The 72,089-nt window shown below is 40.9% G+C and overlaps 1 protein-coding gene across 1 annotated transcript; it reads right to left on the bottom strand.

The window, feature by feature from the left end:
• Positions 1–19,413: 19,413 nt before the first annotated feature.
• Positions 19,414–51,962, bottom strand: NAMPT (nicotinamide phosphoribosyltransferase). Its single transcript, XM_080912653.1, has 11 exons — positions 51,815–51,962; positions 42,258–42,414; positions 39,289–39,392; positions 37,368–37,496; positions 31,468–31,626; positions 30,670–30,806; positions 27,042–27,267; positions 25,550–25,669; positions 23,691–23,831; positions 22,216–22,350; positions 19,414–20,597 (listed from the first exon to the last, which is right to left on the bottom strand). The coding sequence occupies exons 1-11, from the start codon at positions 51,869–51,871 to the stop codon at positions 20,487–20,489; spliced, it is 1,476 nt and encodes a 491-aa protein (XP_080768779.1). The 5' UTR covers positions 51,872–51,962; the 3' UTR covers positions 19,414–20,486.
• Between the last annotated feature and the right edge of the window lie 20,127 nt (positions 51,963–72,089).

The raw sequence follows: 72,089 nt of genomic DNA, 5'->3' as shown, positions 1-72,089 counted from the left end.
GAGGACTGTCCTTGTAGCCATTCAAACCCCAGATTTGCAAAGATCCACTGGTGATTTGGATAGGTTGCTCCTTCTTCGATAGTAACATCACATATCCCACTGTAGGCCACCAGCATGGGGTGGGTTTTGCTGGCATTGACAATATTGATTCTCTGCCTTTCATTTATATACCAAATACGGGACTTCCTTAGACTAATGAAAACATTGAGATTAAAGTAGTTTCTTCCTTATAGGCAAAGTCTGCCTACAAGTCTACACTCGCCCATGCTCACTTCTACCTCATTCAGACTGCTATTTGCTTAGGATGTCATTTCTATTCTTCCACTGTAAGTCTGTATGTGTCCTCACTGGTGAAGTGAGATTTGTTTCTTAGATTGTTTTAATAATTTATCTACTTTATATCCCAAAGTTCTCCTCCCTGTCCTTCCTAGCTCGATCTCCCTATGCTCCACCCACCCCGTTCGTTCTTTCTCTTCAGAAAAGGGGAGGCCACCCACAAATATTAACTGGTCTTAGCATATCAAGTTGCAGTAAGAATAGTTGCATCTTCTCCTATTGAGGCTAGACATGGCAGCTCAATTATGGGAGAGGGTTCAAAGGCAGGCAGAGATATCCCCTGATCCTAATGTTAGGAGTCCCACATGAAGACCAAAGAACAGAACTGTTACATGTACACAGAGGACCTTGTTAAGTCTCACGCATGCTCAGTGATTGGTCTTTTCGTTTCTCTGAGCCCCTGTGGGCCCAGGTTAGTTGATTCTGTAGGTTTTCTTGCAGTGTCCTTGACCCATCTGGCTCGTACAAGCCTTCTTCCCACTCTTCCACCGCCTAATGTTTGATTGTGGGTCTCTGCACCTGTTTCCATCAGTTGGCTGAATGAAGCCTCTCTGATGAGGTATGCTAAGCTTCTGCCCATACACATCTTGTAGGCAGGACAAATTGTAGGTTGGAGGTTTTGTGTCTGGGTTGGTGTTCCTTCCATGGAAAATGTCTTGTCTGCTTGTAGAAGATGGCAGGTTCAGGCTATATCCTTTACTGCTAAGAGGCTTAGCTAGGATCACCCTCATAGATTACTGAGATTTTTCATTGCTCTAGGTTTCTAGTTCATCCCGAGATACCCACAATTTCAGTTTTCTTTCCTAGACTCTCTCCCTCTATCTCCTTCCACCTGGTCCCTCCTGTTCCTATCCCCAGCCCCTGCCTCATCCAGTCCCCTCTCACAATGTCCCAAAGATGTTTATTCTATTTTCCCTTCTCAGTGAGATTCAACCCCCCACCCCAGCTTTCCTTATGACTAAGCTTCTTTGGGTCTGTAGATTGTAGCATGTTTATCCTTCATTTCAAGCTAATATCCATTTGTAAGTGAGTGCATACCATTTTTCTCTTCCTGGGTCTAGCTTACCTCACTCAGGATGATCTTTCCTAGTTCCATCCATTTGCCTACAAATTTCATGATGTCATTGGTTTTAATAGCTGAGGAATACTCCATTGTGTAGATGTACCACATTTTCTTTATCCATTCTTCAGTTGAGGGACATCTAAAGTTGTTTCCAGTTTCTGGCTATTATAAATAAGGTTGCTATAAATATAGTGTCCTTGTAGTATGGTAGAGCATCCTTTGGGTACATACCCAAGAGTGGTATAGCTAGTTTTTGAGGTGGAAAAAACTCTACCCAATTTTCTAAGAAACTGCCAAATTGATTTTCAATGTGTCTGCATAAGTTTGCACTCCTGTCCCACCACAACTAAAACAGGAGTGACCTCTCGTTCTACATCCTCACCAACAAGAGCTGTTGCTTGAGTTTTTTCTCTTAGCCTTTCTGACAGGTGTACAGTAGAATCTCAGAGTCATTTTGATTTGGATTAACTTGTTGGGTAAGGATATTGAACATTTCTTTAAATAATGCTTCTTGCCCATTTAAGATTCCTCTGGTAAGATTTTTTTTTTTTTTTTTTTTTGCTTTGTTTAGATCTGTACCCCATTTTTAAATGGGTTATTTATTTTGTTGAAGTCTTGTTTCTTAAGTTCTTTATATATTTTGGATATTAGTCTTCTATGGGATATGGAATTGGTAAAAATATTTTCCCATTCCATAGGCTGCCACTTTGTCTTTTGCCTTATAAAAGCTTATCAGTTTCATAAGGCCCATTTATTAATTGTTGCTCTTAGTGCCTGTACTGTAGGTATTCTGTTCAGGAAATTGTCTCCTGTGCCCATGTGTTCAAGGCTCATCCTCACTTTCTCTTCTAAGAGGGTCAGTGTGTCTGGTTTTATGTTGCAGTCTTTGATTCAATTAGACTTGAGTTTTGTGCAGGGTGATATCTATATGCATTCTTCTACATGCAGACTTCCAGTAAGGTTGAAGGTGCTTTCTTTTGTCCATTGTATAATTTTGGCTTCTTTGTCAAAAATGTAGTGATTATATGTGTAGATTTACTTCTGTGTCTTTGATTCAATTCCATCAGTCAACCTGTCTGTTTTCATGCTAATACCACATGGTTTTTAGTACTATTGCTCTGTAGTACAACTTGAAATAGGGGGCAATTATACCTCTGGAAGTTCTTTTATTGTACAGGATTGTTTTAGTTATCCTGGGCTTTTTGCTTTTCCATATGAAGTTGAGAATTGTTCTTTGAAGATTGGTAAAGAATTAGTTGGAATTTTTTCTTCTTATAAAGACAACATTTAATTGGGGATAGTTTACAGGTTCAGAGGTTCATTCCTGGATCATCAAGGCAGGAACATGTAAGCATACAGGTTACATGTTCTACATCATCTTCTGAAGGCTGCTAGTAGAAGACTGACTCTGGTTGGAATTTTGGTGGAAAATGCATTGAATCTGTAGATTGCTTTTGGTAAGAGCATGGGAGATCTTTGCATCTTCTGATAACTTCAATTTCTTTCTTCAAAGACTTAAGTTTTTATCATACAGGTCTGCCACTTGCTTAGCTAGAGTTATGGCAAAATATTTTATATTTGGCTAATGTGGAGGATATTGCTTACCTGATTTTTTTCTCAACTCATTTATTGCTTGTATACAGGAGAGATACTGATTTTTTAAAGTTCATTTTGTATCCAGCCACTTTGCTGAAGGTGATTATCAGCTGTAGAAGTTTCCTGTAAGAATTTTTGAGGTCACTTATGTATATTATCATATCATCTGAGAATAGCAATATGTCGACTTCTTTCTTTCTAAATTGTATCCCCTTGATTTCCTTTAGTTGTATGGTTATTCTACCCAAAACTTTGGGTACTATATTGAGTAAATATGGAGAGAGTGGACAGCAATATCTCATTCCTGATGTTAGTGGAAGTGATTTAAATTTCTTTCCATTTAGTTTGATCTTGGATATTGGGTGGCTGTATAATGCTGTTATTATGTTTGGATGTCGGCCTTTAACACTGATCTCTCCAAGGCTTTTTCTTTTTTTTTTTTTTTTATCACAAAGGTGTGATATATTTTGTAAAAGTCTCGTTTAGCATCTACTGGGATTGTCATGTGTTTTTTTTTTTCTTTTATAGTGAATTAACTTGACATATTTTTGTATCTTGAACCATCGCCGCATCTCTAGGATGATGCTTAATTGATCATGGTGAATGATCTTTCTTTGTACTGTTCTTGGATTCTGTCTGTGAGCATTTTATTGAGTATTTTTGCATTGATGTTTATGAGGGAAATTGGTCTGAAATTTCTTTGAGTCTTTTTGTGGTTTGGGAATCAGGATGACTGTGGCCTCATACAATGAATTTGGCAATGTTTCTTCAGTTTCTACTTTGTGGAATTATTTGAGGAATATTGATATTACCTCTTCTTTGAAAATCTGGTAGAATTCTGTGCCAAAACCATCTGGCCCTGTAGGTTTTTGTTTTTTTGTTTTTTTTTGTTTTTGTTGTTGTTTTGATATTGTTGGGAGACTTTTAATAAATGACTGATTCTATCTTGATTTAACTTTGGTAAGTGGCACCCCTTGAGAAAAATATTTGCTTCTTTTAGATTTTCCAATTTTGTGGACGTCAGGTTTTTGAAAAACGACCTAATAATTCTCTGAATTTCCCCAGTGTCTGCTATATTCCTCTTCCTTCTTATTTATTCACTGGGGTGTTCTCTCTGCCTTTTAGTTAGCTTGTATAGGGATTGTCTCTCTTGTTGATTTCTTAAAGAACCAACACTTAGTCTGATTTTTTGGGGTGTGTGTGTTTATTTTTAAATTTTATTGTTTAAAATTATTTTATTGGATACTCTCTGTATTTACATTTCAAATGTTATCTCTGCCCCCATTCCTAACCCCTTTCCCCCTCAAGTTGGCTCCATGAAGGTGCACCTTCCCCAGTCACCCTCTCCACATCAGTGTCTTGGCATTCCCCTACATTGGGAAAATACACTTTCACTGGACCAAAGGTCTTTTCTCACATTGATGCCAGACACTGCTCTTCTCAGCTACATATACAACTGAAGTCATGTGTCTCTCCATATGTGCTCAGTGGTTGGTGTTTTAGTCCATGGGAGTTGTGGAGGTTTGGTTGGTTGATAATGTTGTTCTTCCCTTGAGGTTGCAAGACCTTTCAGCCCCTTCAGTCCTTTCTCTAGCTCAGTCCAATGGTTAGTTGTGAGCATCCTTAACTGTATCTGCATGACTCTGGAAGAGCCTCTGAGGAGGCATCCATATCTGGTTCCTACCAGTAAGTACTACTTTGCATCTGCAATAGTGCTTGGGTCTATTGGGTGCATATGGGGTGGATTCCCAGGTGAGGCAGTCTCTGGATGATCTTTTCTCCAATTCCTGTTCCTCTATTTGTCCCTTTATTTCCTCCCGTGAAGGTTTTGTTCTTCCTTCTAAGAAAAACTGAGGTGTCCACTTTCTGAACTTCCTTCTCTTTGAGCTTTATTAGTTCTGTGGATAGTTTCTTGGGTATTTCAAGCTCTTTTGCACTAGCATCTGCTTATAACTGAGTACATACCATGAGTGCTCTTTTGTGAATGGGTTACCTCACTCAGGACGATAGTTACAAGTTCCATCCATTTGTCTAGAAATTTTATGAATTCATTGTTTTTAATAACTGAGTAGTACTTCATTGTGTAAATGTACCACACTTTCGGTATGCATTCCTCTGTTGAAGGACATCTGGGTTCTTTCCAGCTTCTGTCTATTGTAAACAAGGCTGCTATGAACATTGTTGACCATGTGTCCTTGTTAGATGTTGGAGCATCTTTGGATTATATGCCCAGAAGTAGAATAACTGGGTCTTCAGGTAGTACTATGTCCAATTTTCTGAAGAACTGGCAGACTGATTTCCAGAGAAAAGTGATCATAGGTGGGTTCATTTCTGGGTCTTCAATTCTGTTCCATTGATCTACCTGCCTGTCTCTGTACCAATACCATGCAGTTTTTAATCACTGTTGATCTGTAATATAGCTTGAGGTCAAGGATGGAGATTCTCCTGGAAGTTTTTTTATTGTTGAGAATGGTTTTAACTATTCTGGGATTTTTATTATTCCAAAGAATTTGTAAATTGCTTTTTCTAACTCTATGAAGAATTGAGTTGGAATTTTGATGGGGATTGCACTGAATTTGTAGATTGCCTTAGGCTAGATGGCCATTCTTACTATGTTGATCCTTCCAATCTATGAGCATGGGAGATCTTTCCACCTTCTGAGATCTTCAATCTCCTCTTCACAGTCTTGAAGTTCTTGTCATACACATCCTTCATTTGCTTGGTTAGGGTCATACCAATATATTTTTATATTCTTTGTGACTATTGTGAAGGGTGTCTATACTCTAATTTCTTTCTCAGACTGTTTGTTCTTTCAGTAGAGAAAGGCTACTGATTTGAGTTAATTTTATATCCAGCCTCTTTGTCGAAGGTGTTTATCAGCTGTAAAAGTTCTCTGGTGGAATTTTTGGGGTCACTTTATATACTATCACATCATCTGCAAATAGTGATATTTTGATTTCTTCCTTTCCAACTTGTATCCCTTTGACTTCCTTTTGTTGTCTAATTGCTCTGTCCAGGAATTCCAGTACTATATTGAATAGGGAGGAGGAGAGTGGGCAGCCTTGTCTAGTCCCCAATTGTAATGGGGTTGCTTCAGTTTTCTCACTATTTAGTTTGATGTTTGCTACTGGTTTGCTGTATATTGCTTTTACTATGTTTAGGTATGGGCCTTGGATTCCTGCTCTTTACAAGACTTAACATGAAGGGTTATTAAATTTTGTCAAATGCTTTCTCAGCATCTAGAAAGATGATCATGTTGTTTTTTTCTGAGTTTTTTTATATGATGGATGACATTGATGAATTTCTATATATTGAACCATCTTTGCATCTCAGGGATGAAGCCTACTTGATCTTGGTAAATGATTGTGTTGATGTGTTCTTGGATTCCGGTTTCAAGAATTTTATTGAGTATTTTTGCATCAATGTTTGTAAGGGAAATAGGTCTAAACTTCTCTTTCTTTATAGGGTCTTTGTGTGGTTTAAAAATGAGCATGATTGTAGCTTCAAAGAATGAGTTGGGTAGTGTTACCTATTTTTCTATTTTGTGGAATAGAATAGTTTAAAATAGTTTATATTTTAGGGAATAGTATTCCCTGTGTTTCTATTTTGTGGAATAATATTGGTATTAGGTCTTCTTTATTCTCTGCTTTGATGGTGGGCACTGCCTGTGTATGGCACTGGGAAAGAGGTGGTAGAAAATGTGCTCATTACCCATTAAAATCCATATGTGGCTTAGCCACTCCACCAGGCCAGAGAAGGTGTCTTCATCCCTGGTTCTCCTGCCCTGTCCCATGCAGTCCTCTCAGTGGGTTTGTGGCAGTCACTCCATCCAGCCTAACCTGGCCAGTGTAGTCTGTGGGGACTCAGAAGTAGCACCATCATGTTTGAATTCTCAGGATGGCTCTTTAAGATGAGTCCTGGCTACAGCACCCAGAGGGTTGCTGGGATAAGTGAATTTCTTCTCCAAAGCTAGACTACTGGTCAGATTTCAGGCGTCTTGGGAATTTAAACTGTCAGTGGATAAGGCCAGAAACATCTCCACAGCTAGTATCTGAGCTGACAGTGTCCAGTGCTCCTCTCTCCATATCCCTTCACCCTCAGTGTGGAGCTGTGGTGGCTGCAGGTAGAATCCTGTTTCTCTTGCTGTGCTGATGTCCCAGGTTTCTGTACTGTAGAAGTCAAGGGCTCTCCCGTGGCCACTGAACTAACTATAGCCACATCCTAGTTCTTTGGTTCTCTTTGTAAAGGAGAAGAGGAATGATGGGAATGCCTTTGCAGACATCTTGCCTCTTCCAATATGGCAATTAAGTGGTGTCAAATATCTTGTTCAAAATAATACATGAGATTGTTAAATGAAATCAGTGAGCTTGATATCAGCAAGATTAAATAAAACTCAAATATTTTAAACATTAGTGTAAAGTCATGGTACATTAAACTACAGGGTCTCAGCATCTGGAATGGTAGCAAACTACCATTTGTGATGATACTAGTGTCAAGCCAAAATTATTATTGTATGAAGGTATTTCCTCTTTATATATAGAATCTTGTCTTTATATAATGACTTGACCTTTTTCTGTTTATACTCTACCTCCTTCACTTAACTTACTGTTCTAGCTAAGAGTTCAAGCACTATATTATAGAGAGAAGGGGAGTGAATATCCACATCTTATTCCTCATTCTAGTGGAAACGCTTTGTTTTCCTAGTTTAGCATGGTGCTGACTGTGAGTTTGTGGTGAGTTGCCTTTGTTACAATGCAATATGTCTCCTGTATCCCTAGACTTGCCAGGAGTTTGTTCACATAGCAGATCATATTTATTGATATATGGACACTGAACCACCAATGCTTCTCTGGCATGAAGTTGATTTGATTATGGAGAATAAGCTTTTTGATGTGATTTGGGATTCAATTTGCAAGTATTATTTGAGAGTATTTGTATCTAGGTCCATCAGAGATATTGGTCTATAATTTTTTCTTTGTTTTTTTTTTCTTTTTCTTGTCTTTGTCTGGTTTTGATATCAGGGTAAGACTGGCTTTACAAAGGAAATTGGGTATGTTCCAAGACAGTTGTAGACTTTGTGTAAAGTTAGATTCTCACAGCCTCAGGGATCTGGAGAGGTACTTGGGATTTTCCATGCATCAAGAGACTGTAGAGTGGGCAATGGGGGTCTGAGATCTCAGCCTATAGTGGGGGTTGGGTGGGCTGCAGGGATGGGTAGGGTTGTGGTGCTCGGATCTCTGCCTGATAAAGTGGGATTGGAGAGGGAGGGTGATGGGAAGTGTGAGATAGTCTTCAGATAGGTCTTGGGGCTGGGTGGAGTTGATGGCATGAGCCCAGTGTCTCTGCCTAGCAGGGGTGGAGGGCATGCCAGAAGGCAGGTCGGAGGTATGCAATCCACAGGCATGCTGAAGGAGTACGTAAAAATTTATTTTTAATTAAGTTTCTAGCATTACCATCATTTACAGGGAGTATATAGGGCACGGGCCATTTAAACAACCATGGAAGGCAATCAACATGCTCAAGACTGTGAGAGTGTCCCCAAGAGAAGGGGCAGTTCATTCAGCACCATGAATTCAGTGGCAGAGGAGCAAAAGAGATGGAGACAGGGAGCCCATGTGCTAGAACAGACATAAGAGACATGTAATCCCACTGCAATTTATGATCTCATTTGAACACTGATTCTAAACGGTTTTTCCTATATTCCCCCCCACAAAAAAAAGGATAAAGAAAAAGAAAATATCTTAGTTACTTTTCCGTTGCTGTTCTAAAACACCATGACTGAGGTGACTCATAAAAGACAACATTTAATTGAGGCAGAACAAAGGCATGGCAGCAGGAACAGCTGACCTCATACCTCAATCCATAGACAGGAGTCTCACTTTTTAAAACAGAGAGAGCTAACTTTCAGCGTAGCAAGTCTTTTGAAACGACAATACCTACTCCTGTGACATACTTCCTCCAACAAGGTCATACCTCCCAAATCATCCGCAAATAGCCACCAGTTTAAGACCAACTATTTAAATACCAGACCCTTGTAGAGGGCATCTCATTCCGACCACTTAAGAAATGAAGGGGAAATACGTGTATATGTACGAATAGATATTTGATATTAAAATGATAATCTTTGGTGTGTGTTTTAGTTTTGTTTTCCATTGTTGAGAACAGACACCTTGACCAGGCAACTTTTATAAAGGATAACATTTAGTTGGGGCTGGCTCACAGGTTCAGAGCTCAGTCCTTTATCATCAAGGCAGGAGCAGGGCAGCCTCCAGGCAGATAAGGCACAGGAGGAGCAGAGAGTTCTGCATCTTGATCTGAAGGCTGTCAAGAGAAGACTGACTCTGGTCAGACTTGAGCATATATGTGAGACCTCAAAGCCCACTCCGATAGTGACACATTTCTTCTAATAAGGCCACACCTCCTAGTAGTGTCACTTCCCATGGGCAAAGCATATTCAAACCACCACAGTGTGATAAACAATGAAATAGGTTTCATTTAGAATAGGTTATCTTACCTTAAGAATCAGTTAATACTTAAAAACAAGACCTTTCCAGGCATGGTGGCACTTGATTTTAATCCCAGCACTTAAGAAGCAGAGGCAGGTGGATCTGAGTTTGAGGCCAGCCTGGTCTACAGAGTGAGTTTCTAGACAGTAAGGGCTACACAGAGAAACCCTGTCTCAGAAAAAAAAAAAAATGAAACAAACAACAACAACAAAAAACCTTAAAATAGTTCTCACCAACCTTCCTGAGGAAACATGCCACCAGGTGGATGAGTGACTTACGTTTTCTGTAAAGAGCCAGGGAAATAAAGCCATAGCACAGCAGAACAGAAAAGCCCGTTCAGGAGACACCTGGAAAACTACTTCACATTGCTTTAGTTCTTTACTTTTATTATACAGAGACAAAAATACTGGACAAAATGATAAGTCATCCATCCTTCCTGGCCTTTGAGCAAATGTGTGAACCCACACAAATGGAACCGAAGACAGCTTTCTTCTGAAGAACTTAGCAGCACATGCATCTCTCTTAGACAGAAACTCGCAAGCATAACCAGTTCTCTCCAGACATATTTCTGTTGGGACTTAGTTACAACGGTAAGGCCTAGGTAACAGTTATCTGACTAGCCTGTCATTATAAGGAAACTTTCTAATGCCAAGATTAATTACATATTCTGTAACGTCCTGTGCCCTTGGAAACTAATCACGAGAGAAATCAGTAGAATTGCTTTGTGTAGTTACGCACAATAAGCTAGGGCCCTGAACCAACCACCTAACAGTACTTCCTGCATCTATGAATAAGCTTTAATGGTATGTATTTACCTTTATAAGCTATCCCTAGGATAGACCCCCAACATAAGAGACATATCTGCACCAATATAAGAAGCTGTTTTGAATAAGACTTCCATTTTGAGTAGTGTTCTAGTAAAGTTTAAGTTCCCAAGACCTCCCTGGGAACTGATGATATACTACTTTGCAGGAAGAGACATGTGGGTAACTGACTTCCTGGTTAGCAAGTTAAGACAAGAATGTTAGACAAGTCCCATCTGGGTAGACAAGTTAAGATGTGACTATTAGACAAGACAAGTCCCCTGCCACAGTTGAATACCCCAACCAATGAGGGCAGAAACAGTGTACAACAAAGACATGTTTCCAAGGACATCCCCTACCCCTAAATCCTGATTGGTGAAATAACTTGGCACAAATGTTTGTGGATTTTGGGCTTAAAAACCCTGTGTCTTAACTCAGGGTCATGGTTCAGTTCCCAAATCTGGGACCATGGCCATAGTCAACCAGTCCCGTGGTACATGCTGGACAAACTGTCTGACTGAGATCAGAGTTCACATGGTCTGTGAGGCAATATTTGAACCCCAACAGTTGTGTCTGTCTCTATTCTATAAGCTTTAAGACACTCCTGTAACCAAAGCTGGATCAGATGTTATGCTGACTGCATAGCTCAGCAGTGGTTATAGGACTTCACAGATTCAGCCTCAGAGGCAACAGTCCAGTGGAGGGACTTAGCTTGTATGAGGCTGTCAGCATCACCAGGGAGCAAGTTCAGGGCCTGAGTGAGTCCTCTCAGACACCAGAACATCCCAGAGGGAGGAGAGCTTGGGAGGAAGCCACTGTCTGGTTTTCTTCTGCCAATGGCTTTGCTCCAGAGTCCAGGCAGACTGACTTAAGATGCCCCTTCCTCCATGGCTAGGTCCTTTGCTGCCCTTTCCCCACAAGCTCAGATGAACCAGGGACAGTCTGGTCCATTTTGTCCTCTTTGCCCTATGGATGTATTTTCTGCCCTTGCTCAATGCTGTGGCCATCAACTGTCTGAGATGTGGCCTGAGAGAGACCAATCAAGCCACCATATTGCCTCCTTCCAAATAGTCCAAGTCAGAAGCCTATGAAACTAAAAATAACTGGAAATGCTTTGGCTAGTCTGTGTCAAGGGAATGGGCCAGTTGAGGCTCCAGAGAAAGGAAACATGGAGCCCGACAATCAAGAAATGCATTTGTTCCCTGAAAGCTGTGTATTACTTTAGCAGAAGAGAAATATACAAGTGCCCACTTATACATTTCTAACTATTTGATAATAAGCAGACACGGCACACAGTGGCCAGGAATCACATACTAGGGCAGAACCAAAGTGATGTCTGTCTATAGGGTCACAAGCATGTTTCCTGGAAGGGCCCTTCTGGAGGAAGTGACAAGAAAATCCTGTCTGGAGGTGCTATATGTGGCCCGACAGTGAGGAGGAACGGTCCCTTGTGATCTGCTTGATGAATGCAGTCAGGACCAGGAGAGGCGGGAGTCAAATGGCCCTTCCTGACAAACCCTTTTCTAGGACAATAGGAGGAAATGTCAGTTTGGAATTTTTTATAATATGCAGATGAATGGCTGAGCAGTTGCTGTTTGTTATTATTATTATTATTATTGTTGTTGTTGTTGTTGTTGTTGAAGTCCTCTTAAAAAACTCCAGCTATGGCTTGATGAAATGAGGACTTCGGGGGTGTACCGAGCAGAAATGGAGGAGAGAATGAACCATGTTTGACAGTGCTAGGTGGGGAGTGGGTGGTGTGAGGCCGAGTCCTGGAAAATGAGCCTCCTCTGTCCAACATGTGGCACTGAGTGTGCTCTACACTTCAAGCCATGGCTCTGACTCTGGGCACACGTTCTAACCTAGTGGGCAGAACCAGCCAAAGGCTTGCCAAAGAAACACTTCCAGCCAAAGAGTTGAGAGTCTCACTTATCAAGTTAGTTTCTCTTGGCTTAATGGCCCTGAAATAAGCAACTATTCACAATGTCTGTTAGGTGTACATATATAGTTATCCAAATTTTTTATTTTTTTTCTGTCCTTTGTTCCCAAACCACTTGAGAGGAATAAGGTATGCCTCCTTCCCTCCCTGTCCCTTCTCCTGCAGTCTCCACACACAAAATACAAACTTTAGTTGTTTAGCTTGGGGCCTGTTCCCAACCACACTCCCAAGGTGGGCAAGTAGCCTCGCACAATAGAAAGCCCGGCTCACCCACCACCAGCAATCAGACACTCCACATTCCCCAAGAAGCCCTTGGCAATTGTGTAATACTGTTTTCCTTGCTTGATACTAAAAGCAATACTTTTTAAGATATTATAGAGTAAAATTAACTAAAAAAATCTAGACTTTTTAAATGTGTGTAAAAGGCAAGAAAGGATGTGTTTGGACGGGTCAGTAGCTTTGCAGTATGGAAATCACATGAGCTGTCTTTCTCAGTTACCCTGCTTTTTGCTTCCTGTAGGAAAAACACAGTGGCCTTTGCATCCACAGGCAGGCTAGGGTGATGACAATTTTATGAGCCTCAGAGGACCATTCTTGGCCGTTTGGGCTGAGCCTTGCTCCCTAAGCGAAGCAGGTTAGCACTGCTAAGGCAGGGGCAGACAGTGTTGGTCCCAGGGTGAAGTCTGTGCTCGGGAGGTGGTTACAGAACGGTGCTTCTCGAGCAGGTATCTCGGCAAGATTTCCCCACTGTTGTGTTCTCATGCATCCGGTTTTTAGGAGTAAACGTCTGTGGCTCAGAGAAACCCACTGGTAACCTGATCACCCCCCTTCCATCTATCAGTGGAAGACTAATACACTAAGACCCTCACACAAGTGCAGAAGCAATGAGAAGCTAGGAAAATGGTGAATCAAGTGCCGTTTTCTCAAAATGCATCTTTTCCCGAATTACCTATCCTCTGACATTTCCAAACATGGCTCATCTGAGAAGAGAGGGCATTGCCTAAGCCTCATTTTCTCCAAGGCTTGGTAAAGAAGCCACAGCCTGGTGTTGGAATGCTCTGTTCCTTTTGGGTGCCACACTTTGCTGGCACACTGTTCTGGGATGAGTTATGTCAGCATCCCTGGACACATGAGCCTTCTGACCACAGGGACAGTGCAGCTATGACTGTAGCCAAGTGTCCTTTAAAGATGTTTCCAACTCTGTTCCAGACGTGGCTTTCATTAACGACAAAAAGATTTTTAAGACTTGTGTTTAGGATATTATGGTCATTAAATTCCTGATTAATCTTGCTTATTTGGCTAATTGTTCCACCTGCTTTTCTCATTTGTTAAAAAAAATATACATTTGGCCTTTTCCTGTTGGTCTGAAAGCAATATACTTACTTACATGTCTACATGGTCAATTTGCACATGTGCATCATGTTTCTCAGTGGGCCAGTAGCTTTAGCCACATTTCCCGAGAACTAAGCACTTTCAGGATACCTCTAATTCTTCTTACTTTGCTCCTGATTTGTGCTATTTTATTTAAATGCAGGCACATTGCTATTCACTGTTGTTTCAGCTGGTCAGTGTCTGCTGGTATTAGGGTGCACTCTCACTGTGCCTCCCTACCCCCGCTCCCCTAGAATTTTCTAAAATGATGGCATGTAGAATTTCAGCCTTTGGTGTTGCAACAGAACTCAGCTTTTCCTTATTCTTGAAACTGTTTTAGTGGGAATAAACTTGTTCAGAATGATTTCCCTTTCAGACAATGACAGCTACTGCATCTGCTGAGGCAGTCATCTCTTTCCTTAGAACATGTTTTGTTTTGGCTTTCCCCAATATTTTTATTAGCAAGTCTATGAAATAATAAGCTTCTTCACTCCCATGTGCTAATACTGTACTTTGCTCAGACTGCCCACCCCATCCTGGGCCCTTCAGTGACACCCTCTGCTGTTCCGGGCTCCCACTTTCATCCTTGTCTGGATGTAATTTTATTTTGCCGGAGATGCATTGTGATTTAGTCTTTAGATGGCTGCTTTCCCAAGTTTAGGTGAATCCTGAAGCCTTCTGAAAAACAAGGTAAGGACTTCCGAGCAGGACCTCACTCTGCCCCATGCTGGCCCACTTTGTGATCCTACCACAGCCTAAGACACCTGCACAGATGCGTACAACGTATTTTTGATCCTGTTCAGCCATTACTGTCCCCTTGCTATTGGTCCCTTCCCTCATTGTGTTGTACGTAAACAGCCTTCTCTCTGCATTCACCTTAAAAAAAGATTCTGTGAATGAGAAAAAAACTTTCCTTATGTCCAAGCCTGATCTATTTTACTTCCAGTTACATCCATCTTTCTGTTTGATGTCCGTCGCTCTTTATGGCTGAATACATACACACGCTGTGCATACATGCACATCACATCAGTTGTGATGGAACCTCTGAGGTCATTCCATAACCGGGCTGTAAAGAGTGCAGCAATAAACATAAGTGTGCAAGTGTCTCTGAATGATGGTGACTTTGATCATATACCTGACCGGTAAATTCTATTAATGTGTAAAACTCCCACACTGCCTTCCACAGCGACAGCACGAACTCATATTCCCTCCATCAGGTTCCCATCTCCCTCTCCCCCAGTCATCTGTTAATGTACCTTTGATAATAACCATTCTGACTGGGAAGAGACGACGGTCACCGTGGCCTCACTTTGTATTTTCCTGGTGGCTGACACTGATTTATTTATTGGCAATTTCCACTTCTTTTGAAAAGTCTGTTCAATTCCTACTCTCTGGGGAGTTATTTTTTCTTTTTTGTTCTTTGTATATTCTGGAATCCCCCTCCTGTTAGGTGACTAGCAGAAAACTCTCATTTGTAGGTCCCATGAAACCCTTGCTATTTCTCTTGAGCCCCCAAGTCCTATTTAATGCCTGTGCCCACATCATCTAGGTTTCATTTCCACTCTCACATGGAGGTCTTCGTTAGTTTATTTCTATACAGGATGGGAAGTATAATTCCAATTTTAGTTTTCTACACCTGGACATCCCATTTCCCAGCACAATTTGTTGTAGAGGTTGTCTTTTCTTCACTGCAGAATCAGGTAGTACATGGATTTATTTCTGGATTCTCAATTTTGTCCCGTTAATCTGTTATGTCCGTCCATATGTCTGCCTGTGTATATGTGTATGTCTGCCTGTGTATATGTGCATGTCTGCCTGTGTATATGTGTATGTCTGCCTGTATGTATGTATGTTGACTGTGTATGTTTGCCTGTATGTATGTATGTTGACTGTGTATGTATGTCTGCCTGTATGTTGTCTGTGTATGTATGTCTGTCTGTATGTATGTATGTTGTCTGTGTATGTATGTATTGTCTATATCGCCATACTATTTTTTACTGAACTTCTTAAAAATGTATCTTCAACCCTTCTTCCTGCTTCTAGAATATTCTTAAGACCAATGCTAGTCCTTTTTCAGTTTGTTTGCTTTAAAAAAAATAAATTCCACTTCTTCCTATGCTAAACAATCCCTTCAAATCCATGTCCCAGTTGTTGTTCTCTTCTATAGCATTTGGATTTTAAAATTCTCATATTCTCTTAACCCTCTTTTCAAATATTACATGATTTAAAATCTCATTCCTGGCATGTTTCAAAGTTGTTTTCTTTTAAATTTTAAAGACATACTAGTCTATCATAACTCTGTCAGAGGCCCCTGCTTTTGTTTGTTGTATTTTGAGATTACTGTGAACTGCTCATATTTCTTAGAACGTTACTTTCACAACTCAGGTTATGCTTTTATTTCTGCCACCACATAAGGGTTCTGCTCATCTAGTTCAACCTGTGTTTCTAGACTGATGTTCTCATAACATGCAAGAATGTGATTCTATCTATCCATCTATCATCCATCCATCCACCCACCTACCATCCATCCATCCACCCACCTACCATCTATCCATCCATCCATTCTTCTCTGAGTATAAGTTGCTTTCTTTGGAGTGTCCCAGGGGCTGAAGGGTCTACTGGCTCATCCTGAAGAGTAGGGTAGACTTTTGGGGGACCTGCTTTAGAGCACTACCGTCTCTGTATATCATATCTCTCCTGGCCCTCAAGACTGAGTTCACAGTTCCCATCCTGGTAAACATCTCTAGGCAATATTGCCTTTGCTGTTTGAGAACCTTTCACCTATACTTACATTTTGACCTGGTAATTTCTTTTTTCCAGTTTAGTACTCAGAAAACTATCCAAAAACTTGGTGCAGCTTACTTGCAGATGCCAGGTTGTTTGAGTCTTCCTACACTTGACCAGACTGCCTTCCTTTCTGAAAGGGAGGTTTAGACAGGATATCACTAGGTAGCCTTCCTGCTTCACCTTTTTAGTGCCGAGATTCTAATGTACACACCTGTTTCTGGATTTCTTGTTTTCAACCCTTGAATTTGATTTCCATCCTTAATGGCTATGATGAGGTGTGTGTCAGTGAAATGAGGAAACTTGAAAGTATGTAAATTGTGTTTGTTCACAAATAAAATTTATGAGAAGAGAGTCCACAGATTTCATCAAACCCTGAGCTTGTGACTTGAGATAAGAACAGATGAAATAATTCCAGTTTTATTCCTCATCTATACGCTTATGAAGCCACTATTTCAGGAGCTGAAGAATGTAAAGTCTCTAACTGTGCCTGGAGATTCCTGCTCTCTGGCCTGGCTGCTTACCCAGTTGATATCATTGGCATGTGTGAGCTAACCCAGTCTTTCTGGGTGCTGAGGATTTGAATTTGTGTCTCTATGCTTGAGCAGCAAGCCTTTTTACCATCTCCCAAGATAGCATGACTGTACTGACTTCCTTTCTTTAGCTGGCACTGATTCTTTGCTTGCTTATGCTCTGCACTCGACCTTTAAGAGCTCATCTCACGGGCCCTTCTTTATTGGCTTGATATTCCTTTTCTAGAAATGTAAAGCAGTGGACTATCTCAGCTTTGCAGGCTCTGCTAGGATAGCATAAAATCAACGGTGACCACTACGTGAACGGGCAAAGCTATGTTCAATACAACCATCTACAAACCAGACGGTGGGCGGGACTTGGCCACTGGGGGTGGGTGCTGCCAACTTCAGCTCCTCACTCTAGTTATCTCCTCCAGTGTGTTCCCAAATAATACCTACACACACACGCACATGCACACACACACACACACACACACACACACACACACACACGAGCGTGCACCTTCACACTGTACACATGTCTGGAGCCCCTCTGTATCCAACTCTGTATTCTCTGGATACCTATTCACTCTCTGCATTTAAATGTCCCCAATGCTCCTAAGCCTGTTATCCTCCCAGCGCTCTTAGTAAATGGTACTGCCATCCAGAGCTGTGGAAAATGGGAGCCATCTTCATCATTCCCTCTCTCATCCTCTGATTCTTTGGAGGGATACCTAGAAGAGGTAGGTCTGGAAAGGGCAGTTGACACACACAGTCAAATATAACATTTCACTAACAGAACTAAACTTTATTTCCATGTTTGTTACATGTTTGACTTTGATGATGAGTACATGTTAGAATTGACTTAACATACAACTTGGGAGAAAGTCTGATATTCTCCACTGAATGAGTTAAAAAGGAATGTAAAACTACAAAATACTAGTTTTAAGTGTGAGTCCTAAGTTATGGTAAATACAACAATAAACATCTTGCTATTTTTCTCTAATTTTCCAAGATGGATTTCACTATAAAAGCTTTTTTATTCCCATTTCGAGAAAGGACGGGCTACTCATAAAAACCTTTTACTTTAAGTACAGGGTACAAATAAGTCTCAACACAAAATTCTACTGCCTACTTAAAGTTGTGAATTAGGGGGACTAATATCAACTGCAAACCTAGTGTCTTAAGGGTTAGTCTAATCTAGGGGTGACACGCAACACAGCTGTTTGCCATTTGTGTCAACCATTTGGTACTCCGAATAGGGATGGCCAAACCAAATACTTAGTGACAGAAATCCAAAAATGAATCTGTTCCAAGGGGACCGGGGCCGAGAGGACTCCTTCCATCTCTGGACCCAAGGAAGCTACTAGTTTACACTGCGTGTTTCCAGACAGAATTGGCGTGTACAGCTGGCAGAATTCACGTGATACAAAAACACGGCTTGTGGTGTGCCACAGTGAGCTTTGTGTAGCACTCTCCAAGCCTTTGTGAAGCAGCACCGTCCCTCCTGGAGACACACAGGTCCATACGGCTCAGGCTGGCTTTGAACCTAACAAACCTCCTGTGTGTACTCAAGTATGGACTACACCTACACCCACCCAATCTTAGGTACATTTTACTGTTGAGCCAGGTAGCACAGGATAGCCTAAAATTTGCTATGCAGTCAAGTATGATGTTGTTTTCCGATCTGTGTCCACCTCATTTCTGGGGCTATAGGCATGTGGTCCACCATGACCACACTAAAGTTCCAGTTTTTAAAAGTCAGTTTAAGATAATGTATTTTCCCCCCATGTATTACAGGATAAAGATTACTAAAAATGAGTAATGCTTATTCTAAATTTTAGGATCACCTGCAAACCCCTCTAATTCACGTCATGTTTTACATGATTTATGGCTTTTAATATTCTATCTTAATGGCAAGTTTTTAAACATTTTCTAAATCAGTTTTCTAGTATCAGATTCTTGAATGAGAAAGAACAAGAGAAACTCTATAAAATTCAAGTTCCTCCCTTCCCAGAAAAACCAACATCTCTCTTAAAATGCAAAAGCACGCTCCTTTTCTTAGAACACAGGCTAGTGAGCTCTGTGGTTGTTTAGTTAACTTACCAAGCTCTGAGGACTGTCTGGTCTCTACAGCAACTACTCAATTTCTGCCACCAAAGCGGGAAGTGGCCTTAGACAGTGTGTAATTAAAAACGAAGAAGCAGTGTGAAGTTGGCCTGCAGGGGAGGCTGGCCAACCCTGGCTTCGAACTGCGTAGTGTCACCTACAGGTGACCTGGGAGTCACCTCAAAGACTAGTGTCTTGAGTGCAGTGGCTGACTCAGGACCTAGTAGTAAATCATTGTAAACATTTTGAGGTTTGGTATTTTTAAGTTTAGCTAAATCTCTTCATTAAGTAAGATTCTTCTTTAAGAATCAAGCTTTCCATTGGGAATATCATCAAGAACGTGCTTAGGTATTTGTTACTGAGGGTTTAATCTAAAATTAATAAATGATGTCCATACAGTTTAATATCCAATTTAATTTTTAAAAAAACTTAATGAAAATATAACAGAATCAAAACATTTAAAATAAGTACACTCACTACCCACTCCAGCAATTCATTTAAGTCATACCAACTATAGAATATGAAAAATAAATTCAGAAGTGTAATTACTTTAAAATACACTACTTCCACCTTCAATATTTTACATTTATGTATATATTCTATAGTGGAAGCAGAAATTCTCTCTAAAAACATTATCTTCTTAAAATCTTGAGGTGCATATTAGAGCCACAGGCAACATCCGACATATAAAACTGCAGAACAGGCCTTTGGGATTTGGCATCACTGGTGCATTAGGATGACCAGGGTAGAGAAATGTACAATGCCTAAACATCCAAGTAAGAACCATTATTCTCTTCAGTGGAGAATGATTACTGCATATCCTACAAGGGCAGTGATGTTAGTAATTTGTTGGGTTTATGTCCTGACATAATTTCCAAATGTACAACAACACAAACAACTTTGTTAAGGCCATGTTTTATTTGCTGATTAATGGACAAAAGGCAATGTAATTTATTTCAAGTATTTTCTTGAAAGTCTGTGCTCATAAAAATCATGAAAAGTTGGAAACAGACTGTTAAATCACTGAAACTTTAAATATATCTTACACAATCTCGTTTGTACAAAAATACAAGTTAAATATAAACATAAAGCAGGCATGGTAATTTTATGCAAATCTGTTTTATGTGATCTGTAGTTATATATAAAAGTTTCTTGGTTGTGTTATTTGTGAAAAGATCAACACCAGATTGAGTTACTATCTATTAGCAAAGGGCCCTAAAAAGCTTAGTGTAGCATTAATCTTGTACATGGTCATAAGTGTTTTCTAATTTGAGATCATCTAAACACTGGGAAAAAAATAAAAGGGCAGTATGTCCATAAACCAACAAATAATCTGGCTGCAGTGTATCATAAACACAAACCCACACATCTATACAATGAACATGTTAGACATACTCACAGGCGCACACATACGCGCATGTATGTATACACACACACTGCACACACAACAACCCGGCCACATAAAGCCTAATGAGGAGCCACGTCCTGCTCGATATTCAGCTGTGCATTTTTTCTGACTTCATCAAATGAGTAGCTTTTTGTCACCTTTCCATTCTTGAAAACCGTATGGAGAAGATCCTGCAGAATAGAAATTTTGTTATTAAAAAGACCATCTACCAGATATTCAGATCATGCTTTGACAACTTACTTAAGAGGTCAAACACACAAAGCTGTTGAGAGCATCGACTTACGACAGTGAGATCAAGATAAACACTCTTAGACTGGTTTTCTTAAGGAAGAAGCAAAACACCAGATGCCTGATCTTTTCTACTGCTGAAGAAACACGTTTGCTTGGGAGAATTACAAGTAGTCCTGGTAATTATTACTCAGAGTCTGGCCAAGCGCCTCAACATTGTTCAGACCTGCCAATCTACAAGTTTAATACATTTGTTAGCCATTAAATTTTAGCCTTAAAAATGGGTAAAAATCCAAAAATCCAACCCAAGACAGAAACAGAAAAACAGGTACTGATTTTTGTCTCATTTTTAGTGACCAAGTTAGATAGACGGTTAGTGCAAAGTCACTGACGAGTGTCAAGAGGATGAAGTCTCATTCTCCCTCAGGCCCTGTACAGTCTAGTGTCTATATGAACAACCCACTTTAATTCATCTTAGTTTCCTTTCTAATAGCACACATGATGCTAGCTGGCACCTGTGTGCTCCAAATTAGTGTTCTAGCTGTAGCATTTCTTTTGTGAGTTTCAGTAGAAACTACAGAAAATGCTGGGTTAATTATATTAGCCAAATGTGTCTGATTACAGAGACTACCATCAGGCTTGAGTGGACATTAGGTGGCACAGATGCTTGAGCACTGTTCAGTGTTTCCTCTGACTTTGCATCATTTGAGATGACCCAGTAGAGCTGAGCCTTGGTAGCTCCAATTGCTTGGTAAGATCTACTCAAAGAATTGCTGGCTCTTACATGAAGACATTTAATTCTAAAGCCTGATCTATTAGTTCACATGGTTTTCATAGAAGCATTATGTTATCCTAACCCCAAATTTTAAGAGATAATGAAATAAAAGTAATTGTCATTAACAGTCAGATTTGTACAGTATTAAAGCATATTAGCAATAAATGTGTACTTATATTTAAAGACTATAAATACTCATGAGACGTCCTTCCATCTAGTGATTAGAGATCAGTATCTTTTAACCATCAGATCACATGGCCTACTTCAGCACACGAGCTATATGTTCTTTCCAATTTGGTTAACTAGGATCAGAAAACTGTTAGATAATCTGAATAGCCCACTTCATTTCTATGATACTAAGACAATTTGCTTTATCTATTTATTTATTTTTAAGCTCAGAATTCCCCGATAAATCTATTTAGACTAAACAAAACCTTCTAAAGTGGCTATTATTAAATTCTAAATAAACACTTCCTTTCACAATGTTTAGAATTTGGCTAGTTCATCTATTATAAAGTTACAATATTTTACTATACTACAGATAGTTTATGTGAAGACCAAGAGCAACATCTAATAGTATTCTTTGCTGTGCTTCTCTAGAAATTAGTCACTGTTCATTGACAGTAAAAGCCATCAATACCCATCACCCTGGTCACTGTGGGAAAAATTATCTCCGTGTTACAACTGCTCTTAAACAATTTGAAAGAACAACACAAAAATTCCTTTTCTTAATTTGTAAAGCCAGTTCATGACTGTTTTAAGAACCCTAGTCAACAGATACTTACATGGCCATATTCCTCAAGGTCTCCTTTTCCTTCTTCAAGAGTAACAAAGTTCCCCGCTGGTGTCCTGTGGAGGGATAACCGGCCCTTTTTCGACCTTTTGTTGGGATCAGCAACTGGGTCTTTAAAGACATTAACCTGAGAAATCCAAATTAAGAGAAAAATGATGAATCATCTCCCACCGAATGTCTCTAAGACACGTGTACAGCGAAGCTCTCGCCTGTACACACAAGGCCTTAGGTTGGACCACTAGTTAGACTCAAGTTTTTTTTTTTTTTTTTGGTTTTTAAAAGTGTATTATATACAAGTTTTAAAAGTCTATAGTGTTGAATATGTAACTACATCAGTCTGCAACTCTGTTTCCTTCAAACTATTCATGCTGTGGAAATGAATCTTGGCTATCTTTCAGAGGACGATTTAGAGAAACTCACTGAGTTGCTCTTACATAACAAATGTGTTAACAAACTGTAGAGAACTAGGGTGTTTAAGACAAAGACAATCTTGTATAATCTTCCTTTTTCATTACTTCTTATCTTTATCCTAATAAGAGGCTGGAGATACAGCTCAGAGCTCGGCCTAACGTGAATGAGACAATGTACAAACACACACACACACACACACACACACACACACACACACACACACACACACACACACACAGTTGGAGAGCCTGCTGGGCAGCATAGACATGTGAGGCACAGACAAAAGTATGGCTACAAATCCTAATCCAGGAAGGGTCACACTGCAAGACTGTGACTCAACACTAACAAAAACAACTTTAAAGAATCTGAAGACAGTACAATGTGTATTTTAGGACTAGAAAGGTGGGGGCAAATCTAAGCAGACAGCACCAGCAATGGAAGAGCAACAGTCTCAAGACTCTCCAAAGACAGGTGGACTCAGCACACGGGAATTCTTCAGGTGAAGATGGTCAAAGCAGAACTCTGTGGAGCTGGTTTTCTCCTCCACCTCTATGTGGGTTCTGGGCATTGAACTTGCATGGTAAGTCTGCTAAGCCATTGTGCCTGCCGTTCTTCAGGGCTCTAAGCTTTCCCTGACCCCTACTCCACAGAATGATGAAAGACGAAAGGGGTGGCTGCCCAGCTACACTACAGCCACTGAACAAGAAGACTCTGCTATCAAAATCAGAAGCTCAAACTCCACCCTCAGAATAGAGTCTTGACAGGGACATACTTGGTCATCATTAGTATGTGATGGCCAGGCAAGCTGCCCACTTAATCTTACCCAAACAGAACCAACTTCTTATGCAAAGGCATACACAATACACTGAATCCCCTGCCCCTTAAATGACTCAGTTTATTGGTTCCCATGTCTATCTCTTTTGTTACTAGCTGACACCTTTCCTATCTCTAAGTTAGGCAGTGCCCATCAACATCTGAGAACCCAGCAGCATAGCCTTCTGACTGTGGCACTCACTCTTCCCAGAGAGTAAGGAGAAGAAAAGCTGAAGGACATACCCCAAGGCCATTGGTTACAACATAGCTGCACTTGAAGGAGCAATTCAAGAGGTCTCTGGTTAACTTCTGTAGCAAAGCGCCGCCAGAACCAAAGGAGATATTCTCAATACTCCACTTCTTTTGTTTCATTCCCTCTACAATCTGCAAGATTAAAAACAAGGATGATGTAGACAGAAGGGTTCCAGGGTAAGACGCTAGACAGCTGAAGGCAGGGAAAACCACACTGATCTGATGGTAGAAGACAGGACAATGTGAGAATAAAAGCCTTGGGAATCTGTTAGACTTCAAAGAAATCCTCCTTTTATGAACTTTGAGGAGTCAGTACTATTTTAGTGGCATCAGAAAATCATTCTAGTGGAGAGAACCTGATGGCAGCCAAGGAGAACAAGTCGCTAGACACCAACAGAAACAAGGCGCTGTACTTTGTCTACTACTACTGAGATTTTTGGCTTCTTCACAGTAGAAGCTAGAACAGGATGCTTCAGGGAATGTTGACAGGGGAATCTCAGGATGAGGCTGGCAGTCAAGGAAAGGTGGCAATTTGTAGCCCTCCCCATCTTTACCAAAGTTAAAGTATCTGAGTAGCATATGTATAGAGAAACTGTAACTATGAATACCATTTCCTGTGTCTAAAAGCACATGAGATTTATTTGCAACATGAAAAACTCAGGCACTATCCTCTAGGTGTGGGCTTCTTCCACCTGCTTTGCTTTGAGAAACAATTTAAAATATTCTTCCTATATCCACGAATGCCTCTGCATCAACAGAAAACTACTTGCCACAGACAATTACTTTCAGTTGTCATCTTGACACAAGCCTGGAGTTACAGGGAGAGGGAACTTAACTAAAGCATTGCCTATGGCCAGGTCTATGGGACATTTTCCTAACTGGTAACTGATGCAAGAGGGCCCACCACACTGTAAACAGTACCATTCACAGAGAGATGGGCCTGGGCTATTGAGAAAGGTAGTCCAATGAGGGGGTTTAGAACAAGTAAATGTGCCAGCCCCAATTTCTATACTCAAGGTTCCCCACCATTCCCTGTAGGTTCCTACCAACTTAGTCCTTCTCACACAGCAGCTTCTAATGTCCCAAGACTCAGTGTCTTAAAGCACAGGCAGTTCCCAATTAAACAAGGTAGTGTGGGAGGGTAGGGAGAGGCACCTTCATTCTGTTCCTTCAAAACTCCAGAGACCTCACTCTGGAACATAGGAGATCATGGGAATAACATTATACACCAAAACTTTCAAATCTTTTGAAATTAATGTAATCTGGATACTGACTTGAAGTCATACTACTTAGTTTTTTTGTGTGCTGTAATAAAATACCCCGAGAAAGCACTTAAGGAGACAGGCTTATTTGACTAACAATTCCAAGTTACAGTCCCTCACCATTAGGAAGTGAAGACAGCACAGGACCCAAACCCAGGAAACTATCCACAATGAGTGGCCACCCCACCAGCTCACCCACCAACCTGATCTAGATAATCACTCATTGGGACTCTGTTCCCAAGTGAATCTTGCTAGGTTCTGTCATTCTAACTATGAATGCCAATTCTTACACTTTGGGCTTTTCAAACAAAGTATTTTTCTTTTTCTTTTTCTTTAGAATCCTATCTAGAAGGCAGCTTGTGAGGCCTGGAGAAATATGCTTTGGCTGCTATTTCAGTATTTTAAGCTTCTATCATTTCTAAACTTTAAGTACTACACCAAAAGGATTTACCATCAGAAATATTTTAAATAAAATTCACAATTGCATTTAAATTTGAACGGGCCATTTATGAATTTTAAAAAAAGAGCTGTTTCAAGAATGTCCCAATAAGGAGATAAGGACTGGAACATTGGTGTAAAACACATTACCTCCTGTAAAGTATTGATATCCACTCCATCTCCTTGAATGACTCTAAGATAAGGTGGCAGCAACTTGTAGCCTTTTGAGTTCTCAGTAACAGGAAACTTCTTGCCTAAAATATCTAAGACCTGTGAGAGAAAAACACATGACATATGTAACTAAAACTGGGGCAGGCTAAGGGGTGCTCTCTAAAGTAGAAAAATATTTTTCCTTGTTAAACAATTTTGAGAAGCAAAAAATTCAATTACTTAATCTTAAACCACACATAAAGTTATAGTTTGTTTCCAATACCTTTTAACCATACTAAAAACAGGCACACTCTTTCCACTTCAGTTCATTTATGTCAGTTACCAAAGCCCCACCAAACATGCCCGTTTCCCTTCACATCTTTCAATTACCAGATTCAAGAGGAAAAAATCTGTAATATTTAATCTGCTTGGTTTACATATATCTGACATTTGAGTCTCAATGTTGAGAGAAATGAACCGTCACATTAAGAACGATCAAGATTGACGTGTAAATAACATGTAGTCACCCAAAGCTCTCGGCTCCCTAACGCTAACTCTCGTGGCTCTCCGACCACTGCGGCTTAAGACTGTACAGCAGCTCAAACACTTGACCTGCCACACACCCCCTTCAGATAATAATTACTCCCTGACATAACTGCTTAAAGATCCTAAAGAAAAAGTTCATGTAAATGGCTCTTTATTCTTGTCACAATGGCAGTGTAGAGCTGTTTCGTTGTCAGGTGAAATACTCTCAGGCTAAGGCACTGAGGCTGGGACATTTACAGAATAAAAAGCGCTCCTGTAATCGATGCTCCCACCTCCACCTGCTCATTAGCAGAGGCGTCTCTGGGATACTAGGACGTCATTTCCATGTCTCTTAACCTTGGCAGGTCATTTTGTCCTTTACAGAGATGGCGAAAGCTACCAGAGTTTTGGTTTTGGTAAGATTAAAGCCAACAGTGGTGTAAAGCGCCGCACTGTAGTTCTCTAATAGAAGGATGAACTCCTGCTGTGACTGACACTTTGTAAAGGAAAATCAGGCCCTGACCACCAAAAAGGCCCTCCTCTGCTTATTAAGTAGCAGTATTATCTCCAGTCAGACATGACTTGAAAAGCAGTTTGAATTATGTGTAGTTTTTATTACCGTGAACACACGCTTCTGTTCTAACAACTTCAAAGCTGCAATAATGACTTCTAATGAATGGAATAAGCCAGGAGTAGTCTGATTGATGACAATGCTACTAATTCTGAAGGCACATAAGGAAGTATTAAGCAGTTCTTAATTGTCTACTTGACAATATATAAATAAACTAACCTTTATATCCTTTCTCTGTAATTAATGTGTGACCTGGGCAAATCTATTGCTCCCCCTCTCTAATCGAAAACTCAGAAAAAGAGAAGACTTTCCCAGAGAGCCTGGAAGTGATATCTATATAAATGCGCAGCGAGGTAGCTGGTGCCCAGGCATCCTAATAACACACAGTACAATTACCTTCAACACAGTGTCCAGCGGATTTCCAGAATCAGGTCTGATGATCAGTGGTGCCTCTGTACTTCTCGATACTATAAGATGTCTCAGGTCTTCACCCCATATTTTCTCACAGGCATTGTAAATGTCATAGCTATCGCTGACCACAGACACAGGCACTGATGAGAACTGCGTTACTATGTGTTCAAAAGCATCCTTTTCATGGTCTTTCCCCCACGCTGTTATGGTACTAGAAGACAAAATGAAAAGACAGACTTGCTTAGGCAGACACATGACCTATTTGTGAAGCACCATTACCCTGCTCATTACAGCACATTGCTGTGTTACAGGGAGGGGACCCAGTGGAACCAGTGTTCATCAGAAGGCAAATGAAGTATGTGGGCCAAACCACTCCTTGGCCAATTTGTTTTCAACACTGCAAGTTGACTATATTCAGCTTAGCAGTTCTTATCACTTAGCTCTTAAAGCAATAGTTATTCAATAATAAACTGGTTTTTGTTTCAATCTCCCTCAATCTACTCAAAGTCAGTGAACTAAAAAGCATGTGCAGCTAGTCTTCCATACTTCCGTATTTCATGTAAAAAGGGTGAAAACATACTCCCATTTTTGCTTGGCAATGCTAGCACTTGGTTCTCCTTTTATGAATTTCTGAAACTTATACCAAGACATAATTGTCTTTTTTTTTTTTTACCTTGCAAAATCTTTTATGTAAAAACAATTATCTAATGCTTTACTATAGTATATACAGTCAAATAACTATAACTGTGCATATTTTACCTTAAAATGTCCAGGAACAGGCAGTGATGTAGTTGAGAATCTTAATAGCTAGTTTGAACATAATATAATTTAAGATAGAAAACAAAATGTAAAAGCTTTTACTAGGAAACCATATTTCATTCATCCTTTAAGCTGATTTTCTCAGGCACTCTTTGATGAGGATAGAAAGCAACCAACAGAACTATATTAATTAATTATTTTACTTATATTATTCTCTTTATCCTAAAGGGCTAACTAAGGTAAATTCCATTTCTGTCAATGGCTGTTAGGAGGAGCTGGCATAAGACTACACTCATTGAAACTGAGAAAGGCCTATTTATACAAGACTCGTCACAATGAATGCTCTTCTTACAAACCAGGAGCCATATCACATCTCGACTTCACGCAGTTTCTGCATGCTATAGGGAAGACACAGACAAGAAGCCCACTTTCATCAGAACTATTCCTGTCCTAGAGAGGACATTTAAGTCAGAGAACTAATTAAGCTCAGTGATCACCAACCCTGGAGAGATTCACAAGGCAAGAACAAACTGCTACAGTCAGGGATTCCTGTTTATGCAACTCAACCAGACTTGACTCAGTCTCAACAGTCCCAGACTGTTGTTCATGTATGCAGGCCTGCCAATCTCAGCCATCAGGAGGAGTTGTGGAATTTCTTCATTTCCTTGCTGCTCTCCTTTCTCCTTTCTATTCGGGAACCTGGCTCTCTGTTACAGACTTGCTGGGTGGACAGCACCTCTTGACCACAGCCCTGTTTTATTGATGGCATTTCCCCAGACTCCAGTCATCAGATTAGGCTGACTGACACCTTCCCAGAATCTGAGAGAGAAGGTGCGAAACTGAATCACCTTTATTTTCAGAGTCAAATTCTCTAAGGAACTATTTACAACAGTAGAAAAGCTTTAGAGCTATTTTAGGTATTAGCATTTATTCTAACTGGCCTTCTGTTGGAAAATGGTAGCTTCTCCTTTTGTGTGGTTGAACAGAGGAACGGAAGGAAAGAGAGATGAATTGGGTGCCCAAGACTACCCACTGTATCAGCTGTTAAGTCGAGCAGGCTTTTAACCAAATACAGAAACTATTACAGGTTCATAAACAGAACAGACTTCCATCCTGTGCGTGCATACAGTACTCTTTTGATTTAATTCAGCAGCTCCAGGAGACTTTCCTTGTCCTTAGACTCATGGTATACTCATACTCATCTGCTAACAGCCTAGTATATGATTACTACATTAAAAATGTAAAAGACATGAGTACAGACTAATAAAAACACAAATAACTTTCATCAGCTAACACCTTAAATTTCTGCTGCTTAATCTCAAAACTTTATATAGCAATGTCCTTAATGTTAGCTGAACATATTCTGTATCACAATTCAAATAATTTATTTTAGCAATTTTATCTCCTTTATCAACTTCTTTGCATTCATTTAACCAGCTAGCTCCAGACCTAACCTCCTCAAGACTACTGTTTCCTACACTACTGCCTAGAAAGCCTAGCTTCTAGGTTTTATATTTTCCTGCTATCCAAATGACCTAAAATTGGTCTCTAATATATCATTTGCTCAAAACCTCAGGATCTACGCTTTTTGAAAATGTCTAAATAATAGTAAGCTAGAACTGAAAATAATCATGGCACTTTGGAAATGGAGGCAGGGGAATCTGGAGCTCAAGTGACATAACAAGTTCCAGGCCAGCCTGGGCTACAGGACATCTGTATTAAAAACAGACAGACAGACAACAAGCTAGCACAATGTGCACACACTTAACACTCAACATTAAGGCTCTTAATAATTAACCCTCACGCAACTTCTCAATCTTTTTAAATATACCCTTTTCAGCCCTTAGTTCCTAGAGCACACATATACTCTATCATAATGCTTAGTAGACAGTAAAACATGAAAAAATATTACTCAAAAATTTCAGCTGAATTTTATTATTCCCTTATAAAGTGAAGAGTCTAGATATTATCCCTATAAAAGCTTTTTAGATCCAGCCAAAACTTGTTTGGGACTACTACATCCTAATTGTGCTTCTTTAAATAAAAATGCTTAGCAAACAGAGCTGACTGCTACTAGTGTACTATTTTTATCTTGCACCTTTCTGTCCTTTGCAGCACCAAGCAGACTGCTTTGTACATGAAAGCTGGGGAGTTAACATGCATCAGTGAGACGTACCCAAACATTTACAGAACTTTACCCGTTCCTGGATGACTAGAGTGAAGGAGGCTAAGAACTAGACACACTGACTACGAACGCTGTTTACTTCCCATAAAGGGATCTCTCAAATTAGACGAGCTGCAACCTAGACTATCACTTCCTAGTTAGTGTACCTTTGGTTCAGTAAGAGCAAATACGTACGCATAAGAGAACCAGAACTTCTTTTCAAATCATTACTACTAAAATGGCTTTCTATCTAGAATTAAAGATTTAGGGTCTAGCATCTTCGGTTTCCTGGGCAGAGATAGGTGAGATCACAGAGAGAAGCAGGGAAAGTAAGCAGTACTCACGGTGTTCCCAGCTCCCACTGAATGAAGAAAAGTCTACCCACATACACAGTAAAGCAAATGAAAAACCATTCCTTAAAATAACACCAATATGGCAACTGTTAAGTGTTAGGGAAGGTCTTTAATTCTTTTACTAGAAAGGTTTGGAAATCCTAGTCCTGCTGGATACTAATCTTTGTAAAAAGTGTGCACAGTCCATGAAGGTTTATTTAGTATCTGGCTCTGTTGTTAAACAAGTTTTAGAAAGCAATTTTGTTCGTTCATAGGGCCAGAGAGAGCCCTGGGCCTTGTGCATGCAAGGCCAATGTCCAAACAGCAAACATGAAGACAAGAAAAAACTCAATTTTACCTGTGCTCTGCTGCTGGGACAGAATAGCCTGGAACAGGGTCTTTTGTCCCATAGTACTTTTTAATGAGAGCAATTCCCGCCACAGTATCTGTTCCTTTGAAGTTAACCAAATGAGCTGATGCCCCGATGCCGGCAGTCTGGAAGATCAACCACAAATCGAGATTCAGAGAAGGAAATAACACTCCATTTGCCTCACCCCAGTGTCCTGACCCTTGTTCCTGTGCTGCTCTGCAATCATCCGCTGCCCTGGTCTGTCTACCCCTCCGTCTAACATAAAAACTGGAACATGTGCTGAGAGGTATGTGCCATGTCCTGGCAACAGGATGACATGCAATAGATACTCAGTTATCTGTTGCTATTCCTCCAGAATCGCAAGAAATGGCCCACTTAAAAGCAAGCTCAGTCTCAGTGATAACTCCAGAAGTTGAGAGTGGCCTCTCACTGCAGTAGTTTTAGATAAGAATGTTCCATAGAGGCTCAGATATTGGAACACTTGGTCTCCAACGGCTGGTGCTGTTTGGGAGGGTTTAGAGGTACAGCCTTGCTGGAGGAAGTGCATCACTGCAGGAGGCTTCAAGGATTTCAAGCCTCATGACATTTCCAGTTTTCTCACTCGGCTTCATGCTTGTATGAAGCTGTGAGCTCTTGGTTTCCTGTTCCTGCTGTTACATCTCCTGCCACAACAGGCTCTCCTACCTTTCTTCCATCTGTTGCTTTTGGTACTGATGCTTTCTCACAGTAGGTAACACACCACTGACAATCCACATTGTGTGCCAGGAGGCTCATCTGGTTCCTTACCTCTTGCGAAGAGACTCCTCTGTAACCAAAGTCATGTAACTTGTACTCCAGACCGTCTAAGTTACCAGAAGTGTCTAACAAATATTTGGCCAGTATTTTCTTCTGCTCTCTTGAATTTGTAGCTACTGTAATTGGATACCAGGACTGAACAAGAATAGTCTGTAACAAAAAATAAACACATTATATTGGGTTCCTTCTGAAGAAATCATAGCTTTCTTAGAAGGAACATCCTGTACATCTGAACTCTTAGAAACTTCAGTAACTTCACTAGGCTCTCTGAGGCAATAGACAGATGTGCACTACAGATGTAGTCCGTCTGAGGAGAGATAAAGGATATACACTACAGATGTAGTCCATCTGAGGAGAGATAAAGGATATGCACTACTGATGTAGTCCGTCTGAGGAGAGATAATGGATGTACATCACTGTAAGCAAAGATCAGTGAACACTCAAGTCTCAAAGAGACAACTCCAAACAAAAGTTTGAATTCAAAGCTCCAAAGAAGCAAATCATTTTGAATGTCTGATGAGGGATCAGTTGATACTGAGGTAACATCACATTGTCCTACGTCCCCAATGCTTGTTCTCGATGTCTTTACCAAACAGGCCCACAAAGCAGCTCTGACGTGGGCATTAGACTCTACTAAGTAATTATTTAAAGTAGACAAGACTTTACTCCTTTAGACTGACTTGGTTCTAGTAGGGCTACTGAGATTAGAGAATTCTACTTAGAGACCCATGCTTAGCTTTTATTAAAGCTTGTTCTAAGTTGTGTGAAGTATTTATGTAAGGAAGTGTTAGACCTGTTAGGTTCGTACTTTCTAGTAAGAACTACAGTTTCACTTTTTTCTTGACTGTCAGAAAACTAACTCCAAATCCAGGCTGATGTGTAACCACTGGAATCACACTAGTGAATATGGCTTGGGAATTTCTTACACTTCGTTCTAGAATGTTACATTTCCATTTTAACGGTCTAAGCCTGATAATGTGTACTATTAGATGCAGCTTCCCATCTACTTCAGAAAGAGCTAGAAGATATTACTAGAATGGCACAATTTGCTCATCTTAAAAATAGAGAGAGGAGAGAGACTACCGTGGCTTTATAGACTCCAATGATTGAATCGATATGGCCCCTCAAAGCTCTTCTCATTTGAAGCTCCAGTCCTCATCCCTTGATTCTGGGCTATCCTGTGATCAATCACCTTTGTCTCTGTCCTTCCATCCATTCCCCCTCCCCCCCCATCCCACGGCTGTCTGCTTGGCGTAGCTGAATGCAGGTGTTTAAATCCAGGGAACATCTGGGGATCATAAAACCACACAGAACAGTAGCTTCGTAAAACTACTAAGGCTGGAACAGTTTGCTAGGCAACACAACTGAAGCAGCTCTCACCTTTGGCCCATCTGCGCTCAGAATTGCTCTACTGATCCCATGGCCAATCCTAACTCCTAGTGGTGGCCTCTGTGGCTTCATACTGTCATGGGATATCATTCCAATGTGAGCTTTAGGCAGGTTCTATCATTCTTCACGCTTATGGTTTGACCTCACCCCCTCACCCCCACTATCTGTAGCCATTTTGCTCCATGCATGCCAGCTATTTCATTTAGTTGCTGAAACATGCCTGCCAGTCATTGACACAGAGAAGTGACTTGTCTTACAGCAAGGACATCCTGACCACATACCCTGTATAAGAATATTTGCGGGGTTTGCTAATCTTCCACAAAGCTTTACGTAAGACCCATCAAATTGAAGGTCATTATGAGCTGTTATGTCTAAATATGTTGAGTCAGGGCTGAGCACCAGGCAGCACTTCCTACACCTATGTATGAGCGCACTGTGGTTCTTGTGGCTGACGCTGAAAAATACTAATAAGCCAAAAAGTTATAATAGTCATGCTCTGTTATCCAATGTTCTGAAGTTCCTGCTCGGCCCCCACCCACCACCCTTCCCTTACTCAGGACCAGCCAGCTGAGGGTACTGTAAGCCAATGCTCCTCTCCTTGCTAACTTGTGAACCTGGTTTTTCCTAGAAAGGCTTACCCTGAGAGCAGACTAGTACCACAATTAGGCTTGAGTCCTTCTTGAGCTCCTGAACACTGAGTACTGGTGTGTGTTCAAATAAACTAATTTTATTTGACTGAGATCAGTGTTTGTATGGTTTTGAGTGGCGATTCTCGAACACCAACATTTACTAATTAGTTTCTTTCAATTAAGACAGAATCACACTGTGTTGTCCAAGCTGGCCTTTTATATTCCTGTTTCTGCCACCATGTCTGGCTCCTCACGAGGTTTAATTTCCACTTGCTGTTTTCCACGAAGTATGAGGAGGAATGACAATTCGAATGGGCGGAGGTTTTCTCTGGCCTTGCCATTTTCCCGCTGTAAACTTTTCCCGCTGCAGCTTCACCAGCTTCACTGCACACCGCAGCCTTTGCTCAACTCGTCCCTCAGCTCTGCACCCACTCATTCAAGGCCACCCCAATCTTATGATTCCTAGGACAGAATTACCCATTCTTGTAGTGCCAACTCAGCAGACATGATATTCATGTTCACAGCTAGCTAACAAGCTGCAGCTCTCTCATAAAGGACCATTAAGGTATAGCTTACTCTAATTGTTGTGCCAAGCATCCTGTTGAGTGATAGATGGATAAATAATTAATTTACTTGTTGAATCAAATTCAATCAGCTCTACATTTGCTTGTTTGTTTTTTCCTATAGTGCTGTGATGTAGCCCTGGCTGGTCTTGAACTCAGAGGCCTGAGTGCTGGGATTAAAGGCACACCTGGCTCACCTCTATGTTTTTATTAAGCTCAGTAGTCAGTCCAGGAGTATGACAAAGATAAACAGCACAACCTGAAAAACTCTGGCTGTGTCATACCACCGAAGGGTAACCTCACCACCGAAACAGTGAGGTAACTATCACACAGTATTGCAGAACACCACCAAAACCAGCTCAAAATACACTGCTATACCCCCCCCCCCCAAAAAAAAAAGCAAATGTGGGCTGAAGGCATGTTAGCTTGGGCTAACCCAATGTCTACCAAGTTGGCAGGCCTTGATGGCAACTTCTCCAAACAGCAACATCCCATGGATCAAGACTGTTTCTAGCAGAAAACAGAAATATCCTTTCAGAAGTGCTTATTACAATGTTACTCACAGAACTGAACTGGTGTGGCTGTTCCATCTGCTCACCTGGCAGGCCTCAGTTTCTCCATCTTTGAAATGGCATTTTATAAGTGTAATCTTTTTAAAATCATCTTTTAGTAGTAGAAAGGTTTCACTCTGTTTTTTTGTTTGTTTTGTTTTGGTCAGAAGGGATTATCTGGCCTGGTGTGTTTGTTCCCCAGCCCTTTGTGTGCCTGAGACTCTGCAGAGCTCCTAGCCCCTCCTAAACTGAGCTGACAATCTGGTGTGGAAGGACTATGGCTTCTCCCGACACCAGTGCTCATGCAGGTGAGTGGCAGTCGAGGAGGGCACTCATCCTACACATACTCCAAGCGGAACCGAACCATTTTGGTGTTATTTTAAATCTTTTAAAGGAAGAGCATGTTCAAGTTTCTTAAGCAGTGTTTGCTGAGTCTGGCAACAGATTTTAAGTACACAGTGGGAAACTGAACTGAAGACTGGTTAGAGTAGAGATGAATTTCTTCAACAATGCAGTGACTGTGCATTTATGTTTAGCAAAGTGTGTGTGCCTTTTCGGAGGCCAGAGGTGGCCTGTTCTATCCTCTGCCTTGCTCCCTTGAGGAAATGGACACTTTTTTTTTGAAGGTGGAGCTGATTTTTGGTGAGGCTGACTGCCAGCAAGCTCTAGCAATTTCCCTGTCCGTATGTCCATCCCCCACCTCTACCCAGCATTGGTGCTGCAGGTGTGCACAGCCTTGCAGCCTTTTGTGTGGTTACTAGTCAGTGGGATTCTCACACTGGTGCAGCAGCAAATACCCTTATTACTGAGCCATCGTCACAGCCTCATACAGTTAGTACTTTTTATTAAAATTGGTATGTGTCACAGGAGGGAGAGGAAGAATGGATTGCTGACCACCACTCTAAGCTGCCTAACAGATGTTTGTCCTTCACATTGTGGTTCCTTAGGAATATCCAGTCACTCCCAGAAGACTCTAGAGGGCAAGGTGAACTGTTTAGTCACTTGCCACTTCTCCATTTTTCAAGTGTGTGGTGTATGTGTGAACATGCGTGTGGGTACCTGAGTTTCATGTCCAGAATCATCCAGGAATGCTCTTCCATCTTACTGACACAGGGTCTCCCCGGCCAACCTGCTCTGCAGAGTCCCTGTATGTGCCTTCCAAGGCTGAAGTTAGGTGGGCTCTCAACCCCACCTAGCATTTACATGGGTTCTTGGGACCTGGGCTCCTGCGATTTTAAGACAGTGAGGCATCCACTTGAACCACTGAGCCCCACCAGTTCCCACTTCTCTACTCTAGCTGCCCTCTGGATCAACTGATCACCTGACTCACTGACGAACCACTTATTGCAAACTAAAAGTGATCCATGCTTGGTTGGGTTTGAAGATAAAATGGGAGTCTGGATGTACTAGCTGAGATGGTGTGCTTAGGAACCATTCTGCTTCAAGGTGGGAGGGTACAGCTCAATACAATACGTGTGGGTGTAGCATGTATGCAGTCCTGTGCTCTGGGTTCCATCTCTGGTACCACCCAAACCAAATCCCCCTAACCTTTCTCCTACTTTTGTGGCTTTATAGTCTTTCAAAATCAAAATCTCTGAACACAAACTAAGATTCCTTGTCATGTCATTGACTTCTAAATCACAGTTAATTACAAGTTTTACTATACAGTGCAGGCAATTAAAACTTGTATTTTAGCCCACTGTACCCTTTCTCTAGCTTTTTTAGGCCTGCCATTAGTTGATGCCCCATCAAGTATATAACAACATTTTAAATTCTCTGTCAACTTAGTAAAATATATTTTAAAGATATTCTTGACTCTTTTTTTTTTTTTAAAACATCTTGTATTATGCAGCATAACAAACTACTTTTATGGATACTGGAACGTAAATACCATCCAGCACTATGGTATCAATGCTTGGTTATTTCCTCCACAGATAACTACACAGTAATCCATCAAGAAGCCAGTAGTGTCATCACCAAAACTAACCACAGCAATGTGGAACCACATATGTCATACATGTAAGAAACATCTCTCCATCCCCCCAAAGAAAAAACCCAGACTACATATATGCCCCTCTCTTAGATTTAGAAACACAGAATCATGTCTATATTTAGAAGTTGAAAACTTCACCCCCCCCCCCATCAGTGCATGAATAGATTCTAATTGGAACAGAACTTCCACCAGAAGACTGTAGTTATAAAAATGAACTTGGGCTACTTTTCTCATTTTGCTCTAAGCTAGTATACATGGGGAATGACAAGAGACTACTGGTGTAGGCTGTTCATGAGGCAGAGGCAGGAGGACAGTCAATTCAAGGCCCGCCTTAGTTGTGACTTAGGATAAGTGAAACTTTGCCTCAAAGAAAATGTGATAAAAGAACAGAAGATGTAGTTTCCTGGGAGAGTTGCCTAGTGTGCCTAAGCCCTGGATTCCAAAAGAAACACACAAACATTGTAGGCAGATGGCAGCTGAGCTTTAAGTAACCAGTGTCAGTCATCTGATTTAGACAGAATCTCTGAAGATAAGATTTCATTTAAAAGGACCTAAAAGTATCATTTAATAATGATAAGGAAGCTGAAACAGGAGGTAACTGTAGATTACACAGCTTTACCAGCAGCAGCAAACTCAGTAGATTCCTAGTTCAATGATCTCTTATTACACACACAAAAACAACACCTCCCCCGCAACCCTCAAAATCAGAATTTTGAAAAATTTTGGAAGAAAAAAAAAAAAAAAAAAAAGAAAACCCCCTACTCACCTCAATCCAATTGGTAAGCCAGTAGCACTCCGGGTCTGTGTTTTCCACTGTGAACAGCACATTCCCTCTGGGGATGACAGAGCCCTCAGGAACAGCCTTTACTTCAATTGGGAGATGACCATCATATTTCTGGCAGGAGGCAACAAATCATTCATTCATTCAACAGGTGATACTCAGCTGCCTGTTGGATTAAGTTTTTTTTTTTTTTTTTTTTTTACATTTATGGAAACTAAATTTTGGCACTGCACAAAGTATAGATGTTGTTAAATCATTAGCAATTACCTAGTTAGGGAGTGTATCCTGCAGCTTCTAAAGTGAGTTAAAATGATTAACAACGTGTGTACCAATCCAGCACTTTAAATTCATGCTGTTTCTGCTATGAACACCTACCATTTACGATCAACATGGATCAAAACAGCATTTCCCCTGACTTATTCAGAAAAGTGAGAGTAAGTTCATTCTATCATACTCTAAAATTATCCTACAAAACAGCTTGCTTGACATAGGTCCTTTACATAGTTGAAAAAAAAGGAAAGATCACAGACTAGTGTTAGAGAACACATAGGGAAGAGGAAGTCACTAACCATAGAAGAATTTTAAGTAAGCTTATCTGTTCTATGGCAGTATACTTTTAAACCACAAAGACCCTGACATTCAATGCCTAAGTCTAAGTTATAGCCCCTCTAACCTCATGTATTTGAATACTTGGTTCCTAGAAGGTGGAACTGTTTGGGAAGAATCAGGAGGTGTGTCACTTGAGGGTGGAGTGGGCATTTTTCTCTGGCTGTGGAGAAGATATAAGTAAGCTCCTAGCCCCTGCTCCATCAGTTCCCTGCTATGATGGCCACAGTGTCTTAGCACAGCAAAAGAAAAATACCTAGGCCAGTTCCCCCTCACATCCTTTCACAAGATGAAAGGTATAGATAACCCTTGTGTAGAAGGCAAGTTTTTATAAAATCCTAAGAGTTTATGTGACTCAAGACACAACATTTAAATGAGAAAAAACTATTTGCAGTGAAAAACACTGGAAGCATCATGATGTAGCAGAATGCTGCTTTACACATCCTGGTTCATCTCAAACTTATCTGCAAGACCTTTCGGAGTCATTTAACAGCTCAAGACCTGACTGTAAATTGGACCAGACTAGATTATGTCTAGTGAACCCTAAGATTTCCTGCATAATCAAGACTAGCCACTAGAGATTCGACACATCACTGCATGCTATCTTCATAGACCCTCCCAGAAGGGAGTGATGGTAAATGCACATTAGCTCAGCCAGCAAACTTGCTTAGATATGCAATATGGTATTTCTGACTTTATCAAAGCTCCACAGGTACCTCATATTAGCATGAAAGCATAAAACTCATTTTATTACAAACTACAAGTATTTCTAATATTAAGGGTTTGCTATGCTATACAGCATATTCTTATTTTAGTGTAGTGTAATAATACAGGAAACACTAGACTAAGACTAATAATTCAATTCCCAGTGTTCGGAACCTCAGGACATTATGGTAAAGTGAAGAACAAGCACCAACTTCAAGGAGCCATGACAAAGGATTCTGACTGCTTGGTGAGAAACAGTTCCCAGAATTATGTTGTAATAAATTTACAGCATCTATTCTGACACTGCCAAGTAGCCATACCCTTTAAAAATTATTAATCTATTCCCACTTCTAAGGTATGTTTTCCAGAAGTCACATAGCATAGTACTTAGGTCTACTGTAAACTATCAGTTATGAGTCACACTATAGGAGAGAGCCAAATGTTACTTAAAGATTTTTGTAAGTATATCTAAAAATAACCATTATATTGAGATCCTCAACAAAAAGCTTTATAGTTAAATTTTCTATTCAAATTCCATGACAAGAAATTTTGAATTAAACCAAAACCAAAAAAAAAAACTGACAGCCATTTTTACCTCAAGAATATAGTTCCATCCTCTTTCATTAAAGACATCATCTTGGAAATGTTCTCTGTACACTTCTTTGGCCTCCTGGATTTTCTCTTTGGTCACTACTTTACCTGGAAGCACAAAGGTGGCATTTATGTTCCTAACTGCAGAGTCACCACAGCGATGTTTGCAGCTCATGACTGAAAGGGAGGATGAACCAACTCCATCAGGTCAGGAGCAGATTCAGAAAGGAACCTGTACTTCCAGGGTTCACCCTAAGCATAACCGTTCATTCACTGTAAAAGCACAGGAGCAGCCAAGCACAGCGACTCAGGAAGCCAAGGCAGGAGGATCATGAGTTTTGAAGCCAGCCTGGGTTACACAGTGAGATTCTGTCTTGAAAAATTAAAACAAGCAAGCAAGTAGTGAACAGAAAACAGCTTGCATAGAATCAAAACAAAATAAGCAATGCATTCAGAGCTCCCTACACTTAAGAAAAACAATAGCTTATCTCCAGGCGAACTTTCTTCAGAGATGTCTCTGGGGCTGGGAAATCTGATTTTCACAATTAGGAAAATTCTACCCACTCTCAGTTTTAGCTAGCTTTTCCGTCTGTACAGTGAGGCTAGGGTACAGGGCTTACAGGATGGTGAGAAGAAATGCATGGCTTAAGATACACAGCTATTAGAACACACCAGCCCAGAGCATTTCCTGAAGTACTGACTGACAAGGATGGGAAGCTAGAGGGCAGGTAGGTGGCTTTATAAAGATCTGACAACAGTAAACCTGAGTGTACAAGCACCAAAAGTTAACTCAAAACCAAAGGTAATGAATTCAAGGTGGTTTTTGGCAGTGTTCACCTGTGTTGGATCATGAAGCTTCATCCAGTGGGGTTTGCACACACATATGCACTTTGCAATGTGCACGCTGTCACACCATACAATGTCAACAAATGCTGCCTAAAGTATCTTGCTTAGCTTTGAAGCAAACTGCAATATTTTTACTGTTTATACAATATCCTCTGCTCTTACAGAAACAAAGGTTTAAGCACAGAAGATAGACTTTGAGTGTTTCCTAGCCTCTGAGAACGTAGTTTAAGCTAGTGTACGTTTGTATTTACTGTTTACAGTGTTTGATCTTAACACCGCTGTTTAAGTTGCTGACAGGAGTTTCATAAAACAGTCCTCATGCATTTGGCTTGGGATTAGGACAGAACTCCCATCAATTTATGAAATGGCCCTGAACACACTTCTGCCATTTATACTACATATTTATATGAAGTAGCAATCTTAACAGTGTGATTAGAAAATCAAAATATTGACTTTAAAATACTTTGAAGATTCTCTATATTTTTCAGTATCAACTATTCAGCTAAGATTAAATTCTTTAGATAAAAATAGGCACAGGTACATCAATGTTTAGTCCTTAATAAAAGGTAACATTAGATGTATTATGAAGCTTTATTTTTAAATCAGCTAATGTTTGCTTTGTATATCTGTTTTATATACTTATTATTCAGGATTGTGTAAACATTGCTTGGAGTAAGAAGGAATTGCCAAAAAAAAAAAAAAAAAAAAAAAAAAAAAAAAAAAAAAAAAGGAAAAAAATTGCCAATGGTAGACGTTTAGGAAGCAGCACTCTAGGCAACGAATATGGCGCCTATGCGCGCGTATGTGTGTATGTCTGTACTCATGCAAAGTAGGCAATGCAGTATGTACTGCAGCATGTATCCAGTGTATGCAAAGTACACAATGAATAGGGCATATGTGCACAGAGTGCTCAATCAATGCAGCATGTGTGTGTAGTTGTGAAAGATAGGCGATAATGGAGCACATGTGCATGTGTGCAGAGTATGCAATCAGTGAAGTGTGTGCACGTGTGCAGTCAATGTATGCAATCAATGCAGTGCACGGATGAATACTGCCTACATATAACTTAGAAAGTTACAGAACTAAATAAGTTTATAACCCTGAGAAACAAATATAGACTACCACATTTATTTAAAATACCCTGTGTAGTCTCTATTTCATACAGTAGACTTTTTACACCTAGCTGAGTTTTCAGTAATGCAGCATGTCTGACCTATCTGACCTTAAAGTCACTATCATTTGCAGAAAAATTTAACTTAATCTATACTCAACTAAAATTATTTTTGTTTTAAACTTCCAGATATGTAAGTTCTTTGGATCTGATTCTCTGCCTAGAAACTCCATTACATAATATGGTGTAAATGACCTCGACAAACAACCCACCCCTGAAAATTACTTGGGGAATTTTTCTGTTTTAAAATGCACTCAGTATTAACCCCCCTATTATAAATAGTTTTTAAAAATGAAACTTTAGGGTATATCTGAAGCAATATAAAAATATTCTAGTTAAACCTACTGTAATTCAAAATGAGTCTCTGAATTAACAGTAAATTCCTTAATGAGTAGTAAATACCTCTTAGTGAATGGTTAAGACTACAAACAAGAAGGACCTATGAATATTACTGACTGCCCTAAACTTCCTTTGGAAATACCCGTTTCAGAAAGCCTTTCTCCATCTTAAAACATCACACACACTCTCTCTCTCTCTCTCTCTCTCTCTCTCTCTCTCTCTCTCTCTCTCTCAAGATTTAATGCATTTAAATTAGCAGATCAAAAATTTATAAAAGAAGTTAAGCATGGTGATAGCTCAACACTATAATGTTAACATTTAGGAGGCTGAGACAGGAGACTACTGTCAATTTGAGGACAGCCTGAGCTACTTACCAAATTTAAGGCCAGGCTAGGATACAGAGTTGCAATTAAAAGATGTTGTAATTAAAAAACAAAAACCAAACAAGCAAACAATAACCAACCCTTCTAAAACAATACCTAAAATGGTAATCAAATGTAATTAAATATCAAAATTAGATTACTCAAAAAGTTACTTCAAATAATAGAACATAGCAATATAGAAAAATAAGAAGTCACATAAAAGCAGTGTTTTAAATGTACTGGGAAAAGCAATACCTTTTAAGTACTTATTAAGAATGTACTGCAACCCATAAAATACTGTTTCCTCGTATTTCACCTTCCTTACTTTGGAGTTTTCAGTCTTCTTTTCACGGCATTCAAAGTAGGAATAAACTTTGCTTGTGTTGGGTGGGTATTGTTTATAGTGAGTAACCTATATAAAGAAAAATACTTTCATTAGGAAACACTGAGAGTAGAATTATAAGCCTTCAAATTATTTCCAAATCAGAAACTCTTGTTTTTCACTGGTTACCCCCTCACCCTGGCGACACGGAGCAAGACACAAGTGAATGAAGCTCAAATTCTTCCAATGATACCCTATCTTACAGTCAAACTACCAACTGAGAGATTACACTTAAGGGGGATTAATACACCCCTCTGGGTGGAAAGGACCTCATTTGGTCTTAGGGTACAGCTTTTCTTGCAGTCTGAGGTGCACAGTCATTATCCAACAAACCAGGGCAGCCAACTTAGACAGGCTGTACACTTGTTTGCTTTTGGTGAAATGTTTAGAGACTGGGGCACTTCAGATGTGGGGCTTTGGAATACTTGGCTGTACTTGTATTTGGGGGGTAAGACCTGCCTACATAAAAAATGCTTTTATCATTTCTGTGTGCATGTTTGTTTTGTGTGTGCGCATGTGCATGCAGGTGTGGTCTTCCTCGGTCATTCACTGCTTTGCTTTGAAGACAGTATCTCTCATCAGCTCAGCCGCACCATATGGCCAGCAAGCCCAGGTCTCCTTTCTCTGCTTTTCCAGCACTGGCATCGGAAGCCCGTGCCAACATGCCTGGCTTTTCATGTCAGGTGCTGAGATCAAACTCAGGTCCTCAGGCTTGTGCAACAAGCCCTCTTCTGATTGGGCCATCTTCCTGGTCTCCATATTTTGTCTGTGACTTGTTTTATGAGATCAAGTTTGAAATTTTGCCCCTGGACATCCATGCTCAAGATGTTTGAGTTTTGGATCAAAAATGCCCAACCATTACTATGTACCATGTTAAGTCAATGTCTCCTCGTGAGACATTTATGCAACTATGAGGCACCAAAGATGCTCTTGAATGCCAAATGTTCTACAGAAACCTGGATGAAAGCAACAGGAGCAGCAAAAATAATGAAAAGCAAACAGAAAGCTTGTTTTAGGAGCTGCTGAGATGGCTTAGTAGATAAAGGTACTTGCTGTTAATAAACCTCATGACCTAAGGTTGATCCCTGGAACACATGTGATAGGCAAGAATAGATTCCTGCAGGTTATTCTGTGACCTGAACATGGGCACCATGGCACATACCTCCCTACACATAAATATAAAATGTAGTAAAACATCTAAAGACAAAAATAGAACTTCCCATTTTGTTAATTCTCAAACTGCTTTTGAATAGTAAGTTTCTATATGATCTTAGACCTTATGAATTTAAAAACATGAAAGTGTCCTAACAGTTTCTAGTCTATGAATTTGGTAAAGGCCACTGTTAAAAACTTACCAACTCGTTAAAAAAAAGTTATTCACTAGACTTACAGTGTTATTTTAGTGTTTTGGTCACAGTAAGGCAATTAACTGTATAAACAAGGCATTTATTCATAAATGTACAAAGTTACAAATAAACAACTAGAGTAGTGTGCGTTTATACAGTGGGAAGAACAGAAAGAGGAGCTGTAAAATTTACGGTACAGGGTTAAGTCACAGTCACAGTGGACCAAACTTCATGGGTAAATATAGTTCACACCAAATTCCCAGTTAAGCTAGGATTTCAGGTTTAGGAAAGCAAGTGTTTCTTTGGTTGAACAATCTCAATCTCAGTGAAGCTTGACTCTGTTCTAAAGAATCTTTGTAACTCAGCATTAGCGCTCTAAAATAAATGCATTTCCACTATCATTTCTGAACAACCATTGTGCTTCCTCCCCAGCAAGGCATGTTGGCAGCTTCCCTTCCGCTGCATACAGACTGAGGTATGTGGGGGTAAATCTCTACAGTAACATGGACTTTGAGAGCCTGGGTTCTGCAGCGCCATCTTGTTTAGGCACAGCAGAAAGCCATAATAAAAGGCCCAGGAGCCCATGGCCTGATACTACCACCAGCTTAAGGAAAGCTAACCATGCAAACCAACCAACCAACCCACCCAAGGTAAGTACATTTACAAATGACATTTCAGTAACAATTAAGTTCACTAGAGAAAACGATATGCCACACTTAAAATATACCTGAGACATATGTAAACCACAATTCCTTCAAGCTACAACCTGTAACTCTGATTCTTTCAGAGGAGCCTAGGTGTTGAAGTAGGAGAAAGGAAAAAGGAAACAAAGGTCTGGATCACACAGTACGTGCTTTTATTAAACCTCAGGTTCACAGCAGCATTTCACACCATCTACCCTGACTTCTGCAGTAGCCCATACACTTATCAGTGGTATCTGCAGCCAGACTACACTTTATAAGGCTGGCTGGGGAATGGGTCAGGGGTAAACAATGCACAAGCAGGACCATAAATGCAAGCAGGCGTGCCTGCACAACTGCCATCACAATCATTGGGAGGAGCAGACAGGGTCCACAGAACAGACTGGCAAGCAAGACTAAACCAACTGGTGAGCTCTGGGTTCAAGGGAGACCCCAGTTCTATGTGATTTTAGAGAACAGTTGAGGAGGGTACCAGACATTCACCCCTGGTTGCTACATACTCACACACCACAGCTCTACACCCAGAACGGCCCAGAAGCACGCAAACACACACGCCACACATAAAGCAAGTTAATTTACTTTTCAGCTAAGTCAAAAGAGACAAAAGTTGAATGGAAATACTCTAACTCGTTTAGCTCCACCAGTGTCTAAAAGTATAATAAAACTTTCCATCATTGTTATAATTCTGTAAAACAACTAATGACCTTAATTAAAAAAAAAAAAAAAAAGTTATTTTATGTGTGTTACCACATTCATGCAGTGCCTGAGGAGGCCAGAAGAGGGCATCAGACCAGTGGGTTGAGTTACCACGTGGATGCTGGGACCTTAACTCCTTTCCAAGAACAGCCAGTGCTCCTAACTGCTGAACCATGTCTTCATCCAAGAGTAGTTAATTTTCAAAGCTTTGTTTAGGATACTTTCTTACAGTGCTTTATAACCCACTTTTGCCTAAGAATACAAATGTTTCCTATGCTAAAAAAAGATGCCATTATTTCAAAGTTACATAGGCTGCTTAAGAAAAATGTAAAAGATTTTAGAGAATACAGGTTGATTCAAAATGTCTATGCAAACTGACCATGAAAGAGAACTGTTAAGCTGTGATCACTCAGGATGCTGTTTTTAGAACACAGTGATGTTTAGACTGAGTTTTATGGGAATACACAACAGGTAAAGGGCACTATTTTTTAAATGCAGAGTTTCTCAGTGCTTATTACTGTATTCTTGGAGTAACTCTAGCGTCACTAGTTTGGTGCCCTCTTTACTTTCAGCTAAAGTGGTCACTGAACGTCATCACAAACGTAGCTAGTCAGTGCATTCACAAACACATAACCTGTCTGTTCTCTGTGCCAGGCTGTACGGTTTCAGATGCTGAGGAGAAGAGGGAAAATAGGCTGACATGGTCCTAGTCCTAACAGTGCTAATGAGAAGGGTGAGAGAAAAACAATACTCAGACAAGTAACTCAGATTAAGATGGATGCTATGAAAAATTTAGGACAGAAGGGACCTGGCAATATCTTTAAGGGGACCTAGGGAAATTTCTCCAAGGTGGTGACATGTGAACAAGACTCGAATGGGAAGAAAGAAAACTCTTTGACACAAAGGACAGTACAGAATAATGACCAGTGTTGGTCCATGGAACTGGTAAGGTCAGTAAGGTAAGATCATACACAGGCACAGGTGTAAGGTCAGTAAGGTAAGATCATACACAGGCACAGGTGTTGGTAAGGTCAGTACAGGTAAGATCATACACAGGCACAGGTGTTGGTAAGGTCAGTACAGGTAAGATCATACACAGGTGCAGGTGTAAGGTCAGTACAGGTAAGATCATACACAGGTGCAGGTGTAAGGTCAGTACAGGTAAGATCATACACAGGCACAGGTGTTGGTAAGGTCAGTGCAGGTAAGATCATACACAGGCACAGGTGTAAGGTCAGTAAGGTAAGATCACACACAGGCACAGGTGTAAGGTCAGTGCAGGTAAGATCATACACAGGCACAGGTGTTGGTAAGGTCAGTACAGGTAAGATCATACACAGGCACAGGTGTAAGGTCAGTACAGGTAAGATCATACACAGACACAGGTGTAAGGTCAGCACAGGTAAGATCATATACAGGTGCAGGTGTTGAGAGGAGCTCCCGTTGTGTATTAAGTGCAATGGAAGCCACTATGTCTTAAGCTGGGGTAACTGTAACCTGATTCTTTTTTTTTTTTTTAAATGCTGGGAATTGAATCTAGGCTCTTACATATACTAAGTGCATGCTCTAACACTAAGTTTCAACTCCTAGACCCTCCTCACAATTTATCAGTCTTGGGGCTGGGAAGAGAGATAGCACAGCTGGAACTGTGTGCCATACACACACACACACACACACACACACACACACACACACACAAAACATAAAACAATCAATCTTGCAGAAAGAGAAACACAGATTACAGGATGCTCAGAGCAGAGTCAGGATTTAAGAAGTTACTGCCCAAAACTTAGATAGAGAAAAGACCTACCTAGTATTTTTGGAGGTAAAGAAGGGTTAGAATTAGATGTGGAGAGCAATGGGAGATTACAGATACCTCCTAGAGTTTGGCTTGAGCAACTGGGTTAACAATGGTGCCATTTAAACCAGGAGCAGTGGTACACACCTGAAATCCCAGCACTCGGGTAAGGCAGGAAGGTTGCTTTGAGCTGGAAGGCCAGCCTGGACTAACTAGTGAGTACCAGACCAATCACAGGTATGCAGAAACCCTACTTCAGCTTCTTCACAAAGTACGGATTCATTTACTGAGTCAATGAACACTATAGGAGGGATACGTGGGGAAATCAAGAGCTCAGTCTTCAACATAAAGCACTACTAATCCGTTTCATGTGCTCAGAATTAAGTGTATGAAAAGGAAGATCTTATTCCTGTTAATTTTTGCACTGCTTTGATTTCTATTGCTAGATAAGATGATTCTGAGAAATACAAAATTCTTCACATTCCTAGGCAGCCTTCCTAGTAAATGTTCCTGGAACTGGCAGGGCCCTCCTATGGCTAAGAGCTCTGTGAAGGACATAGGAGCCTGTGACTATAGCTGTTAGCAGGAGGCCCTGGCTTTCCTGATGAAAAGAGAAGCTCAGGGCCTGGAGAGAAGGCGCAGTGATTAAGAGCACTGGCATCCTAGCACCCACATGGCAGCTCGTAACAGTCTGTAATCCCAGTTCCAGGGAATCTAGAGGCACCTAGCACACACATATACCGACAGGCATGAGGCAACATATCCATACACAGCTGGGCTTTTGGTTTTTTTTTTTTTTTTTTTTTTTTAAAGTTAAAAAGAAAAAGCTCCTACAATGCTTCTAAAAAGATTTGGTGCTAGACAGTAACTGTCCATGCCTAGAATTAAAAGGTTCTGGCCCCATATTTTTAACAGAGGCAGCTTTCTCCAATGTGGGTTCTTAGCCAAGCAACTACATGAATACATTCCACAACAGCCCATAGGCTACATGGATTTAAATGCTTGGTCATAGGGAATGGCAGCACTATTAGGGAGTATGGCCTGGTTGGAATAGGTGAGGCCTTACTGGAGGAAATGTGTTCACTGTGGGTATGAGCTTTGGGATCTCCTATGCTCAAGCTATACCTGGTGTGACATACAGTCTCCTTTTGCTGCTTTTGGGTCAAGGTGTAGAGCTCTCAGCTCCTCCAGCACCATGCCTGCCTGTGCTGCCATGCTTTCCACCATGATGATAATGGACTGGGTATCTGAACTGTAAGCCACCCCAATTAAATGTTTTCCTGAGAGTTGCCACAATCAGTATCTCTTCACAGTAATGGAACACTAAGACAGGGAATTAGGTGTCATTTCTCTAGGTGTTCCATAGGTTGGCCTGAGATAGTTTCTCAATATCTTTCCTCCTAAACTGATCATCACCAAAGGCAACTGGTACTTGCACATTTTTTCAGCATTTTTAACTGGTAAGAAATAACTAAAAGCCAAAGTTTAAAATACAAAGGGCTAACATATTCAAGGCCACAGAATAAGCTGTATTATATGGGCAATTCCTATAGCCTCAGAATAGGTTCCACTATCCCCATTCTGGCTGACCTCTGCCCCACTACAGCTAATGTATGAAAAAAAAAAAGCAATTATCTGCCTTTCAGGAGTTTTTAAAAGTTTGTAAAGTCCTGGAAATTTGCTGCCACGGAAGATAATTTATTGCTATTTAGCTCCGAAGTATAAACTCCTTGCAAGAGTTGGTTTTCTCGCCAACTTTACTGTCTTATTTCAATCGTCCAAGTTTTCCCTACAACTTATAAAACTTACTTGAAAAACTATATTTAAAGTATTACCCTCTTTTTTAAGACAAGGTCGCATGTAGTCTAGGCTGGCCCATACTTCCTATGTAAAGCAAGGGTGGCCTCCCATCTCTACTTTCAGTGCTAGGATACAGAGGTAAGTCAGTGACTGCTACATACATGTCTTTAAGGACATGAGAAAAACACGCAGAGTCCTAGAGGTGCCCCCTCTTCATTGATAAATGCTGGTGCCATAAGCCCATGCTCCTAATCCTGTAGTGTTTACTCAGAAGCACGCAAGAGGCAACTACAAAATGGGAACCAGTGGGAGGAGAAGATTGGAAGTTCCAGTCAGAACTGACCTGGTCATATGATTCTCATCTCTCCAAATCTCTTCTGCAATAACTCTCAACTTCCTGTGTTCCTTAGCCATTGGAGAACACAATGTCTGACTGCTTCAAGGAAGTTAAGCAGCTCTTGGAAGTGTCCCTAAAAACAACCTTTCTGTACTCTGGATTGTAGCACACTGTTGCTCCTTTCTGGGTTCCTTTGCTATGGATGAGGAGATGATGGAAATCGTGCTGAGAGGTACAGGGCAGGCCTAGGAAGCCTGAGAACCAAGTTACCCTGGCAGCGGTGTGGTGCGGCCTGAACTCTGCTGAAGGACTACTTTTGTGTATTCTGTCTTCCAGCAGAGCACAATGACAGTGTCTTCTGCTAATCTGCTAGAGATAAAATGTTGAAAAATGTTAAAACTATTCTCTGCTGTAGGCGTTTATTAAGTTTAAAAAAAAAAAAACATATACAGTTTTGTGGGATCCAAAAGAAAATCATCTTTGAGTGCCTTCTGGTTATTTGGGAACTGATTACCCCAGAAGTAAGCGGAAAAGGAAAACCATGTCTCCTTTACAGGACAGTCCCTAGTGCAAGCCAGTCTCTGATGGCTGTGTCTCACCCCTGTCTGCCCTAGCTGGGGAGGGAATGTGCCCTAAGCTATTCTGAAAATATAAATGATTGAAGATGTAGAAGCAGGCCCTTTTTATTTGGAAAATGAACTCAAGATGAAACTGAAGAGCTGCATTTGCCTGCGTTCTCAGCTCCTTATTACACATAATGAAATACGAGATCCCAGAAATGGAAGTGTGTTTCAAATCCTCCTCCACGAGCCCCGAGTGTCCTGCCCTTTCTTAAGGACACTGTGAAAATGTATCCCACATGTCACTATGCTTGGCCACCCTTATCTACTCCGTAGATAGTTTAGAAAACAATTTTCCCTTCACCAACCAGCCTCTGTCTCCTAAACAGCCAGGAATTTTTGAGAACCAACAAGAGTATGTAATTGCCAAATAAAAGAATATTCATTGCTTGTGATCTCGTGTTTAGCATTCTTGCTACCTCTCTACCTAGAATTAAAAAGACAAAAAGGGCAAATACTTTTATATTAGCCCAATGAGACTGGTCAGGAATTTATTATATGCAAATTAAATCCATGCAGATAAGCATGACCTGCTAGGACATTAAAATTACTTATTAACTAGAAGCATCTCCAAAACAACACCACCGCCTGCTGCTACAGCAGCCTCACATTTGGTATCTATCCACTGTGACTAGAGGAGCTACTGCTCTCTGATAAACCAAGTAGCTCCAGCTGCTTGCTATCTGCCATGCAGAACACGCTAGCTGGACCAAACAGAAGCCTGCCACTCTGGTGTCTGAGTGTTGGGACTAAAACAAAGATGTTGTCTTCTAAGCCTGGCCTTTTACATCTGTTTATGTTGCCCACATATAAACTATGAATGAGAAACTTTTCTAAAATCACTAAGGATACCCAAAACACCTCAAATGAACTAAATGAAGCAGAAATTTTAGAGCCTTCAGTACCACAACAGAAATGATAGTGACCTTGCAAAGGTCATTTCCACTTTAAAATCCTGTCTGAAGTAAAATGCGGGCATAATGCCTTTAGTTCCAGGACTTGGAAGGCAGAAGCAGGCAGATCTCTGAGCTCAAGGCCAGCCTGGTCTACAAAGCAAGCTCTAGGACAGTCAGGGCCACTACACACTCTGCCTCAGAAAAACTGAAACGAAAGTAAATAAAACCACATGAAAGACCACCTGTTGATAAATCTCGTCTCTTTTAAAATGAAAACTCACTTACTTACAATAAAAAAAAATGAACTAGTGTGTAAGCGAAATGAGACTCTAAAACATTCATATTACAGGGTTAAAAAAAAAGCAAAGAACCAAAACACAAACACGAGAGTACTACACCTAAATCGCTACACTCAAGACTATCACGATGTTCAAATAAGCACTAAACTTGAAAACTAAAATTTAATCTGTTCTAGTAAGGGTACTAGTCTGACATTTTACCTTTCAGGCGTCTTGGCTAACAAACTTAGCTTAAGGTCAGGGCAGTTCATTTCACGTAGTGGGGGGGGGGGTGCATTTCTTCATCACTCCTCTCTTTGGTAAGGTGCACTTCGATTAATGCAAGAGTCAAATCAATAGGCACCTTAAAGCAATGTGCCATTTCACTCTTCCCACGAGTTCTCGAGGGTTAGAACTCCAGTTCCTTTACCTCTTGGTGTGTTTCACTTTCCTTTTCACAGAAATCACATAGTGATCCTGAAGAGCCTGAGTACACTGGCTTCTCCAACTAGGGGGTCAGGCACGTGAATGATCCCTACGTGCAAGGGAGTTTGAAATGCAGCCCCAGAGTGGGACGGCTCAATCAGGCGCGGCTCCGGGGGGCCGGTTTATCCTCCGCGTTGGGACCACTAGCTGGGTGAGGGGCACACCGCCAGGACATCTCCTCGAGCTCCCCTAGGTAGGACCATACCTGCCGAGCCAGGGGCCGCTACCTAACCAACCCGATCGTCCCGATTCAGTCCACCCTGTCCCGGAGCCAAGGCCGCCGCCGGCGACCGTAGCTGCAGCGTGCGCCCATCCCGCCGAGCCTCCGGCCGCGCCCCCGCCGCGGCGCAGGCCCCGCCTCCGGCCCGCGCCTCCATCCTTCAGCCGCCGCGTTGCGGCTTCTCCACCTGCCCTATCCCACCGCCCTAGCTCCCGCTGCTCCCGTCCCGGAGACCCCCCATCCCAACTCCACCTTGTAGGAATCGGTGGCCAGCAGGATGTTGAACTCGGCTTCTGCCGCAGCATTCATCTCGGGCCGGAGCGGAGGCGCCGCGCCACGAGCTGCCCGGCGCGGCTGCGAGCAAGGAGAAAAATGGGCTTCGCTGCGCTCCGTTGCTTAAGTCACCGCTCGCTCGCAGGGGGGCGGGAGAGCAGGGAACGGAGCGCGGGGAGGGGCCGGGAGGGCGGGCAGGTCCGTGACGCGGCGGCGGAGGCTAGCGCGCTACCCTGCCCAGCACGCTCCGGCGGCTTTCCCCACGGCTCTGCGCCCCGCCCATCCCGGGGAAAAGGGGCGGGGCACGGCTGCGCGTGCGCAACGCAGGGGCGGGGGGGAGCTGAGGAGGACGTGAGGCACGCGCTCTGCCTCAGCGGCGCCCGCCCGGAGCCTAAAGCGGACCGTCACCCCAGCGCGTGACCTGGGCGCCTGCCTCTGAGGGGCGTGGCTTGTTGCAGGGGCGTGGCTTGGGCGTTCCCAGCCTCGCCCCTCCTGTCGTGAGCCTCTGCCCGCCCCAACCCGGACCTTCCTCTTGTCCTACCCAGTCCCTGATCGTCCTGAGAGTCTTGTTGGAGTCACGCCACCCAGCTAAGGCCAAGGAGCCACCCACTGTCGTCTCCCTGTTCCCGCACGCGCTTTGTCTCTCGCTTAGACTATGGAAGGATACCTTTGGTCCCCATCCGTCTTGTGGATCCTGTTCCTCTAGGTTTTCCTTTAAAATCAGAGGAGCTGCCTGAGGTCTGCGTTCCCCTGGTGCATGGACTTGCTTTCCTCCCCTCTCTGTCTGTAGCTGAGCTCTTTGATCCTTTAAAGGCTGTTTGACTTTTCCTAGAGAAAAGTCTAAACAGTCCTTTGCGCCTTTAGGGGGAAGGTTAAATTCAACCCTCTCAGACAATGAAGGGACAAGACCAAATTGAATCAAATATTGTTGGGAGGTAAAAGGCATCCAGCCAAGTCTTAGACAGCGGATCTGTTTTTTTCTTTAAATCATTAAATCCTGGGGAAGGAGCTAGCAACCTCCCAAATAAGAAATGACGAGTGATGACGTCATCCAAATTCCATGAGCCGGTCCTCTTGTTCAGTTTTCACATACATAGTTGCAATTTTTTTTTGCATAAAACTAAAAGTCCCTTTGCATGTTTAATAAGACTTCTAAGATTTAGGTTTTGTTGTTTTTATAGAATATAAGTAGTTGGTATATTTAAACTGGCACAGACTGCATCAAATCAGTAGTTTCTTTTTGCCTTTTACTTCCCAACAATATTATATTCAGTTTAGTCTTGACCCCTCATTGTCTGAGAGGGTTGAATTTAACCTTCCCCTTAAGATATAAAGGACTGTTTAGAATTTTCTCCCGGAAAAGTCAAACAGCTTTCAAAGGATCAAAGAGCTCAGCTGCAGAATCCATTCATCTACAACTGACCACTATTTTGGGCTGTTTTATGCAGGAAAAAACCTAAGATTCTAATTACAAAGTAGTCTCAGTTCACGGTAGCGTTGTTTTAAAAACAAAATCATCTTGCAATCTTTGAGGGTTTTTTTCCTGTATAAGAAATGAAAAAGCCCAAAATGTAAAAATGCTAACTAACACTGTGAGCATACTGACATTGCTGGATTAAGTGCAAGAACTGTGTCTGCAGAAGGATCACCCGCTCAACTCCACAGCAATCTCTGGAGGAAAAGGTGCCAACTGAAGTTGTTAGAGTTTGGGTCTTAAATGTGCCCCCCATGCAGACCTACATGCTAGCATCAGCTGACCAGTGGGAAGCAGTTCAACTTTTACGAGTTGGGGTCTGAGTAGAGGCAGTTCTATAATGGAGGAGAGTGGGGATATTGATGCATTTATTTCATTCCCTTCTCTTCGAACGAGATGAGCCCTGCCACCACAAGCACAGAGCAACAGGGCCAAGCAATTGTGAACTGAGACTCTGAGCCAGAAGCAACCCTTTCTTTCTTCAGAGTTGATTTTATCAGGTACTTTGTCGAAGTGATGAAAGCTGACTAACACACAAATCATGTTACCAATAGAAAACCGCATTACCAAAGGTAGAATCTGACATGTTCTTGCCCAACTATGTCTTTAAACCAGGCCGGTTTTGAGTGAATTGGGGTTTAGAATGGTGATATGAAATTATCGCCAGATATAAAACCAAGATTTTACTTTGAAATAATGTCGACTGAAAGATAACTTGGAAGAAGAATTTATATGGCACCTTTAGTGGCATGTAAAAGAGATAATACACTGTTTCTTATGGATTACCACATCACAAATAATAAATACCCAGATTCAAGTAGGTCCTGTATACTTTTTCAGAGCTCTAGATCAGTCTACAGGTCAGTCAATCACGTAGAGAAGACTGGGAATCAGGTTCTTACTGTGATCAAAGTGGGTGCTGCTGAGTTCCTGTTGTTTTTCTGTCCACCTGCGGTACACTTTCATATATCAAGATATTCCAACTAATGTGATTTCCCTTCATCAAACCAATAGTGGAAAAGTAGGCATAGACCTGTTTCATCTCCAACCCCTGACAATGGTGCCATCCTCTTCCTCTATGCTTTCCAGAGTCATCAGTTAGCAACAACTCTCAGAGAGGCAGATGTACAGCAGGAGCTTCATGAATACAACTTAGTGCTTTTCCTTATTTGGGATGCTAAGGTCCCTTGTTAAAGTTTTGGACTAATTTCTTTGGCAGAGATTTCAAGCAGCCTGATGCTAATTTCTCCTGCAAGGTTATTAGTGACCACTCTTACGCAGAACTATAGAAAAGGAAAAAGAAAAGGAAGAGAGCAATTGAGGCAAAACGAAACACAAAATGTAGGTGTCGAAAATGGGTGTTGTAGTGCGTCTTTAATTCTAACACTCAGGAGGCAGAAGCAGGCAGACCTCTGAGTTTGAGGCCAGACTAGTTTACAAAGTGACTTCCAAGACAGCCAGAGCTACATCGAGAAACCCTGTCTGGGGAGGAGAAGTGGGGTACAGTTTGAAGAGGAAAGGAGCAAGAGGAAATGTAATATTTGAGTTACAGTTTATTCTGAGTTTGGGAGAAGTGGAATAAACCCAATGGTGCCCTCAGTGAGAGAGACCCTGCCCCCAGCGAGTCCTGCAGTTTGTGAAAAGGCCTAAGGAATTGTCTGGTTCTAAAAAGCTTCAACGCTAGGCAAATGTATTTCAAGGTGGGGCTCAGGTTCTATCCCAAACAGGCAGAGGAATTTGCTGGTCCTGGGGTTAGTCTTGAGGGTATAGGAGAAAAAGGGATGTGGGATCTTCTTCTAATGTCAAGAGGTTAGGGAAAGCTGCTGAGGCCAGATGTGTGGCCAGGGAATCCTTGTATGGAGGCCTAAAGAGGCCATTTCATGAAACCGTGAAAGTAAAACCTGGGTTGTGTTAGAGATCCCATGATATTGGAGATGCCAGATGTCTTAGGGTTTTACTCCTGTGAGCAGACACCATAACTGAGGTGTTATAAAGGACAAATTTAATTGGGGCTGGCTTACAGGTTCAGAGATTATCATCAAGGTGAGAGCATGGCATTATCCAGGCAGGCATGGTGCAGGAGGAGCTGAGAGTTCTACATCTTCATCTGAAGGCTGGTAGCAGAATACTGACTTCCAGGCAGTTAGGATGAGGGTCTTAAACTCCAACAGGGCCACACCAAATAATGCCAGTCCTAGGCCAAGCCTATTCAAACCATCACACCATAGTGGGGTATCTGCCAAGAAGAGCTGCAGACAGGGTGTAGAACCAGCTCAAAAGAGAGAATTCAGCAAAGCTGGGCAGGAAGAACCATAGGGCCTTCAACATCAGATGTGGTGGGTTTCTATGGTCAGTTCCAGTATTGCCTCACTGTGCTTACTGTTTCTCCTTTTTGGAATGGCAATGTATATTCTGTGCTGTTGAATGTTGGAAGTATTTAGTTTGCCTTCTTATTTTGATTTTATAGGAGGCTATAAATAAGAGATTTCCCTGATTCTCAAAACAGACTTTGGACTTTTCAACTATATCGAATCCTTGAAAGATTATCTGAAGTTGAATTAAATATATTTTGCATTTCCTTGGTCATGGCACTTTGTCACTACAATAATACAGTAACTAAGGCAACGGGAACACATGTAGCACATCTAAGATGTTTAGGCTCATCTTTAAAGGAAAGGTAAACACAAGCACATCACAATGTTATATGATGTTCAGTTGTCATCGTTACTTATAAATTTTGCTGATAACTTCTTGTCTAAGATTCTAAGCTCTATGCAAAAGAATGCAAATCGATTCTTTTTTATCTCCTTGTATGAAGCTCAAGTGCAAGTGGATCAAAGATCTTCACCAGGCACACTGAAACTATTAGAAGAAAAAGTGGGGAAAAGCTTAGAACACATAGGCATAAGGGAAAATTTCCTGAACAGAACGCCAATGGTTTATGCTCTAAGACCAAATGGGATTTAATGAGATTGCAAAGTTTCTGTAAGGCCAAGGACACTGTCAAGAAAACAAAACGGCAGCCAACAGACTGGGAAAGAATCTTTACCAATCCCACATCTGATAAAGGCCTAATATCCAAGGTATACAAAGAACTCAAGAAGTTAGACTCCAGAGAATCAAACAATCCTATTTAAAAATGGGGTACAGAGCTAAACAAAAATTCTCAACTGAGGAGTATCAAATGGCTGAGAAGCACCTAAGGAAATGCTCAACATCTCTAGTCATCAGGGAAATGCAAATCAAAACAACCCTGAGATTCCACCTCACACCAGTCAGAATGGCTAAGATCAAAAACTCAGATGACAGCAGATGCTGGTGAGGATGCAGAGAAAGAGGAACACTCCTTCTTTGGTGGTGGGGTTGTAAGCTGGTACAACCACTCTGGAAATCAGTCTGGCGGTTCTTCAGAAAATTGGACATTGTACTACCTGAAGACCCAGTTATTTCACTTCTGCGCATGTACCCCGAAGATGCTCCAACATACAATAAGGACACATGCTCCACCATGTTCATAGAAGCCTTTTTATAATAGCCAGAAGCTAGAAAGAACCCAGATGTTATTCAGTAGATGAATGGATACAGGAATTGTGGTATATTTACATAATGGAGTACTACTCAGCTATCAGAAACAATGACTACAAAATTCCTAGGCAAATGGATGTATCTAGAGAATATCATGCTGAGTGAGGTAACCCAGTCACAAAAGAACAGGCATAATATGCAGTCACTGATAATTGGATACTAGCTCCAGAAAGCTCTGAATACTCAAGAAACAACTCATAGATCTTATGAAACTCAAAAAGAAGGAAGGCTAAAATGTGGATGCCTCAGTCCTTCTTAGAAAAAAAAGTAAGTGTATAGCACCCTCTCAGAGTGTGGTACACCTAGACCTTAAATCATTGATAATTCAAGAGCTAAGAATGTAGCCTTATGTCAATCCTTGGTATTTAAAAATCATTATGTTTAATCTTTACACACCAAGAAAATTTTGACTTTTTCCATGTTATCTTTTGTTTTACATGTACTTTATGCTCATTGTAACTAGTAAATTTTCAATGCATACTATCAATCCTTAAAAAATCAAGTATTGACTAAAAAATATATTTATATAATTTTATGTAAAAAAATCTTTTAAAATCTGTACATTTATCTCTGTTTTTTAAAATAAATTTGTTTAATTAAAAAAAAAAAGATTTTAAACTCCAAACCAATGACTGGGAAAATAAACCTGTTAGGATTATTATAGGATGCCAAGATCATTTTAACTTAGTAGTTTTTTTAAGTGAGATATGTTCATCACATATGCTATAGAAGAGGAGTATTAATGGCATCTAGAGACAACCTTAATTTTAATAATTATTTTAAGGGATATTAGAAAAATAACTTGTGCATAGACTGGTTTTCTTTGAGAGTTTTTACTTAGGATGAATCTAAATGGAGGACACTCAGATGATAAGATGTATTTTCTTTGATCTTCCCTAGTCTGTATTTGACGTATGAAGGGATATTCTTGAAGACACGGAACATGACAAATCACATGTTATATGAATTCCATATGAGAGTCTAGAAAGGGTAAAAATATGGCAAAGAACAGATTAATGGCTGCAGAGGCTGAGGGGAAGTAGAGTCACTAAATTTGTGAATCATAAATAAATTCTATGTCTAAAACTGAGCTAAGAACACTTTCTGTTTTGAAATGATTCTGAATTCTGCCTCCTTTTGTCCTGGGATTTTAGGTATTTATTTTCATGTTTGGTTGTCTCCAGCTTTGTTTGCATGATTAGGCAATGAACACCATTTTGCCCTGAACATATAAAAGATATTCTTGAATATTTATAATATCTCAGTTCTAAAAAAGTGAATATTCCTGATAATTAAATAGAGACCAGGATAACAAAAAAACTAATTCTAATAAGGTCAGCCCGAAAGGGACATGTCAGTACCTAAAACAGACACCACACTGCACACTGAAGCACGAATGGCTTCAAAAGCAGACTTTCCAGTCACGTGAACTCTGTTACTTGGCAGCTATAAGGTAGTTGGGGTCTGCAGTGGACAGAGAAAGAATCAGAGGAAGCTCTTGGTCCCTAGCAAGCTCAGCATCTGGTTGTAAGATCAATATAAAATCCCATGTGAATATAACTTTTCTCTGCGGGAACAACTTTTGAGGAATGATTAAGGCCTGGAGTATGTTCGTTTAATCAGTTTCTATGTTCTCTACTTTCCCAGATAAAAGCCTTCCCACCAGTGAAACCATAAGCATCAGTAGCATGGGTTTTGATCACCAAATCCTTGCGTTGTGTCTCATTCTCCTCTCTACACTGGCTCTGGTTCTCCGGACCTTTGCCCAGACCCGAGTTTGCCCCACTTGACTTACTATTTATTCTTACAACATGAGTTAGAGCAATTTGGAAATACTTTAGAGAAACAGTCTTAAAATAGGAAACATTTATTTGGTTCATAGTTTCAGAGTTTAGTCCACATCACCTGGGCTTATAGTTTTGGATTTGGATTGGGAGAGAGAATCATGGCGGACTTTGTGAAAGAAGGAAGATTCTCACTTCATGGAAGCCAGAAATGGGGGTGTCAAGGAAAGGGGGGATGGAGACGAGGTGTAGTCATAAAAATATGCCCTGGTCACCTTCTTCTAGCAAGATTCCAATCATAACATTTCTATCACCTCACAAAATATTACCACCAACTGACAAGCTTTCAACACATGAGCCAGTGGAGAGCATTTTATATTCAAACATAATGCTCTGCTCCTGGTCCCAAGGATTTATGACCATCTGATTATAAAATACATTTACCCATCTTCAAGATTCCTTAATATCTCAAGACTTCAAAACAAAATTTTAGCTTTCAAGATACAATGCCACAGAATAAACATTCCCATTCTGCAAAGGAAAAATGGGAACACAGAGATGGGGGATAGAAAGAAAGCAAATCAGAAACACAGCGAGACACAAATCAACTTCATGTCTGGCACTTGGGGATGCATGCAGACAGGTTATAAACTCTTAGGCTTGGACAACCAACTCTTTTTGGGTATGGAATAAATTTTATTAAATAGTACAAAGTTAATAACCTTAGCTTTCATCAGTCCAAGCTTATAAAATATTTATATATTTATATAGTTTGACATGTATGTTAAATGTATAACATATCTTTACCTTAAGCCTAATGGAAGCTAAGTTTTGACCACATCTGTACCCAAGGTAACTAAAAGTATAAGCTATGTGTCAGATATTATTTGGTTCTTTCTATAGAACTGAAGGCCTACAGACTATATAGAACAGTCTGTATAGATTGATTACGATTTGTTTGTTAGGTACCCATCTTATCTTACCTCTGTTATCACATGGTATTCCCACTTGGGTTTAAGATTTAATCTTGTCTAATCGTCTCTGAAGACACACTTTGTTTTGTTTCCTTGTAAATGAACTAGTAGGAGTCCTGAAATCACCCTTCAGTGTTTGTCACTGACCTAAGAGGAAACAGTGCCATTATGTTATAAGAATATATGCCACAAATCATCTAACACTGAATTTGAAGTGTTATGAGAAGTGAATAGGGGCCCAGTGGTGCTCCCTTCTCAAGTGAAATCTTTTTAAATGATTTTACATTTTTACATCCTAGAACTCAGATGGGTGGAATGAATCCCCATTCCTGAGATGTCCTCACAACATAGTCCTATTGCCCCAATGCAGAACGTTCAGCTTCTTTATAATTTCATAATTCCTTTAACAACCACAACTTCCTGTCTACAACTTTGAATTTGTTCCCTTTCTTGAAAGAGTACAGGCTTTAAAATATTTCTGTTCTGCATTATATTTCTTATTCTCAATGTAAATGTTGCTAAAAGTGTCCGGTAGCAAAGACAGACTGAATGCTGAATTACCATGCCATTTCCTCCATCCTGTTAACTATTGTATCGTTCTTAAGGTTAGCTTTATATAAGTATTATTACAGTGTGAACAAAATGTAGAGGAATTCCTTGTCACAATGTAACATGAGTGCCTCTAATTCAAATCGTAATAGGTTTCTTATTTTCATATGAAACTTTGTAAGTCTTTACTATTTTCTTAAAAAACAAAACAAACAAACAAACAAACAAACAAACAAACAAACCCAACCAACCAAACAAACAAGGAAACTAGCATTCAGGTCTCTTTAGCAGACAGAATGGCTCTTACGCTTTTTATTGCGTTGTCAAGCTTCAAACTATTCCAAATTCCTTTCACACACTAATTCCAAATGCCTGTAAACTGTCTTGGAAGTAGAAGTCATACTGTTCAGTAGCCTTGGAGACCACTGAGGATGGATATTAGGACTTCATTGAGACACATAAAGGGAAAACTATTTTTTCTTGGTCAAAAGAATAGAAACCTACCTCTGGACCACAATGGAGGCATCTGAACTGCTCCAAAAACCTGATAAATTACCCATGACTGTCTGTTTTCATAAGAGTTAATCTAACTGGTATCCATGACTGTCCGTTTTCATAAGAGTTAATCTAACTGAACCTGTCAATCTTCTGGCCAAGAGACCATCCCAGCCTACCCCAGAAAGGCTGATTGACCTAAAGCCAGGCTAAGAAGTGGAAGAATAATTATTTACTGAATGAGAATACTATATGTAGCCTCATTAGAAATCCTGCCCCTGTGCAGTGGCTGGCAGTCACCACCAAGCAGCTCTGCAAAACCTGCCTCATTGTTCTGAGTTATTCAGAAAGGCTGAACCATATTCCTTTTCCTTCTTTTTCCAAAACCTGGGCATGCTTTCTGTGATACCCAGGGTCCTTCTCCCTCTTTCTGTGAAGCTACTCCTACACTTTCACTATTAGGATACAAAAGGCAGGACCTTCTTCTTTTCTCTGTCTCTGGCTTCCAACTGCCAAGATTTTCAGCTTTCTTATCCCATGGGTGGCTTTTCCTCCCCTCAAACTCTAATAGGTGGTTTTTAAGCTTTACTTTTGACTGTGGGTTTTATAAATGAGATTAAGAATCTACAAAGGGAGTCCCAGATTTTCCAGTAATATGTGGTACCCAAAGTAGGACTCCCCAAAGTGAGAATCCCCAAAGTTTTTGGTAACAACAGCAATGATTCTATCATCATACACACACACACACACACACACACACACACACACACACACACACACAAACTTCATCATGGTTGAAGAGCAAGGTAGAGCAAAGCTTGCCCCATATGAAACATAGGAAGCAGAGAGAGAGGCAGAAGGAACGCTGGGAACAAGATACAGGATAGGGACTTAAGAAAGCACTGCTAGTGACCTATTTCCTCTACAGCAGCCCCATTTCATAGTTTCCAGGACCTCCCAACTTTGTCTCAGGAGCTGTGGACCAAACCTTTAGCACATAAGCCTATGAGCACATTTAGATTCAACATATAATACCACTTTCCTTGGACTCCTTATATTAAAAAGATCACCTCTTTGTGGTTTTTCTCAAAGCCATCCAAACTTCAGAACTTTACTGTAGAACATTTTTAAGAGGCAGGCTACTATACGCTAATAGAGAACATCACATAGGTATGAGCTAGCTGTCCCCAGAAGGCACATGTCATTTGGAAATCTGGTATCTGCCCCACCCCTCACCCTAGCTTCTTTTCCCATTTTGCTTAACAGTTATTTAAAAAAAAAAATTACCCTTCTCCTCAAATTCTTACCTCTAAACCATCCATCCCTTCTCTTGAGAGATGATATTTGACAGGGGAGGCTTAAAGACAGGACTTCCCTATGTAACAGCCCTGGATGTTCTGGAACTTGCTTTGTAGACTAGATGGCTTTGACACTACAGAGATCCACTTGCCTCTGCCTCAGTTTTTTTTTTTTTTTTTTTTTTTTTTTTTTTTTTTTTTTTTTTTTTGTTGTTGTTGTTGACTGAGAATTACACACCTGAGCCCCTGTGCCTGAATAACTGGATAACTAACGAGAGAGCTTCTGTTCAATAGATTTTATCTGAATCTGAGAGCATCAATTATGCACCTAATTTTACATAGTTTGTAGTAGCAGTCATAAGCAATGCAATGCGACTAATTTGGCAAAAGAGTTGTCTTAGGGTTTCCATTGCTGTGAAGAGACACCATGACCAAGGCAACTCTCATAAGGGAAAACATTTAATTGGGGCTGCCTTACAGTTCAGAAGTTTAGTCCATTGTCATCATGGCAAGATGCATGGTGGCAGGCAAGCAGACGTGGTACTGAAGAGGCAGCTGAGAGTACTGTATCTGAAGCAGCAGGCAGCAGGATATGACAGTGGGACACTAGGCCTGGCTTGACTTTTTAGACCTCAAAGCGTGCTTCCAATGATACACCTCCTTCAACAAAACTATACTTCCTAATAGTGCCACTCCATATGGGCCTTTTTTTTTTTTTGTCTTTTTTCATTCCCCTTCCTCTCTCTTTCATTTCTTTCTCTTTCTTTCTTTCTTACTTCCTACCTTCTTCCTTCCTTCTTCCTTCCTTCCTTCTTCCTTCTTTCCTTCCTTCCTTCTTTTCTTCCTCCCGCCCTCCCTCCTTCCTCCTTCACCCTCCCTCCCTCTTTGTTTCTTTGTTTCTTTGTTTCTTTGTTTCTTTCTTTGTTTCTTTGTTTCTTTCTTTCTTTCCTTACTTCCTTCCTTCCTTCCTTCCTTTCTTCCTTCTTTCTTTCTTTCTTTCTTTCTTTCTTTCTTTCTTTCTTTCTTTCTTTCTTTCTTTCTTCTTTCCAAGCCACCACATTTTGCTCCCAGCCCTCCATAGGTTTTCAGCTATATCATAATACAAGATGAATCTTAGTAAGAAAATACTGGACCAAACAAGACAGAAACCTAGCTGGGCAAACTTTAAACTGGGCAACTTCCCATCTGATGTCAAAATGCTCTTCAGACCTCCAACTCTTTTCAGTTTTTTTGACTACAGTATACTTTGTTCTCTTGGGCTGGTTCTACTTCCTGTTAGCAGCTCTCCCTGGCATGTATCCTGTGGCTTCTGTATCTTCAACATTTTGGGGTCTTCAAGGTGATCCAGGCTTCACCTTTACAGCTTCACACAATGGCCCTCTTCTCTGGGCCTCCATGAAAGGCCAACCCTGACATCCCTGCTCTAGTGGCTAGTGGTTTGCTTTGTAGTTGTGAAAGACTTTTTTAACCCCTTTCTTCTATCCCTGACACTAGAGCCAGAACCACACGGCAGAAACTCCCACAGTTTGCTGCTTGCCGGAGCTGGGATTCCCCGGCTTTCTGGTTTTGATGGTTTCAGTTCTTATGTTTGACTGTCTTAGAACTCAGTCTCTAGACCCAATCCAGCTAATCCAAAACTCTTCAATTTAGGGTAAGGCAGAATATTTGGGCAAGGGCGAAACCAACAACAACAATAACAAAACAAAAGCAAAACAAACCCCAGCCATATTCTCCACTAAACTATCACAAGAGCAGCCTCTAGGCCACATACTAACATTCTTCCCCTCAGAAACGTCTTGAGTCAGGCACCCACAGTTCAATAACCCTCAGCACCATTGTCTTCCATGCTCCTACAAGGATGGTCCATTAAGTCCCACCTAAAGCATTCAACTTTATTTCTAGTCCGAAGTCACCAAGTCCACACTCCTCCAAACCAAAGCATGGCAGGCCTGTCACAGCAACACCACAGTCCGTGGTACCAACATCTGTCTTAGCGTTTTATAGCTAACCATGGCCATGGCAACTCTTCTAAAGAAAAAGCTTTAACTGGGGCTGATTAACAGTTCAGAGCTTTAGTTCATTATCATCATGGCAGGAAGCATGGCGGCGTGTGAACATGCCGTTGAAGGAACCGAGAGTTCTACATCTGGATCCGCGGGCAGCAGAAGTGAAAGGCACACTAGGCGTCGCTTAAACTTCCGAGACCTCAAAGTCTGTCTCAGTGACACAGTTCCTCTAAGAAAGGCACACTCAGTCCAACAAGGTCACAGATCCTAGTGGTACCACCCCCAAAGGCTCCACAGCATCTCCAAACAGTTCATCTAAGTCTTTGGGGTCACTTCTCATGCAAACCACCACACAGGTCCTAAAGCTGCCTCACCTGTGGTATGCACAGAGTAGAATGTGGGCACTAGAAAGCAAGCATGGATCCCGCTGGCAGTGGGCCAAGAGACACCTTGTTAGTGGTGATGGTTTTATATCAGTCAGGGCAGAGCAGATGGAATTCTTTTGTCCACCCCAGCTTGATGCCTGGCTTGGTGGCCAAAGCTGTTTTATGCCTAGGACACATAAAAATCAAATCAAGTAAAATCAGATCAAATCATATCAAATCCAGACAATGCAGCGGCAAAGGGAGTAAGACAGAGACCTATGTTCCTCCAAGCCACTCGGCACAGGCCGGGAATGATCCACACGGACCTGCCCTCTGTCCGTGGCACAGACGGGCCAGAGACACACAGAGAACACCCTATCCACAAGCAGCAGGAAAAGACTGAGTCACTAGGCCTTGCTTGAGCTAAAACCTCAAAGCCTGCTACTCCCACAGTGACACATTTCTTCCAACAAGGCCACACCTCCTTTAATAAGGCCAAACCTCCTAATAGTACAGCTCTCTATGGGACAAGCATTCAAACAGATGAGCCTATGGGGACCATTTCTATCCAAACCACTAGAGCTATCTTTGACTATTTATGGAGTTCCAGGTTTGCCTGTGTTATATGTTGCTCTACCAAATAAATAAATATAAATAAATGAATAAATAAATATAGTAAGAAACAAAAAGCAGAAGAGAAGGAGGGGAGGAGGAAGAGGAAGAGAAGGAGGAAGAAGAAGGAGGAGGAGAGAAAAAACTCAATAAATAATATGTACAAAAATGAATATAGAAAACAAAGAAAAATATTTCACAGTATTTTTTCTTACGTGAAGATAGTTCAAGAGCACCTCATGGCATTAGATCCAATCATCAGCATGTCTGGCTCAGAAATGACTCCACCAAGTCCTTCAAAGTTGATCTGGTTAAGGAGGATTGAGGCTCTAAACAGGAAACCAACTGATTTAGTCTCTCTGACAGAAGATAAAATAGTACCAAAAAATCAGACTTGACAATGAGATCCTGGTATCTGCCCAGCAGGTTTTCTCTACGACCAGTCTGTCCATCACAGATTTGCTTGACAGTTTCAGAGTAAGACATACCATGTGAGATGTCCTAAAAAGATATCTTTGTTAAGTAAAATCTAGGAGTTTTCTGTACTTCAGAGGAATTTCTGTCAAGGGTAGCCCCACTGGTCTTCTAGAATCAAAGAAGCCTGCTTCTGCACAAATCAGATGAACACGGATGCATCCCAGAGGCCTCATTTCCATGTGTCACACAGCTGCAGAGCAACTGAACAGGAGGTTTTGCTTTAAGGAACTTCTCAACACAAGTGTTGGCCAATTTCCTACTGAACCAACAAGTTTGTTAACCATCTCTTCCATATTTTATGCTATGATCATATTGCTTTCTGTTTTCTCTCAGAAGATAAGCTAGTATCAGACAGCAAGACCCCGGGCCAACATTATTCAAGTTTCAAGAATGGCTTTAAAGCAGTGTGCTGGAACCATTAAATCTATAGAGAATCTATGGCTTCCTTTTCCCCACAAAGAAATGATTTAAACTGACTAGAAAAGAAGCCAGACTTAAAGGAGTGGCCGACATTGAACCCTCACTAGACTACATCTCCTAAAGGTCTACAACTTCAATGTTTTCAATATGCAAATGGAGCCTCTACTATGAAGGGCAAAGTATATCCACATCAGCACCACTCTTACTTCCTGTCACATGGATTGTCCAATACACTTCTTGTCCCTCAAAGCCAGCAAAGGCTACTTCTATCAAAATGCATTGCCGTTAATGTTATATGAAGAAACAAACATGCTCATTGTCATTTATTATTTTCTTACTACTGGTTTATCTTTGTGTGCATATATGCTCATGTACTAGGAAGCCAGACAACTATTGGAGAGAGTGGACTGTCTCCTTCCAATGTGGCGTCTGAGGACTGAACTCAGGTCATCAGGCCTGGCAGCAAAGACCTCTACCTGTTGGGCTGTCTAGAAGATCCCCTACTCTATTGGTCAGAAGCAAACTCAGGTTCACCTTTACTAAGGGTTACAGATCACGCAAGGCACTTTGGTTTCCTTTCAGTTCCTGGAATACACTGTGTTCTTATCTGACTCAGACCACTGACAAATGATTCTTCCCTATATGCTCCTAGCTTCACCTTTACCTAGTTAATTTCTGTTTCTCCATTGAATTCAGTCCAACACTTCTTCAGGGAAGCAGCCTCTAGACGATCTGCTCAGGCTCAAGCCACCACTAGATGTTAAAGCATCCTCTAGTATCTTTATTTACACCACGGCTATGGGCTGCTACTCAACAGATAGTGGATTTCCATTTCCTTTTCAATGATCCCTCTGTGGTACATCCTCCCCACCAGAGCCTTAGCACTGACTGTAGCCCTTGGCACACAGAAAGTGCTAAATAAGTAATAAGTCATTGATGGTTTGACTATTGAGGAGACCTGCAGAAGAAAAGAGCGCTATTTATTCTATGCCTAAGGCAGAGCAAAAAGACTCAGAGAAAGAAAAACAATAAGAATAAAATTTCTCATGATATATTTATGAATGTCTTAGGAACTAGACCAAAAGATATTTGGGAATTCTATGATAGGTCCTCTGTGTTGTCAGATTTAGTCCCCAAAACACAATTTTTTTTCAGGAACATACAGAAGGTAAAATTTTTTAATAAGAGATACTACAGAGAAACTGGTGTGGCAGAGGTGGAAGAATGGAGTAAAGGAACAACAGAATATTAGTACAAAAAATGGAGTCCTTTAAATTGTTAGGTCTCAGGAAACTACCTCAGACATTGTCTTAGCACAGAGACAGCGGAAGACTGGTACTGCAGAACAATGTCTGTTAGGGGGTCACAGAGGGTCACAGAACATCTACAGAACCTTGAACTTCTGGTCCTCTACCTTCTGTCTCAGCTATGCACCAGGCTGAAAGAGTCTGCAAGACTCCTTCCTATTCAAATGAAGTGAGATCTTGACCGAGGTATGTGCTTTTGTGGCATCTGAATGTCTCAAAGGATGTAATTTACAGCAGATTGAAAGCTTGAGCCAAGTTTAAACCGTGTAAGAAAGCATGCAATGGCTTACTCGTTTCCCCTGAAAAGTTTCCTGTAGTAAGTGAAGTAGGTGTTTAAGGAGGTGCATTGTTCAGGACCACAAAGGGGCCAAGTGTTAGATTAAAGATCATACCCATGCTGGAGTCAAACATAGCTGTTTTAAGACTCTTGTTTGTAGTCTCCCAGAAAGGGGAATGTGCTCTCCATATTGACAATGTCACTTTTGTCAGTTATGCTGGAATTCTTGACTATCTGCCAGAAAAGTACAAAACAGTTCCCACGGGCAAGGGCCTTCCCATCTCTCCTCCATTTTCTCTGTCTTCGTGCTCTGTCTCCAGCTTCAGACCAGGTTGCTGGAAAGCCCCAGTTACTATAGAATGAAAGAGTGCTCCAAGAGTCTTCTTTTCCTTCAGCAACTTCTCTGAGTAATGAGAATTGACCCAATTTCTTAAGGCACACATTAAAAACCTGTACTCCACCAAACTGAAAAATCTAAACGAAACATACAGTTGTTTTGATATATAGCACTTATCAAAGTTAAATCAATTTAAATAAATCTATAACTCATAGTGAACAAAAGAAGTCATTAAAAAGTCTCCCAACCAGAAAAAGCCCAGGGCAAGAGTATCTTAACGTAGAATCCAATCAGACTTTCAAAGAAGAGATAATACCAATACGCTCTAAAATATTCCACTAGTAGAAACAAAAAGAACATTGCTTAATTCATTTTATGAAGACACAGCCACCCTGATACCAAAACTACATAAAGACTCAACAAAGAAAGAATTATGGATCAATTTCCTTTATAAACATAGATGCAAAAATGCTTAATAAAATACTTGCAAACAGAATCTAAGAACACATTAAAAAGATTATCCACCATGATCAAGAAGGCTTCACCCAAGAGATACAGGAATGGTTCAACATACAAACATGTATTCCACCATATAAATAATCTAAAGAAAAAGAAAACATGGTCATCTCATGAAAAAAGAAGCGTTTGACACAATACATCACTACTTCATCATAAATGTATTGGAAAGATCAGGGACATAAGGGACATACTTAAATATAATAAAGACAAGTTACAGCAAACATCAAATTAAATGGAGAGAAACTCAAAGAAATTCCACTAAAATCAGAGACAAGACAGTGCTGCCTACTCTTTCCATATCTCTTTAACATAGTATTTAAAGTTTTAGTTAGGGTAATAAGTCAACTGAAGGAGACCAAGGGGATTTAGTTTGGAAGGCAAGAAGTATTGCTATTTGTAGATGATATGATAGTATACATGAGTGACCTTAGAAATTCTGTTATGAAACTCCTTCAGCAAAGTGGCTGGATACAAAATTAACTTTTAAAAATGTGGGACTTCTTATATACAAATGGCAAATAGACTGGGGAAAATCAGGGAAACTACACCCTTCACAATATCCTCAAATAATATAAAGTATCTTCTGACTACTTTAACCAAGCTAGTAAAAGACTTATATGCTAAAAACTTCAAGTCTTTTAAGAAGGAAGTTGAAGACAGTATTAGAAAATGGAAAGATTTCCCATGCTCTTGAATCAGTAGAAAGCAATCTATAGATTCAATTCAATCCCCGTCAAAATTTCAACACAATTATTTGCAGACCTTAAAAGGACAATTCTCAACATATTAAAAGCCAAAAAGTCTAGAATAGCTAAAAATAAATCTTGAACAACAACAAAAACTGCCAGAGGGATCACCATCTCCAATTTCAAGTTGTACTATAGAGCTATAATAATAAAAACCCCATGGTATTGGCATAAAACAGATACATTGATAAATGGAATGGAATTGAAAACTCAGACATAAACTCACAAACCTATGAACACCTGATTTTAAAAAGAAGTCAGAAATGCATACTGGAAAAAAAAGCATCTTCAGCAAATGGCACTGGTCAAATTGGATGTCTGCATCTATAAGAATGAAAATAGATCCTTATTTATCACCCTGCACAAACTCAATTCCAAGTGGATCAAAGACCTCAACGTATAACTAGACACACAGAACCTAATAGAAGAAAAACTGGGGGAACTGTCTCCAATGTCCTGGCAGAGAAGTACTTTCTGATCAGAACACACATAGTGTCGACACAAAGATCAACAATTAATAAATGGGACCTTTTGAAACCGAAAAACTTCTGTTAGGCAAAAGACACCATCAGTTGGATAAACTGGCAGCCCATGGAAAGAGAAAATATTTTTTTTACCAATTCTACATCAGATAGAAGACTAAAATTATACATTTCCCTGATGGCTAAGGATGTTGAATAGTTCTTTTAGTGTTTTTCACCCATTTGTGATTCCTCTGTTGATACGTACTCCATTTTTAACTTAATTATTTTTAACTATCTAGTTTCTTGAGTTTTTAAATATATTTTAGATATTAATTTTTTCAAAGTCTTACTTTTAATGATGGTTCTTAAATGCTTTAACCTCCCTATTATCCAACCACCCACCAGAGTTAGTGGAAAAGAAAGGATACAGGGGAAGTGGACTTGTTTAGAAAGGTTCTTAGGAGCAACTCCTGTCTGTGTTGTCTGGAAACTGGTAATTCACTTCACAGGTCAACAGCGGCAGCTCGATACACTCGCAAACACGTCAGAGACGCACCAGCAGTAGCAGTTCAGTTCGGTAGAGCAGTGGTGGCAAGACCTAGCAGAGACATCCAGGCCTCAGCTTTGGCACTAGCCAGCAGGAGTGACTAGCAGGGACACCGGGAGAAGTTTTAGGCTGTGCCTCTCTTAGGGAAGTGAAGATCAGCGAAGATGAGAGACTCACAAGCAAGCATCGCTCAGCTAGCTCTACGAGCAAGCCTAGATCAGCCTCCATCACCATCTGACTACTCCTTTATATTCCAGACTTCGCACCTGCGTCTGTCTCAGCTGACGTCACTCTGCCAAGCAGCCCGAGCCTGCACAAGCTGCAAGAAGTTGCAGCTCAGCGTCCTTAGTCCTCATCACTTGTCCTGTGTCTGCTTTAGCGAAATATTCCTTCATGAGTCTGCCTTAGTTTTTCACCTGTGTCCACCTCAGCTAAACATTCCCTCACATTTGCCCTAGCAAAACACCATCCAACTGACTTTCCAAAGAGTCCTTAAGTTTCCACTTCAAACATGCAAATCAAGACTACTTTGTGATTCCATCTCACACCTGTCAGAATGGCTAAGATCAAAACACAAGTGACAGCTCATGGTGGTGAGGATGTGGAGCAAGGGGAGCACTCCTCCATCGCTAGTGGGAGTGCAAACTTGTACAGCCACTAGGGAGATCAATATGGCAGTTTATCTGAAAATCAGGAACTGGTCTACCTCAAGACACAGCTATACCACTCTTGGGTGTATACATAAGGTACATTTCATCCTACCACAAAGACACTAGGAAAAAAAATCATCCTGAGAGAGGTAACCCAGGCTCAGAAAGACAAATATGGTATGTATTCACTTTAAGTAGATATTAGCTGTTAAGTAAAAGATAAGCTATAATCCACAGACTCAGGTTAGGTAAAGAGTGCGCACATGCGTGCACTAGGTAGACTAGGGATGGGTAGCATGGGAGCAAGGGAATTACGTGTGGGCCTGGGTTGAGAGTGGCGGAAGGAGAGAGTGTAGAAAGCAGCAAGTGAACTTGGGGAGCATTTGGGGGGCAGTGTGAAAGCCTAGTGCCGTAAAATTTTTTGGACTCTGTAAGAGTGACTGTAGTGGGGACTCCCAGAATGGAGGACGTGGTGTCTGAACTGGACATCTTTTGTACCCAGTCAAGGCTTCCCCTGGTTGGACTGGATTGCAGTTGGATAAACTGTTGGCTAAGGTGGTCTGGTTGAGATCTCAAACATCACAGATTGATGTTATGACAAAAGGATACTCTCTAAAAACTGAGAGCAGGGGTTCCATTGCCAAGGACCTTTCACATGGCTCCTTGTAGAAAGGTCATGAAAGGTCATGCTGGCACAGCCTTGGAGCCTTTACTCCTGCATTTTTGTCTCTTTGGCATGAGAAGGTGCTCTCTAAACATTTGAGCATATGGAAGACATTCACATTCAAAACACCACAGGAAGCTCAAAGCCAACCAAGGCTGTACAAGACCCCGTCTCAATGCCTCCCCAAACAAAACTGAAACAACAACAGAAGAGTCTGGGCTATATAGACTGCAGTAGGCCTAAGCAAGGAGGACAGATCCCTCTGTTATAAATGTCAGAGAAGAACAGAGAGTGCGAGTCGGTGAGAGAGTTGGAGCCTTGGCTAGGAAATGCAAAAACAATAAATAGATAGATAGATAGATAGATAGATAGATAGATAGATAGATAGATAGATAAGATTCAGATCAATGTCACCTATAGACAGAGGAAAGAGAACAGACATTCAGAGCAAGAAGATCTGAAATCTCAGCAGTGTAGAGAGGAGAAAAGTGGCCAGGGGAAGTCTGTAAGCATACACTGCAATGGTGTTCGTGTCTCTGTTTTTAGTTTCTCCAGCATTCCTCTCCTCTCAGTGTAAGCACGGGCAGGTGGAAAGTAGCTGACTCTGGTCTGGGACACCCCCCTTCATTTAGTCTCTATCTGAAAGCTCTTACAATTAAGCTGGGTCTAGAGTAGACACTAGGAGACATTTGTTAACTGGCTCC

This window comes from Micromys minutus (assembly GCF_963924665.1).
Source record: "Micromys minutus genome assembly, chromosome: 1".
Classification (NCBI taxonomy): domain Eukaryota; kingdom Metazoa; phylum Chordata; class Mammalia; order Rodentia; family Muridae; genus Micromys; species Micromys minutus.
The sequence above is the reverse complement of the archived record's forward strand: the minus strand, read 5'-3'. Positions and strand labels throughout refer to the sequence as shown.

What these genes read in the sequence shown, in the direction of transcription:
- NAMPT (XM_080912653.1), bottom strand. Translation starts at nt 51,871, where the DNA reads ATGAATGCTGCGGCAGAAGCCGAGTTCAACATCCTGCTGGCCACCGAT. An exon ending in GAGGAGTCTCTTCGCAAGAG is followed by an intron (nt 30,807 to 31,467) that starts GTAAGGAACCAG and finishes TTGATCTTCCAG; the next exon opens with ACTGCCGGCATCGGGGCATC. An exon ending in TTGTAACCAATGGCCTTGGG is followed by an intron (nt 22,351 to 23,690) that starts GTATGTCCTTCA and finishes TGGATTTCTCAG; the next exon opens with GTTAATGTCTTTAAAGACCC.